A 72,089-nucleotide genomic window follows, 5' to 3' on the forward strand; every position below is an offset into this window, starting at 1 on the left:
AAAGTAAGTAAGTAACAACCTTTTCCTAAATATTTCCTGTGATGCACTGTCTTTTACCTGTTTCCGCAAATTGTTCCACAGCTTTCAGACAACAACAGTAAATGATTTCTGAACTGTAGCTGTGCGGAATTGTGGGGCATGCAAAAAACAGGGGTCTTGTCTTGTAACAACATTAGTGTGTTTACAACTTGGGAGAAAAAGATCCTTTAAATACAGAGGGCTACCATATTTGAAGAGATTGAACACAAAACCACCCATGTTATATTTTCTCCTTGATTTAAGATCAAACCAGGACAGCTTTTTAAAGTGGAGTGCTGATCAGAAAACCAAGACTTAGCAGACGTTTCCAAATCGCTATGCCATTGTAAAATATGCAAACCAGTGCGACCATTTATCAAAAAAGAGAATATATGTGAAGAATTCCAGGTAAGAAGAAATAGAACGAATTCTAAAATAGTAGTTTTTAGGTGCAAGATCATCAAATGTCCCTGCAAATGGTGTTATCTTAAGGCCTGTTTACATAGTACATTAACCCGTACAAGTTAATGTCTACATTATGAACATGAAAATGCACTGTGTATTCACCCAACTTGTGCGTTTGCATGAACAGAAAATAGAACCTTATCAAATTTGGTTCATGCATTCGTAGTCGGATTTAGGATTTAGGGGCAGGGGACGTGCCCCCCCCCCCCCCCCCCCCCCGCCATGTGCTTAAAAAAATAGACAAAATTTGAATACGGTTATCATAGAAGGATCTATGGGGGGGGGGGCAAGTGCCCCCCCAGACACTTAAAAAATATGCAAGATTTTTAATACCATTGCGTTCCTTTTGGTTATCATTGCGTTCCTTTTGTATAACGGGGGTCTCCCCCCCTCCAGAACAAAATCCTTGATACGGCATTGCTTGTGCCTCCCGGAATGAAATCCTGGGTCCGCCTGATGGTCATCATTACGTACGCTTTGTTTTGTGTATTACTAAAGGAGGCTTAATCATTTAATCAAATAAGAATAATTTTGATGTAAAAATTAAGAGAATTTTGTAAAGTCATTGTTATATCTTGTTTTTAATCTCAATTAAGACAAGATCTTTTGCCTGTGCCCCTCCCTGAAAATAATCCGGGATATGCCCCTGCCAACATTTGGACATGTCCCGTTCCGGTCCCCAAAAATCATTCATGCAAGCAAAAATTAACTCGTACGTGTTAATGTACCGTGTAAACAGGCCCAAAGGCCCTTGAGAAAAAGTATTTCCCCACAAGATTGGGAATCGAAGATTCCACGGCATCTATAATGGTTGGTTGGATAGAATCAAAAATAGGTACAGTCTTGTATATAAGATGGTAAGTGGTGAAAGCAAAGATGTTAACGTTGAGACAGCAACTCAGTGGAAAGAACCTGAATATACTAGAGTTCTGGAAGGGTTACAGCCCAAAAGATGTTTTCAATGCAGACAAAACAGGATTATTTTTCAATTTTTGCTGTCAGCAAAAACACTGAGTTTTGGACAGTGTTTTTGACGTTAATTGTATGGAATAATGCTAAGTGAACAATTAAAAAATTAACATTTCCAAAGCAAGTATATGAATAAAAGTGAAAATTCTCTATTTCCCGCTATTTGCATTTTCCCGCAATTTACACTTTTTTTCTTGGGTCCCTAGAAAAGTGTAAATAAGGGGTTTTACTGTATTTTCATGTTGCACTACATATTCCTGAACAACCGTCAGTTAATGTTATTATTCTAATATTCCTAGTACATAATCCAAGCACAAACCTTGATTGAGATTTTAGAAAATAAATGACGTTGCAATAATTTATTAAGGTACTAGGATGTAATAATAAAATGAAACACTTCAGAGTCATATAAAACAAGTCTAATTATTAGTTTTTCAGATGATGATTCCAATTGCACGTTGGCTCTGGCAGCAAAGGAGAGGACTCAGCACAGTGAGGCAAAGGCGATTGCCTTAAGTAGTTTGGCCGAGAGCATGAAAGAGACAATTGCATCCATTAAGATGGCCTGCCAAGCAATAAAGGGTGCTCGCGATGAGTATGGGGATTTAATTCAATATTGAATGTAACGTCCCACACAGCACAATGACATCCTGCGGACATCCCTGGTATATCCCACCGGGATATTGTGACGTCCCTGGGATGGACTCAATTTCCCACTGACCGGAATGGGATATCCCAGGGATAACGAAATGTCCTATAAATATGACGTCGTGGGGACGTATCCACAGGACCTCCCTGGGACATCCCATGACTTCCCATGTACGTCATAGGGATAGCCAAGTGTCAATCCACACAGTAAAATGACATCCTACGGACATCCCTGGTATATCCCACCAGGATATTGTGACGTCCCTGGGATGGACTCAATTTCCCACTGACCAGAATGGGATATCCCACGGATAACGAAATGTTCTATAAATATGACGTCGTGGGGACATACCCACAGGACCTTTTTAGGACATCCCATGAATACCAAAAAGAGATTATCTGAATGTTAAATGTGAAGTCACAAGGACATAAGTGACATCCACCAATGTGACCACTGTGGGACGTGCAAAAATATCTCATGGCTAGCTGCAAGATTTTGAGGTTCCTTTTGGACTCCTAAAAAGTGATACATCATTCTTGGCAAAATATAGTCACACTAATTCACACTCCAGAGACTGAGGAATAGTCAAAACAGTGGTTTATAAAAGGTGAATGGCCTCTGAAGAAGGCATAAGACAGGGAAATTGGCCAGCTAGGTAATAGTATTACCAGGGTGTCCATCCAATCAAAGCAGAAAAATTCATGCATAATTCCAGGTTTTCCATGGAAATTTTTTCAAAAATTCCAGGTTAATTTTACATGATTAGTGCGATAGATAAGAATTTTAAAATACCTAAAATGACTTCATATTTAAATAAGAATAATAAATAAATGTACATACATATATGTGTATATGTATTATTTTGAATTCCTAATTTAAGATCTTACACACAAATATAGAAATGCTACACTAAATTCAATTGGCATCGAGTCATAATTAAAATCATTACATATATGGAAAAAAACATTTTCCACAAAGTATAATTTAAAATGTAATTAATACATTGTAAAGTATACATGGACATAAAATGGGCGATGAACCGGCAAAATTTCAAGTGAAATGAATTTGAAAAATAAGATTTTGAAACTCCTGGATAGAGTAAAAATTCATACATAATTCCAGAGACTAAATTTTAACACATATTAGCAGATCCTCTTGGTGAATGGTCACCCTGATTGCATGCTTTTCTATTAAACTATTGTATTCGTACACTCTTGGGAGACATTAAATGTTTAAAATGAAACACTAAAAATTGTGTAGTTTCAATTTTAATTCGGTAAATATGTATTCAAAATGCATATACAAATCAGTTTTCACTTTCGCTATCAGATGGCGTGGGACCAGAGTTAGAGTTCAGAGTAGAGAGCAGAGTTCTCGAGTTTTTGGGTGTCCTAAAGATAGATAAAAAGAAAAATCAATCTAGAATATACATACAGGAGAGGAGAGTATGTCTTACATAATTAGCATTTATACAAAGCAAATGAAATTAAATAAAAGGTTAAATTAATATCTTTTATAATTTGTTCAAATAGAAGTCTCTTACATATCACTTAAAAATTCATGAAATGAACCATATTGATCTAATTACGGAAGTTCAAGCTCATAGATATGGGAAAAAACTAAAACTTGTATAGTAACTAGCCAGCGTATTATTTCAAAAAACAATACTGTGCAAATTATGCCACTAATATCCATACTATTACCTTCACATTGATGCCTGGATGTAAGCAACACTGCAATATTTTTTGTCAGATTGCACATTGGCTAACAACAGAAATGGTAAATACTAAAGGCTAAGGTAATCAGAGAAACCCAAGCAAATCAAAAAAGTATGTGATTAAAGACGTAATTAAGAAAGATTCCTAACATTCCCAAGAATAGCAAAGGTAGATAAGCTGTCAAATTAAAAATGATGCCTGAATGATAGAAGGTAAATGGCATAACACTTTTAAAAAGCCACTAGAACTTTCATATTTTAACCCTCTATATTTTTGCACATGTATCTGTCACAAATATCATGCCATTTTCACTACTAACAAAAACCTTTCCGTAATTAAAAAATCTCCCAGTAAATGGTCACCTTGATCGCAAACATTCTACACATACCAATATATTCTATTTGTACACTCATGGGAGACATTAAATGTCTAAAATGAAACCCTAAAAGTTCCGTAATTCTAATTTTAATTCCACCAATATTCGCTGATTGAATACAAATCAGCTGATTGGTGATAATCTTCGATTTTACATGGAATACTTTACTATCCCCTATGAAAAAATTGTATAAAACCTGTATAAAATTGTATAAAATTTTGTATACATTCTGTATAGAATTATATACAAGTTGTGTACAGTCTCTATACAGATTGTATAAAATCTCTATACAGATTTTATACAGTCTGTATACGTTATATACAAAAATGAGTGTATACAATTTGTATAAAAATATACATTTTATACAAATTATATACAGGCTGTATAAGAATTGTATATGGGCTGTATACAATTGTATACGGGCTGAATAAGAATTGCATACGGATTGTATGAAAGAAGACCTACCCTATGAAAAAATTGTATAAAACCTGTATAAAATTGTATAAAATCTCTATACAGATGTTATACAGTCTGTATACAAGTTATATACAAAAATGAGTGTACATATACAATTTGTATAAAAATATGCATTTTTACACAAATTACATACACGCTGTATTAGAATTGTACATGGGCTGTATAAGAATTAAACATGGGCAGCATAAGAATTGTACATGGGCTGTATACGGGCTGAATAAGAATTGTATACAAACTGTATGAAAGAAGACCTAGGAATACCTCATCCAAAATAGGTGGAGTAATACTACCCATTTTCTTCCTCATTTCATCTCAGGTCATAAAGAAACACTCATAAAAATTATTCCAACAGACCATTTCCCTTACCACACTTCCTCTAGGAACCCACATGCATACAAAGGCATAAATAAAAATGGAGTGAATGCTGTCCAAAATATAACATTATAATCCTTTAAACATTGTTAAACTGAAAACTAACCAACCATTCAACACCAGATTTTTAAATGATAAATAGGGGATTCTCAAGTTAAACAGTGGAAATTAAGAATAGCATGTAATTAATTCAAAGTAAAACATCACTTACTCATAAAAAAATAAACGTCTACAAGGTACTTCCCACACAGCACACGGACACCTTTAACACACGTTTAGGTTAGGACTGAATTTCGTTCGATAATAGTATCTAAATAATAGGTCCAGACAAGAATTTAAATAAATTAGGCTTCAATTCCATACACAATATTTATTGGGCTTCTTTGGTGAAATAATACAACACAAGAAACTACATAAGTATTATGTACTTAATTTTCTTCTCCCCCTGCAACCGTGTTGTTGCTGTCACTTGGCGTGCCTTAGTGAGTTTCTAATAGCCACCTCCACATCTTTTTCAGGGACTGACATGCTCTCCTGCACTGCTACTGTAGTAATGAAGTATATAAAAATTTCATTGTAGCAAGAAATTGTCTCTTGTAGGTAACAAGCAGATTACATAAGACAGGAAACTACAGTCTTATTAGTCTCGTGTTTAACATTCTTAAGGTTTCAAAATTAGGAAACCTGTCCATTTTAGGCCGTAAACATTTTAGAAACTTTTCTTTGGATTTTTCTTCTTCTAAAATTATAGAAAAGATTTTAAGTAAAAATATTAATACATTATATATTTATAAATGAAAGTTATAAAATATACTAGTAATACATATATTATAATTAAGAACATTTTTCCTAGAGCAATTGTTGCACGACAGATCCGAACGACAGAATACAACGAACACAAAACCAAAATGCAAGAATTTCCAAATGAATTGCTGCTACAATATTTTAAAACACCACTTTGTCCTGTACATCAACATCATGAAGCCACTTTTAACTAGAAATTACGTCCAAAGAATTTCAGGGAGAAAGGGTACATACCTTAATGTTTTCCGTAGGGGTGAAATTGTCTCTTCTTATCGCCAAAATACACTTCTTCTTCAATCCATGAAGATCTATAGGAAAGGTAAAAACTTGAACTTTGGGTCTAGTCCTGAAGGGGTTTCCTTCGCATACCGGCACCACACACGAGAAAGGCATATTTAACAAAAATGCCTCACAAACAAGTTTCTGAAGCCCACCGAATGAAATTAAAGAATAACGGAAACTTCACTATTCACAAAAACTCTAATTTTCACCAACTTAACCACAAAAATCTAAGGAATATGGTGAAACAACGTAAACCACGTAATCTCCAACGGCGATCCTGGACGATCCTTCCGCGGGCTCTCTTTCTCGGTGGCTATGGCCCCATCCGCAAAAGAAAATAGTCCCACACCGGATATGAATTTTTTTATCCAGAGTATCCAGAAACGAAATGACTACTGTGTCATATATTAAATCACGAGTTTTTAGGAAATTTGGGCGTATGTGATACAACTTTATCGCTGCATATGAATTTGTCAGTGTACTGTTTAAAACCTTCGTACCGCTTCATACAAACGGGACACGGGGCGACACGGGGACACTATGGAGATATGGACGCCCGCTGGTGACATTGAATCTTCCAAGTGGCATTGAATGGCTAACATTGATGGATCTCCAAGAATCTTGTTTAAAACGCGATTCATGATCTTTAGAAGCAATTGAACTCTTGAATGTGGAACATTATTTTTGTCCCCTAGTAAGTTCATTTTTGGACTTAAATTTTTGACGCCTCGGTTGAAAATTTTCCAAGTGGCATTGAATGACTAGCGTTGATGGATCTCCGAGAATCTTGTTTAAAACGCGATTCATGATCTTTAGAAGCAATTGAACTCTCGAATGTGGAACATTATTTTTGTCCCCTACTAAGTTCATTTTTGGACTTTAATTTTTGACGCCTCGGTTGAAAATTTTCCAAGTGGCATTGAATGACTAGCGTTGATGGATCTCCGAGAATCTTGTTTAAAACGCTTTTCATGATCTTTAGAAGCAATTGAACTCTCGAATGTGGAACATTATTTTTGTCCCCTACTAAGTTCATTTTTGGACTTGAATTTTTGACGCCTCGGTTGAAAATTTTCCAAGTGGCATTGAATGGCTAACATTGATGGATCTCCAAGAATCTTGTTTAAAACGCGATTCATGATCTTTAGAAGCAATTGAACTCTCGAATGTGGAACATTATTTTTGTCCCCTACTAAGTTCATTTTTGGACTTCAGTTTTTGAGGCCTACTTTGAATTGCTGTTATACAAATTGTATACATTGTGTACAAATTGTATACATTGTATACAAATTGTATACATTGTATACAAATTGTATATGCTGTATACAGCTGGTGAATTAATACAGTTTATACAATTTGTATACAATGTATACAAATTGTATACAATGTATACAAATTGTATACAACCTGTATAAACTGTATAGAAATTTTATACGGTTTTATACAATTTTTTCATAGGGGATAAATAATAACCTATTGTGAATTTTAACTTTTACATTTCACATTAGTATTCACAGATAATCTCATAATGGGAGAGAGAGAGAGAGCTCGATTATACAAGTAAGCTCGATTATATAAAGCAAGATATTACAATTTTTTTATAATATATGTAGTCAAATTGTGGTCCAGGCAAATTGTAAATGGGACATGGATGAGGTGAATCAAATTGTGAAATCTTAAATGATATTACAATTTTGGATGAAAAGGGTTTGCCAAAAAAAATTACTGTGGGAATGGAGGGGAAGTAGGACTATACTGGCTGACACTTTGCCCATATTTAAGTGCCCACTCATAAACGTTGCATCGACAATACTTTGTTATATAAGTTGTGAGGAAGATTGTGCATGGTATTTCTTACACTCCTACTTAAACTCCACACAATTGAATCATAACAAGAAAGAGCTACAAGTCCATAAAATTACTCAAATTTCAATGTTCTTGCAGGTTAATAAGCCAGCTCGAGACAATACTTAACTAATTGCACATCGTGTTTAATTAGTTCTTTCTGAAATGAAGTGCTAGAGAAATGCATTCACTGATTTATGTAAAAAAGGAAATTCTTTTCCTTCTTGCTTTCCTTAACATGTATCTGGAAAATATTTTTTCATTTCAATTGATGGATGAACACAATAAGTTAGTATGTGTTACTGGTTAACCAGGATTGAAATTATCCATTGCATTTAGCAAGTAAAAATGAAGCTGAAATGATTTGATTTAGGCAATAGTATGAATATACCTCGAATATTACATATTGTCCATTACATATGGGATGGTTGGAGCTCATGAATGAATTAGTAGGCAATTTCATTTTGAGGAGGAAATTAACCTTATTATCATTGTGCTACAAATTTTTTAGAACTTCTGTAAATAGTAAAATAGTATGAATAGTAAAATCTGCAAAACCACAAAGTAAATCAAGAGTTAGTGAATTTTGTTAGCCTCATTATGAGGAGCAACTTGACAAAATATATCCACACCAAAATCATTTCTCCTTGCCTAAACCCATATTTAATGAATACTTACACCTCTCTCTCGTGCCTTGCCTTGGCATGTTTCAGCCAACCCTTCACTATGACCTCCACACTGGATTTGGTGGCTGTAGCATCCTGGTTAAGTACTATATCTGTAAAGAATGAAGACAAATAAGTTTACACACAACAATAGGAAGATAATCAAGTTTAACTTGAACCCTGGACTCAAAGACAAGCTGGACATTTACCATCAATAACTCTTCTTAATTTCAACGAGCTAAACACCCTCTTTCTTTTAGCTCCCAACCAGCTGAATTCCTGGGCTACTTCATTTCTCAGCAAACTTGCCATCACCCTGACAATGATTTCCTTCACACTGGAGCCTCTATCTTTCTCAAAGAAGACACCTAAAAGGGAAATCGGAATTTTCAGGGTAAAAATCCTTCAATAACCTATTTAAAATAATGTTTCCTGACTGGGACTCTTATATACATATATATTTACAGATATACTTACATATATGTAGCCGCCTCATGGCCCAATAAAGCGGCATGCTGTCCCAATTAAGCGGAGAATACTCTGGGATATTCCTCTATTGGGATCTGTTCTTCATGATCTGCCCCAATTAAGCAGCTGCCCCAAGTAACCGGTGGACCCATTAAACGGAATATACTGTAATAATTTATGTCTCGTGAGTCGAGCAATCATTTCCACAGTCAAAGTCAGATTTGAATTTAGAGACTAATGTCGACATAAAAATCGATAAGGGTAAATCATGATCGGACTTCACTCTATTTATATTATAACCCTAAACATTAATAGTATGATATATCATACGATTTTGTTACTTGTCGTTACCTGTAAATATACAATATACAACTTGTATAAAATAAAAGTAACGACAAGTAAAAAATCGTTGATACCCTTTACAAGTTACATCGCAAAACCAGGACCAATTAATCGGCGAAAGGAAATAATTAACATTAACTCTAACCAAGTTTAAAACTCAATTAGTCAAAATTGTGCTTTAGGATAACTTCTGTCGGAATTTTCACTAGGTTACAAACTTCATTTCTGCCGAAGTTTCAAGCTCCGACTCGGGACTCGAAGTGTCGGCAGAAATGGAGTTTCAAACCTCGCGGGAATCCCGAGAGAAGTTGACCCACACCGCCCACACTATTCGCCGGGTAAGCATAAAATATTTTTTCAAACTTGTACTCACCTTCTAATAAGAAACTTATAAGGACAGCGGATGCACGAATACTTAGCGGCTTCACGTAATGATGGCCGCCACAGTTTATTTATAACTATTGTTGCTATCGTTGCTATCCATAATTTGTGCCTTGACAACGCTAAATGCTTATTTATTTATTTGCAATAAACCCAAAAACAGTACATGAGACCTTTTACATTGGATTTTGTAAACAAATGGTTAAATAATAAAGTATAACAAGAAACAACGACAAAAAAAACATGATTAAATACACTCAGATATCACGTAATACTCAACTTCTATGAACGCCTCTTCCGCTCGTATGTTATGGCGTCATCTCATGTTTTCATCGGAAAGTTTAATGGTTTGACTCTTTTTAACGCTTACGTGTTTCTTCGAAATGTTTTGTCGTTTCATCTTTGCAACTTTGTAAACAATACGCAAGTTAAAAACAGTGTATACATTCGGCCGGAATCGACGTAACGGCTCTTCTCAGGTAAAAATTGGGCCGTGTCAAAAAATATCATCGTATTTTTCATATTTGGTACTCACACAATGACAACCTTTCGCGCACAGAAGTCCGGTAACAGCATAGGTTTTATCGCGAATCGCACCCTCGAGAATTTAAAATAATTTATATGTACTTCAAAATCTTAAAAATATGCAGAGATAATTCTTTTAGTGCTATCAGGGCATAACTCGAATGAATGAGGACGTCAGTTATTTGCAGAATAATCTGGGGCAGATTTCTAATGATAAATTAAAAAAGTGTCATGTTTCATATAAAACCTTTACAGTCATTTCCCTAGTAGAAAAAAGTGTGTTCATTCAGTGTTCTTTTTATGTTCATTTAATGTTCAAATTGTGTTCCTTCTATGTTCACCAAATGTTCACTTTATGTTCTTTTTATGTGTTTTGTGACAGAAAGAACATAAAAAGAACACAAAATGAACACTCGTCTGTGAACATAAAAAGAACATAATTTGAACACAAAATGAACACTTTTTTGAACATCAAAAGAACACAAAATGAACATAAAAAGAACATTTTGTTGAACAACAAAGAAAAAGCTTTCACGGAAGTCCCATCATTACCATGAACACTTTCACATTTTTGTGAATCAGATGTCAGTATTTGGATAAGTTACAGATCATTTTATTTCCAGCTTTTTTTATTAGAATCAAACTTATTCGTAGAAGCCAAATGCTCAGGCCTTATCCCTGTTTAGTATGCAATAAAGTACATATTGAGAGTGTTTTCAGGTGTTCCTTGATTGCATTCTCGGATCGTTCAATGTCCATTTTTTGATGATATGCCTTCATTTTGGGATAATTTTCCCTGAAATTCATTATTTTAAATTTCTAGAAATATTATGGAAAACTGCTAAAAAATACAGTTTGTGGATTTCAAGATGGCGAAATTCAAACTCATTTTTGGTAGACAAAGTCTCCAAAATCATATGTATTACTTGTTTTATGTAAAGCTACTTGTCATGACACATGAACTGCAGTTATCCACAATCACCTCCAAGGAATGAGAATTTTTATACTGGTTTATTTTAAAGAACAACAAAGAAAAATGTTCATTTTGTGTTCAACATAGTGAACATAAAATGAACATATAAAAAAATGTTCAATTTGTGTTCACCATGGTGAACATAAAATGAATACAAAGTGAACATAAAATGAACGCATAAAAAAATGTTCATATTGTGTTCACATAAAATGAACTCAAAGGTGAACACAAAATGAACATAAAGAAAAATGTTCATTTTGTGTTCAACATAGTGAACATAAAATGAACATATAAAAAAAATGTTCAATTTGTGTTCACCATGGTGAACATAAAATGAACTCAAAGGGAACACAAAATGAACATAAAGAAAAATGTTCATTTTGTGTTCACTGAGATGAACATAAAAAGAACATAAATTGAACATCAAAAGAACACACCAAGAAATTGGTGAACATAAAAGAACACCAAAAGAACATCAAAAGAACACTTGAACACTGAATGAACATATAAAGAACACCAAAAGAACACAATTTTTTCTACTAGGGTTGCCTTTGATATGATTTAATCCCAAAAGAGTAAATATTTATTGATAAATTGGTTTAAAGAGTTCATATAACCAGTGGGAATGGAATGTCCCAGTGACGGACCCGTGACGTCCGCAGGACATGAGTAGAATAATATAATTTTTCAGTAAAAATCGATATATTTCTTCATTCCCGTTATCACTCTTCAATAAAATGGGTAGAAAACCTATTAACTCTGGAAACTATCGTAAGGATGTAAAATCCCGGCGGGATACCTAGGCAACGTCACATGGATATCTCGGACGTCATCAGGACATACGAGACCAAATTAGGATATCCTGATGACGTCCTGTGCTGTGTGGGTAGTGCAACTTATGGTCTCCACTCCCATCCACTGCTGAAAAAGTGTAGAATATTGCTGGTGGAATTAAGAGACCCTAACATTTTCACAGTAAACTCGTTTAAACGTTTATACCATATCATGTGAAGTAGATTGTGAGGGTAAACAATACTAATCTTGAGAATCATAATCTTTTTACTAAGCATGTGAAATAGATTCGGTCATAAAAACAGAACGACAGAATTAAATATTTTAGTGAAAACATACTAGAAAACGTGAAACATTGAGATTAAAAAAATGCAAGAAAAAGACTCGGATGTACGATTTTACAGCCTTTAAAAGTTAGTTTCACAAGTCATCAGCAAAAGGTGGTATAACACTGGGTGCTTTCCATTCATGCGACTCATGAGTCGACTAGTGCCGACTCGCGGTAACTGTTTATAACTCTCCAATTCCTGCGCGTTTTCGTTTGTTGACTTGTGTCACACTCAGAGTAAGGATTGGGGTAGAGGGCGCTTTCAGGCTGCGCAGTAGCAGATCCTTGTAGTCAACATGGTTACCACGTGACGGTGGGAAGAAGTGCGGGAAATTTAAATCTACCGTAGCACGGGTGGCATGAAGTTACCGTATTACGGTGATACAATGAGGACTAAATAAATACAATCGGGCTCAATTACTTCGAAAAACTCGAAAATAGTAACAAAGACTCTTAGAAAAAGTAATTATTGAATTATATCTACAATTAATTTCCATTTTTCTCTCACATATGATTTAAATTTTCAACTACGAAATTTATGTCGTAAAGCTTTGTTTTTCTTTTGTATGCTTTCAGCATCTAAAATGGTCAACAATTAAATTTTTCAAAAGAATATCAGAAATAGCAAAGTCTAAATTCAAATTTTGCGTAAGATCCCCAACAACTACTTAAGTAAAATATACATTTTTCTACACTAGGGGCTTACTTTACGACTCGCAGCTCATACATTGCGTCAAGAATAAAACGTTCCAAGATTTGGCTGTATTTATAATATTAAACATGTAATTTATATAATGATAGTAAAATTATTTCACCATGGAAAGTAAAAGAATGCATAGTTTTAAACTATTCCCACTATTACTAGTCTACAGTATTTGCATGTCCACCAAAGCATTAAAATAATACATTTTTCAAGTTTAATAGGATTCCTTCTGGACTAAACAATGCACTTGATGTTTTCCACTTTTATTTGGAGATAAATGCATATTTTAATGATAAACTTTTTTGATAAAACACATTTTGGTGCACTTGCTGGGCACGAAATATGCTCCTTTTACATTCCTCATCGATGATTTCCTTCTTCTTCACTTGCAGGAAACCTAAAGAGACACTTTTTATAGTTAATACAAGTCAGCCGTAAGAAATATCTAAGTAAAAGCCCATATTTTAAAGGAATAATCAAAAGGTTAAAATATCCCCATTTCAAGGCGTGTCAAACATTCCAAACACACTACACATAAATTCCATTATAAAAGGAATACCGTTGAGGCTAGAAGGGTACGGAAATTGTATGAACACTGAAACTATGAAGAATCAATCTAAAGAAATTATCAATGAAAATGAATTCCACTTCCTTTCGCGAAACATTGTTTACAACTCAATGCATAGCAAAACATTGCCATGCTGACGCTACGGTATTTTAGAAATTAAGGGGAGAAAAGAATCTAAACGCCCCAGATATATTCAGTATAACAAATGAAATATATCGAGAAAGGAAATAATTATCATTCACTCTAAGATCACGGTTTTACTTTAAAAACTACTCACCTTGTCGGAAATTCGTATGTTTGTTTATCTTACGGCGATACGGTATCCAACGTTTCAATGTCACGTGACACCATCTTGACTGCGTGCGCAGTAGCCAAAGCGCACTCTCCCCATCCCTCTGAGCTTCCTTCCCACCGTCACGTGACACCATCTTGACTACATGCGCAGTAGCCAAAGCGCACTCTCCCCCATCCTTACTCTGAGGTGTCACAACAGTCGGCGACACACATAGAATGGAACACGAAAACCGCGACACAAGTCGACTTGTGTTGACGTGTGTCAATGAATGGAAAGCACCCATTGTGTGCTCTTGCTAGCCATAGCATAAGCAATGGCCATGTTTTTGATTTTGACAGCGACGAAATTTTAGATCATGAGGCTAATTCGAGAAAAAGAATATTCAAAGAAATGGTTCACATATCTAAATCAATTTACAGTTGTAATAAAAAAACTGACATTGAAAACCTTAGCAAAAATTATTTTTATTTAATAAATCAAAATTAATGGTAAAAAGGTTTGGTAATAGCTTAGTAATGTAATATCAGTAAATATGTACAAAGGTAAGGTATGTCAAAATTTTTTGTGCATTCTGTTCATATATATAGTGACGTAACACTCATGGTTCTGCAAACATATCTCGTGACACAATTTCTACCAGAAATTCCCATCACACTCACCTTCTTAGTGCATTGATGCCCTGACGGGATTATCTCCTCGCCGTTCCCATAAGGATTTTGGACCCTAGATTTCAAAATAAATTCCAAAAAGGGCACCACTAAGGCCAAATTGAACCCCTGAAGCCAGCTCATCAGTCGATCGAGCAAGAAGGGAACTCACCTAAGGGCATTGGATCATACGATCCCGATACGTTAACGACGACCAGATTTGAATCCGAGCGTCGAACAAGTCGAAAAGGCACAGTTCAGTAATCAGAATGACCACGTCTTTTGTACATTTAAGTGAATTAACCATTTATTCTCATTGAACCAAATTACTCCACACAAATTAACGCATAACTTCCCCCAAAATATCTAAAGCTAATGAAAGATGTAATGATTGGTTGGTTGGTTGGTGAATGATAAGATGGAATTAAACATGAATATTACAAAACAATTTGGCAATTTCAAAAATATACGGTGGCAAGCATCAATAAGAAAATTACAGGCTCCTCAGGATAAAGTGAAAAGTCTTTAGACGACAGAACGGGAGAGTTGTGATACAGAATGTAGGAAAATATGACTTTCTCGTCAAAAAACAAATAAAAGAGTTAAACGCGTTAGGGATACTCGTTTGTGTGTGAGAGACGCACTCGGAAGGAATCAGTCAGTGATGAGGGTAAGGGATCACTGATCAGGGTGATCTCTGGAAATGGGGAGATTCGTGAGTACTTAATTATGCTGTGATGCGGCTCCTTACTGGATCCTTGCTCCTGTCACAGTCCATAGTACTCGTTGACGTTGTGCGGGAACTGCGTTGTCTCCATTTGCCATCCAGGAGTGCCTTCCTCCCACAGTGGATGATTCAGCAGTCAACCCCGTAACGGCTGTGGCCGGCTCAGCTAGTAGCGGCTCCCCCTTCCACTCTCTCGTTCTTCCGTCCTTATCTCTCTCCGAGAACTCTTGTTTGTCTACTAACTCATCTGCCCTTCATCTGCTCACGTTCATACATTTCTGCCCCTTTTTATATCTCACCAAAAAAACCTATGATACTCGAAATGCACTGTGGTATGTATGTAGATGACCACCAAAATAGTACCAAGAACTCGCTCGATTTGAACGCTGCGTGGATCACGACCAGCAAAAAACAAGCGCATCAGGAAGGAATATAGCGACCCTATCATTACAATATATTTTTTAAATTGTTTTATTGTAAAGAAAACTCTATCGTAACATTTATTTATTTAACAAAGTGTTCCTACTCAACCTTGAAAACCTTAGGATCATGAATAAGCTGTGAATTTCGTACACCGTTAAAAAAATAAAAACTGGAAAAAGCCGTCAATGAACCTGAACCAGTGATGTGCAATTCTTGTTACGCTACCAGTGACGTGCGCAGACTGGGAGACCGCAATAAATCAAAAATTCATAAAATGTTGCTACGCCATTTTTATTGTTTTGTTTAATTTTTCTTTAAATGCTTCTCTATTCTTAAACTTATAATATAATTTTTACATTCCCAATACGAACCAATTTGTCAGTAAAAATTGTTATTTGAAACTGGATGAAAAACTGATGACAAAAACTATAGGGTGGTTTCCTATTATTTTTTTAATTGCCTAAATTGAAAGATTATTACCCCTGGAGTACGTATTTCACGCTTTTAGATTTTTAAATGACGATATCTATTTTTTGCGATTAAATGAAAAGTGAAAATTTTCAAGCGCGCGAAAACGCGACGGCTAAGCATGAATGCCGGGAAAACTCCATGTGACGTCGTTCTGGTTCCCGCTGCTGCAAGTGAGGTGACCTTGGGGCGAGGCTTTGAGTGCTGATACAACACAGGATGCTAGCAGGTAGCGCTTGGTTTTAATAAGGATTATTAATACCTTATCAAACGAAGAAAACACTCCGACCTTAGCCAGTTTTAATAAGTGATTATTAAGACATGTTTCCCTCAGCTCTGTGCCTCATGCAAACATTGGTAATCTCAGACAATGTAAAACTCCTATCTACTCGTATAGAAACTAGGTCCCTGTGACGTCACGTGGAGTGGCATCGCATGGGCGACAATCCGGCTTTTTTCAAATGAGGATAAAATTGACCACTAATTTTTGTCTAAAGTGGATTATCTAAAATCAAATAATTTGTATATTATGAACACACTAATGGTGGGTAATGAATCGCAATCAATGTCTTTCGTTTTCTTTGATGAAGGAAACTGCCCTATTTCAGCACACCGTATGGCGGGATGGAGTCGTTTGTGGAGGGGAGGGAGTCGTGATTCACCGAATAAGACTCTCTCAGCTCACAGCTCTCTCGCTCTGCTGAGTTCCTCATTCCAACTGACTCACTCTCACACTGCCCATCACTGCATTCATTCAAAGTTGAGATCTTCGGTTGACGTATGTCTTAGAGGGGAGTTTGCAGGTGGAGGCCTCAAACGTAGCTGATATATGTTTTGCGAAATGAATGCCTTCAAAGGAAGGAAAGTGGTTGGTCAGGTCCCGTGGAAAGTATATCGTGCGAATGGAAAGAAATATGGCACGATTCGCTAAAAATTGCTACGGGCTAATATATAGCTGAACAGCGCTTTGGCACGAGTGCTTTTGGAAGCCACTAGTGATTCAATGGCTACGTTTTAGACTTAGGCGGCTTTAAAAATTGAGGAGCCACCTATCATAACTGGAAAAGAGTACATTTTGAAAGAAACAAACTATTTTTTCAGATCGGTCAGAAGCCATACAATACGAGAGATAATTCGCCCAAGAGATGCGTATGGGAATTTTTTATTTTGCATGCACAATTAAGAATTTGTTAGAGAAGTTGAACAAGCGTCGTAACACCCACAACATACACAGTGGCGGACTGTTCATAACAACTCTCGGTCGCCGCCCCTTCCAAAGATTTCAATAAGGAAAAAAGTTATGTGTCCATTCAATTACAATTATACATCTAATTAACCAAAGGGACTTTCATATAATATGGTATTTCCTGGAGTATACGTCATTTAAACAAAAGTTAGCAGCCAACGTTTCGATTTATTTTCTTAAATCATTTTCAGGGCTATGTTAGAAAAAGTGTGAAACAATATAAAATACAGAGAATAAGACGATACACAATATTTATACATAAAGAAGGAACAATTGGTTTTTTTTTATATAATACAATATTATTTAAAGAAATATGTATATATAAACATATATATAAGAACAGAATGTAATATACAAAAAATTTTAATGGTAACCTAGGTTGTGGCAATACCTTAGAAACAAAACATAAATAAATATGTTCAAAGTTTAGTGGTATGTCAAAATTTTTTCTATATTACATTCTGTTCTTATATATATGTTTATATATACATATTTCTTTAAATTATATTGTATCATATAAAAAAAACCAATTGTTCCTTCTTTATGTATAAATATTGTGTATCGTCTTATTCTCTGTATTTTATATTGTTTCACATTTTTTATAACATAGCCCTGAAGATGATTTAAGAAAATAAATCGAAACGTTGGCTGCTAACTTTTGTTTAAATGACCTATACTCCAGGAAATACCATATTATATATTAAATAAGGTCAAGAAAAGAAAAAAAATATAATGATAATAAAGGGACTTTCTTCAATCGCATGCATCGAAAATGTGGGAAAAAACACGCAAAAATAGTGCGAGAAGTTTTAATTTGTCAAATCAAACCTTTCAACTTCTTCAGCCTCTTCCTACGGGTATATGGGGAATTTGTGCAATAATTTATCCTTCCTGTCTCGGGAGTCTTACATTTGACATTCTCCTTTGACATTTAAATCGTGTCATATCTCTCATATCTTTCTCAGACTGCTGAAGCACAAAAGAGTTTACAAATGAAATATTAAATATTCTGGAAAATACTTCCATTCGCAACCACCCGGATGTGTATCTACTGTACGTTTTGTCTAATGTATCTACGCCACCTTTAGTTGCATTGTAAAATGCAATCACTACTGGTTTCTTTAACTCCATATCACCTCTCACCCTGTAATGCATTAATGAAACTGAGCAAACAGACATATATTATGGGGACATTGGATATTACAGTCTTGTTCTCTGAGAATCCGTAAAATGAAGAGCCCATTATGCGTCCTTTGGATGACGAAAAATCATTAGGCCCTTTTATTTTTTTTAATCGTACCAACGTATTCAATTGAAAAATTTTCTCTTCAAAAATCTGAGACTAATAATCAAGAGGCTCAATATCCCTACCTAGTGATGTTATGTAATCCTTCAAACCGGGTTTCTGAGTAACGGTGTTATGGAAGGGTGTACGAATTTTCCTCTTTGGCTCATTGGATGACCACTTATTGCGATTTCACCTGTAAAAAATTGTTCTTGCCTGTGGAGATCTTTTACTACATCACTTCTGTCATCATCAGCACTCCCTCCTTTACTATCAGTTTATTTTTCTGCATTTGTCGACAGATTGCATTACTTGTGAAACTACGCACTCAAGGGTTTTCTGGTTGTTTGAAAAAAAAGGGGCCAAAAAAACACTTCGGACTAATGTAGACGTAACGTCACATCACTTGCATTTCGACGTTTTACTCTCTGTGTTTCCTAGGCTTTTTTTTATTTCTTCTTTCGATAAAAATCAATGCTAAGATATTCTGTCCCCAACTGCTGAAAGATACCCGTAAATAAATGTTGCGTTCCAGCCGAGGGCATGCAAAATTTTGGGGCTCAATTGGTTCCAATTTACAAAGTACATTACATGTGTACTGCAGCTAGGAGTACGAGAAATTCACCACTATTTTATTCTAATTATTGATAACACCTATAAAAATGTTAGCATTAAAAGAACAAAAAGATTTCCAATAAAAACTGGATGTCATTTGTTTTGCGTTCACCTTCAGAAATTACTTGAATGGTCATTTATTCGAATGCAATGAATTTTAGAAAGATAAGGTGCTTAATATCCACTTTGTACAACAAAAGATGCTTCCTAACAAATTATTAATTATTATTATGCTCGATATATCACTACGAATTGTTTTAACAACTTTTTGAATCGTTTCCACCAGCATTACCTTCATTGATTTTTCTAATTTAGTGACGTGTGGTCTCTCAGACCGCTAGTTGAATTCAATTGCTAATGTACAAAAATTAATAAAAGGAACGTTAAATTTTAAGAATGCGATGTCCTTGCTATCCAAAAATATGAAGCTAACGAGAATATTAGATCTTTTGAAAGACTAATTTTGAAAATATTCATATTTTAAGAAATGCAGCGGTCTGTCAGACCGCACGTCACCGTTAAGGGTTGAAAATCTCTCAATCCTGGTTGTACGATCGTAGAACTGCGATTGACAGATTAAAAGAAAAATGGATATTTCAATCATGTTTCAAGGTCACTACGTAGATTTCCGCGGTGTTCAGGTTCCAATTTCTCCATGTTTCCGGTGCAATGGTGTGGGTTTGTTGGTGATGACAACAGTTTCGCTGGCACTGCTGCCAGCATCTTCAGGTTGAAGATGATGCCGGTCCATGATTTTTGTCCTCATTATATAGGGGGTCAGTCCCACCAGTTGTGGCTGCCGCTCTCTTATTGGTCCGCCTAATGAGCCTCCTCCAATGGGCATCCAGATGGTAGCCGTCGTCTCTGTTAAAATTGTCCGTCCGGGCTATCTCAATGGATTCGCGGATGAGTCTGGGAAAGTATCTACCTTCTTTCACTATTATCTTGGCGTCATCAAACTTAATATCATGTCCCGGGGTCCAGGCGTGCTCCGATATGGCAGACAGCTGGAATTGCCTGTTTTTCGTTGCCCTTCGGTGCTCTTGCATTCGTATCTTGAGTAAACGGCAAGTCTCACCGATGTATGCTTTTCCACACGAGCAAGGGACCTTGTAAACACCTTCATGAAGGTCGTGCTGTAGTCTGTCTTTGGCTGTGGGCAGCAAGTCACCAATTTTTGTCGTACAGTTAGACCTGGTGGTGATGCCGTGTTTCGGATGCTGAGTCGCTGGCAGAAGAAGAGAAACATCTAATTGCAGATGTTTCTCGGGTTTGCATCCAGGTTAACCTGGATGCAAACCCGAGAAACATTTGTCAGAAGTATTCACCAGGAAAAACTTAAATCGTTTATCTAATTGCAGCATTGAAAAAGAATGGCTGCCCGGATTCGGCCCTGAAAAGGACCATTAAAAGAAAACCACTTTCAAATGAAAAAACGGAAGACGAAAGAGCATGGGCCGTCATTCCCTACGTCGCAGGGACCACCGAAAGGATTGCCAGGGCCCTGAAAAAGCACGGCATCATCACGGCAAGCCGAGAGCGGAGGAGGTCTCTATGCCGGACATCCACCGGATTTTGCCGGCAGGACTTCGTGACTACATCACCGCCCCCACCATCGAACGTCAACAACGGCTCGCGGACATCATCGCGGCAGCGGCAGCAGCGCACGGCGGAGGAGCTGACATCCCGACGGCACAGGTGGAGAGGATGCTGTCGGAGGCTGAGGACCTGGAGGAGACGACGGGGATAGGCGGCACCGCGTCATTCCTCCCTTATATTGAAGGGGCACTGCTGCTCCTCGTCATCCTACTCATCGTAGGCGGCCTGATCGTCTGCCGAGGGAGGAGGAGGGCGACGAAGCCGACACCAGTGCCAGCGGCCCGGGAAGAAACGGAATGGCTGCAACTGCATTCGGCGCCTACCCCAAGGCTCATCCCAGTGGCTACCGAGGAGACGGTGTGGCAGCGCACGCGCGCACCGCCCACCGCCCCCCCGACCCCAGTGGAAGAAGAAGAGACGAAAACGCCCCCGGAACCAGAGAGCCCCCTTCTTCAGCGGGGAAGAATACCCCGACCCCTATAGATTAATTTCATTTTTTTTTAAATCTGTTTTCTCGTCTTTCGTTTTTATTTTTTATCATGTGATCTGTGTCACAGACTTTTGCACGGGATGTGGAATAATGTTTTGTTTTATATATATATACATTTTTTTTTCTTTTCCAATTGTCTGATGTGTTCTGTACTCATTCCCCTTTTTTTTTCTCATCTCCATTTATAGTCTTTTATTGAAAGTATGCCAGTGCCCCAGGCCTCAGAACAAGGGTGGAGGTCGGCGGAGCGATGGGGAGAGTATTGGGTGGAGGTGGACGGGATCCCCTGGGAGGCTGACCCCTACCAGTGGAGGGAAGACCTCCAAAGCGGCCCGCCCACTGGAGAGCCGGGAGTGGGGAAACGGCACCGGCCCCACCTTCTGGCTGAGATACGCATCGCGGGAGGAGACAGAGGCGGTCCTGCTTTTTTGTAAAATGCCGGTGGCGGGGGCACCAGAGATGTCCTCCAGGCTGTGCCATCCCCTAACCGTTAGGGGGATATGAACACGGTGGGGGGGAGTGACAGAAGAAAGAAAAAGGGAGGAAACGAATTTTTTTTTTTACTGTAAATCCTGTGTGAAATATATAACTTCAACGACAGCTACGTGTAATTTTGTTTCTCTTGGCAATGTTACTTCTTTTGCTGTCCTTTTTAAGGGAACCAATTGGTACCCGTCTTTCTATTTGTGTGTATTTTCTTTCTTCTTTCTCTGTGTTTGTACTGTCTAAAAGAGGAATGAGTGTGAATAAAATGAGGAAAGGGGAAACCTACCTAAGAACTACAACGGCATCTACAGGCGCATAAAAATGCAAGTAGCCTCGTCGGAGGCTGCTCGATTTCGAGAAAGGCGGGAGTATTGTAATTGCCCGAAATTCGGGGGCCATTTGCAAATTATTTCGCGAAGGACAGGGCTGTTTGCGAGGCAGAGGACGATGCACAAACAGCCCTGTTTGTCATAAAATGGGAGATCCGGGAGGAGGAGGAGAAGGAAAGGCGATGACCGAAAGACTGGCAAATAGGAATAAACACCATTAATGGAACGCTCACGGGTTCTAACCTTTGGAAGGGGGGGGTTTAGTTTAAAAGATATGTTTTCACGGAATACCCCCCACCTGGGCTTTTTGAACGTCTCTACGTCATTCGAGAGACACTATATAAAGGTAAACCAGGATATACTTGGGCTCTTCTACTTCGAGTCTTCCACTACTTCGGGGTGAAGTTTTAATCGCGAAGGGCGTGATTGTGCCCGGCTTAATTACCGTCAACGCTTGTCTCGCGCCTACTTGGCTCGTCGATACCCGCTTCCCGGGATCTTGTGCTTCTGCTTTCACTCTCTTCATACCTTGCTTTTAGGCCCTCTCTTGTGGGCCATTTTCGCCATCAACTTCCGTTACTTGCGAAATTTAGACTCCATAATCCCTTCCCCCTCCGGGAACTTGGGAAATTCCTCGCGCCCTATCCATCGCTAGGCCAGTATTTGCCAGTCCATCGCTCGTCGCCACAGCGTGCTGCCGCCTTCTCCTGCCTCCAGCCTCCCAGGGTGGTTCGTGCCTTGTCGACACTAAAGCTAGAGTTCCTTTTTCTTTTTATTAAAATGCAATCCATGTGCTATCATTGATTCCCGACACCAAGGGCAAGAGCCCACATTAAACTAGTTCGTATTCGAGTCCCGGCTTATCCGGGGCCGGGTCGCGACATTTTACAGATTATAATACTCTTTTCATTACGGCACGCACCAGAAAATAAGTCCACTGGAAGGGGCAGTACGACAGGACACGAGGACTTAAGTTAGTTCCTTCTAGATCTTATATGGACGTACAGTGAGTCCTCGTTCTACATCACCCCGTTAAACGTCATTTCGTGATAACGTCACGAAAATATGAGATCATCATTCGTTTATCGCACCTTCGCTTCGCGATAACGTCTAATCTTTCAAATTTCGCACGAGAAAAAAGGCAAAGTGGGAGGTGTTGCAGGTTGTTCGTTTCGTGGGCGGTAATACAGTGAGTCCTCGTTTAACGTTGTTGATTCGTTCCTGAAAAACTCGTTGTTAAGCGAAACAACGTTAAACGATGCAGTGTTCCCCATAAGAAACACTATAAAAAATTTGAATTGGTTCCTAGCAATCCATTTCTTCGTAAATAAAGAATGCAGAATTTCCAGGGGGAGAATCCGAGGAGGCCGATTATCGGAACCGTAACTTTTAAGCAGACTTCATGACCAATCGGGAGACACCTGAACCAGGCCAAAGATATAAATTAGAAGGCCAAAATGAAAAAAAATCTGACACTTGGAAGCAGGAGGGTGAAGGGTGAGTCACTTTTCATGATGCTATGGATTCTTTGACACTTTGCGTGCCATGGACATAATATTACGTCCTGCTAATCCTTCTGAGGATTGCCATGGACGTAATATTACGTCTTTCCATTTAATTGGCTTTGTATTCGTGAAGCCGTAATATTTCGCCCGAGGTACTTTTCCAGTTTACTGCATAGGGGTTCTTTTTTTTTTCAAAAATCAACTGCTCTATGGAAAAAGAGTTCACTTTATGTCCTGAGGATGAAAAGTCCTCTGTAGCTTCCGACATCCTCATCTTAGGCCACTTGGTATGAAAATTCTTTTGGCCAATGGACTGTTCGTTGATTGACCCTTTTTGTCATCCAGGATTTATAATGCTCTGCTTGGAACAATGCTTTTCTATGATTTCCATGCTTTAAATAGTTCAAATTGAGCATATTAAAAGAATTATTATGCATGTTATGGCGGTACATTGTTGCAAAGTTTTTATTTTTCAAAAACAGTAGGTTTTCATTGTTAAATTGTATATTTAAAAATTAGCAATAAATGTTATTCAACTCATTCATTAAGAAGAGAAAAGTCCATTTTTATTGAAATGCACATCGATAAAAATATATTTTTGATGCTAATGTTTTAAAAAATGTACGAATATAGTAAAAAATGGCTGGATTTTTCAGTAGGGCTTAAAATTTAGCAGCCGGCAATCAAAATGTTAACCCGGTGGAAATCGCGAGAAGCATTATTAATTTCAGCATGATAACAATTCATGCACAGTGGAACGATAAAAGGTTGGGAATAAGGCATTATTAAAAGAAATATACTAACTAAATTGAGAAAGTATTTTAATGGCGTAACATTGATATTTTCAGTAACAGAAGAAATTTTAATTGTAAAAACTCAAGCTGAAAACCTAAAACTTGCCCGATATCTCCAGCAGTTGCACCTTCTTCAATTCATTTAATAATATCAAGTTTTTGTTCTAATGTCGCCGTTTTTTCTTCACATCTGAAGAACCTCCAGGATAGCCACTCGTCTTCGTGGACATTTTTTTCGGTTGGAATCAGATAAATGTTCAGATAATAGATAATTATTCGCTCAGATGCATATTTAACATGTGCTACCCACGCCAACCTTTTCTGTTGAACGAAAATTATCAATCGCATTAATATAGTAATATTTACTATACATCAGATGCGCTTGCGTCCTATTTGCCATTCAATTTTTTTTCGTCGCGCGTAATTTGAACAACATTATCGCGAAGCAGCAACGACGTTAAATGATGAAGGGTTTCAATTTTTGGACAACATTATCGTGAAACAACTTTAAACTGGATGGCGTTAAACGAGGACACACTGTACTATATTTACGATATCTCTTAAAGACGTACAATCAGAAAATAAGCATTTTTGGCTGGTGGGGATGTTTTTGGCCCAGTTTCTCTAAAATAAGAATTTCCTTATTGTTTTTTAGGTTGTCATGGTTGCAGGTTGAGAAGTTGTTGCTTCAACCAAACAGCGGCAGTGGAGTGAAGACAGGAGTTCCTTGGCGATGCCCCTGCAGGTGACCACCAGGGTTTGGGAGTCCTCCTTGGGGGAAACTCAGGAGGTATTCCTCCCAACTCCTTACCTCCGAAACTCTTGGGAGGAGAACTCTGTTCAGAGGAAATAAAAAAAACTCTCAGAGCTTTTTTCTCCTCCAGCATATGTCAAGAGGTGAATGAAAAGGCTTTCCTCCGAAAAGAGTTTCCTCCCAAAAGAGCTAGAGCAATACAAAAAAGTATTTACGGCACATGTGGCAGAGCTCTGGACAGAGTGGAGACATGCGGTCAGTTCTTTCGCCGAAGCACTTCGAAGGGTCGCTAATCCGCGACCAGCTCACCCACGCAGGACCGTCTCCTCGACCTTACGAGCAGGCAGCCTACGTCCCGAAAAGTGACCTCTCCGACTGCAAGTTGAAAATCAATCATTCAATCCGATCATGAAAGAATGATTGTTTTCATCGCACTCCCGCTAATCATGCAATCAAGTACGTCTTTGAACCGTGTTTCATCGATGAAAAATAACGATTTTGTTAACTTTGCTAAAATGGCCATTTTTCCGGTTGTCCGCAGCCACGTCTCTAGAAGAGTTAACAAAATCGTTATTTTTCATCGTAGAAACACGGTTCAAAGACGTGCTTGATTGGCGGGAGTGCGATGAAAACAATTATTTTTTGATGATCAGATTGAGTGATTGAATTTGAAATCGCAGTCAGAGTGGTCACTTTTCCGGAGGTAGGCCCCCCGCTGGTAGGGTCGAAGAGACAGTCCTGCGTGGTTGAGCTCGTCCAGGATAGGGCCGTGGATTAGCGACCCTTCAGAGTGTGCACCACACCCATCCTGGAAGTACCTGCTCCATGGGCCCACGAAACGCATTTTAACATATTCGCCGCATGTGAGGAGAAGGTTTCCGGAGATTGAACAGCAGCGAAAGAGTTAACTGTAGAAGTGATAGAAATGGCAAAACTTTGAATATAAAATGACTAGTAACTTTAACTATATTTGAAACATTTTTGGAGAGCACTTATAAATTATTCCGCGCAGTTTTTGGGCCATGCGGGATAGTTTTTGGAGAAATTTTTGGCATAGACACGCAGGGCTGTGAACAACTGCGAAATTCTCCGATGACTAACACTAAAAACTACTAAAAATCAGAACCACTTATGACCTGTACTTTTCTTTTTTCTCTTCCTTACACTTTCTTCTTTCGCTCTCTGTACGTTAAGATTATCGGAAAGTGAAAAAAACATAATATGTCAGTTTTTTCGATGTAAAACAACATTTTCTTTCTTTGCATTGTATTAAAATTTATTCAAGAATGTTTGTGTGCATGAATAAAATATGAGCCGTTTTGCTTTTCTTTCGGAACTCTTTTATTTTTGCAAATAATTTGCTTTTATTGTAACCCAAATATATAATTAACCCAAAATATAGATTAAACTTGGTATTGTTCATGAATTTTAGAGGACCAATCAGTATGTAAATGAATATAGCACTTTTGGTAATCACTAAACATGTGACTGCTAATAATGAGTAATTGCTCCTTCACTTTCGCCAAAATATGGCATCATCTTCTCGTCAAAAGATAATTTATGAGAAATTGGATCAAACCGTAGAAATATTTGGTTGAGCTCGCAAAGTATGGACGTATCTTAGAAAACTTATCCCCCTGGTCCAAACTTTTGTTACCAGTCAGGCGTAAGAACATTTTAGGTTCAACAAAACGCTTCCGGAACATCGTTTGACGCACATTAGGAACACGTCCTTACTCCAGTAATATTTTATGCTAAGGTGTTATAACCACTAAACATCAGAACGGAAGAAATACCACGCTTTTGGAATCTTTTCTGAGAATTTCACGCACTATGATCACTGGCGATAGTGAACAACTTAGGCTGCAAATGTGAGTTCAGGTTCTTTGGAGGGAACGATTGTTCAACAGACAACCACAGATACAGTAAAAGCAGATGGAACGGAACATCGCCCCTTCTATATACCGTAATACCCAGAAAGCCCTTTACCTGAGTCAAAATACCAAGAAATATTTTTCTTGGTATCCCAATGCATTCATAGTCACTCATAGTTCTCAAAAAATTTCTTTCGAAATAACCTGCACCCTCATTTGGAGCCTTACCAGCTCATTATCGTCAGCAGCCAGTGGGCATGAATTTCTCAGAAAATAATGCGATAATGTGATCCCTCTTATCTCTCCATTCATTTTGCTCATTCGCCAACCCCCGCTGTGCACGCAGACCCATTGGTGCCGGGATATCCCCGCCCAGCCTAACTATGCATTTTACCCTCCCACTACCTTCCCTTTGAATCCTAGTCAACAACACCACGTAAATACGACTTTACGATCTATTTGCTAACCCTCACATACTCACTTGCTTTTAACATACTTGTCAACTGTGGTAAACAGATCGTTCTTAACTTAGAATGCCAGTATGTCTTGGAATTGCAGACGCCTACAGAAATCTGGACATTTTTCTGGAGAACTGTATAGCAAAGTTTTTATGCATCCTTTGTTTAGGTCACAGTAAATTTCCACTATAGCACAAGTAAACGCTGATTTAATCTTGCTCGATACGTGAAGTCAAAAATATCAAACAGTCACAACTCGGTAAAAACTCACCACCTGCCAAACATCCTAGTAAAGACCCTTCAACACTTATATAGATGTATATTTAGGACTAAAATACTGCACAATTGCCTGAAACTAAAGTTTCGCCATAAAAAGGTAACATATTCTTGATAAGCTTTTCATTTTTCAGTCCAAAAAGAAACGCTCTACACGACTACCGCCGCGGCGCGCCGTTTCCCTAGATTACCGGGGTCCTCCCAACGTTGCGTTAACGCAACACTTGCTTTATTGTTAAATAATTTGAGAACCACATAGTCAAATTCAAACAATCTGTTGCAATGGCCTAGAATACAAATGCATCATTGTATTTGCAGAGAGTTATAATCATCGAGTGTCTCAGATTTAACATAATATGTAAACTTTGAAGATAACCTAAAATAACAACTTACATATAAATGAAAAGGCCATTGTAAGAACAAAAGTTACAAAATTTCTTCCGTGAAAAAATTCATAGCATTTAAGAAAGCATTGAACTACCTATACTAAAAACATTAACTACTTATCAATAACAAATACGGAGAGAAAAAATCGCAAAGTTTGCGTTGCGTTCACGCAACGTTGGGAAGAAATGGGTTAAATTTACGATTTTTTAGGATATGCAATAATCAGTATTTATAGCGAAAATCGTTTGTAATATCTTTGTATTCAAAGGTTGGCAAGAGGTTATAAAAAATAGTCGCTGTAATTTTGGCTCACGACAAAGAACTGAGAGAATCATATTTTATTACATTACGAGGGCTTTTTTCTTAGAAGTTAAATCGGATATTCTATCGAATTTCACCGCAAATGTACACTTAGAATGTAGCTAACAGAGTAACGTATATTTTTAGATGTAAACCATTACAATATCGCTCCTATAAACTTGCCAGTAAGTTATAAAAATAACAATTAAACATCTAACCTTAGCGTCTCCAAAAATTGTTCTAGGTGATGATCAACTCCGTTAATATGAACGCTAGAATTCCGTTTAAAATTTGGAACCAATCAGCAGAACAAACAGAATGTAATTCCTCGCATTGATTTTCAATAAATGCAACATGAGCGTTTTTAGTTATTTTAACTCATAAACAAATAAGTGACCATGAGCACCTTCGTTGAGTGGGACACTGAGAGCCGGAATGGGCCGAGGTAATCCCCACGCGGACAATAGGAAAGGATCGGACCTCTCACGCCGAGGGACCCTAATGGCGGTTGGGACCCACTTTTCATTTCCTCTCAGAGTCCTCACAGCATAGCTCTAACAAGAGGAGAACATTTGGTTACCTGAAATAATCCTCAAAATAGCTCTTCCTCCACGACAAAATGTCCTCTTCCTCGATCGGGAGGGAGTATTCTGGCTTCAGAAACGCGTGCGAGTTTTTCGTCTTTCTCCCTTCTCCTATTCTCCCCTCTCGGAGGAGGATCTCAGATTTCCTCTCGGAGTTCCTCCTTGAGGAGGTGAATGTATTGAGAGGAAATAAAAACTCCCAAACCCTGGTGACCACTCAATGGAGTGTGGTCTGGCAGACGACTGGAGCGTAGGAGTTCATGTTGAGTGCATTCTTCATGGAACAGGGGGTCCAACGACCGGGAGAATCTGCAATGGGGAACATGCATGATTTTGTTCAAGTACTAGAGAAAGAACTCTATGTATTCAATGGAAATTTTGTGGATGAATGACGTTTTTTATGACGGAGGTATGAGTCTTTCGAAATAACTCTTCATCAGCTGCCTGAAAACACAATGTCATCATGAACGCTTGTGTGTGACGTCACGGCACAGAATCCAATGATGACACACTGAGGAAGTGGTTAGAAAATTGGTCTATGCTGGGGCTTAAATGCAAATTTGGCAAAAATATTGCCGTTTTAACGTCAGACTGCAGATTGTGAATATGTTGGGTTGCCTACGCGTTTTTGGAACAAATAAGCATGACGTCAGAGTCCAATAAACAAAACGTTTACGTGGTGCCAGTAAACTATTCGTCCCGTTTTTAGGAAAACCTATGTATCACTTAGTATGTATCTTTTTCTCAGTGCATTTTATTATCCAAGCTCTAGATTACTAGCGAACGACGTAGTTGATTTGATTTATGTTCCATTTCAATTTTGTGGATTCTCAACTCCGCGCCGAGAAATCTTCATTAAAGTCGCAGAGCATTCTTACAGTGCTAATGAATTTAGTAGTTTTCGCAAACTTTGAATCTCTGTAGCAACAAGAATATTGAGAATTATGAAATCAGATTTTGCATGCGTTAATAACTTTAACTTGATTATCTATTCACGTTAAAAATAATCTTAATTTTATCAGATACCACATTAGTTTGTAGTGAATGTGTGCATATACTAAGGCACTATACGTACAACAATGGAAAATGAATCATTTGTTTTCATTGTCACAATATTCTGATGTTGTAATTATTTTGATTTATGGTTTATGCCTTTATAATTTACCTAATATTAATACAGTAAAACCTCTATGTTGTGAACCTCTTTATATCATAAACCTCCATACTTCATACCACGCCTACGCTCCTGTCAGATTTACAGGTAAATTTATTGGCAAACCTCTATGTAGTTAACCTCTTTATATCGTATATCGTAAAACCTCCACTTATCGCACCAAGGAGAAACACCCAATATGGCCTAACTACCTCTGCAAATTGTAGCGAGGCAACTAGAGACCATTAATGCAGCTGCAATTTCGTACATTAAATGACATTTTAAGCATTAAACATTTCACCTTTTTTTATACATACACCCTTAATATGTTGTAATTTTCACATTAACCATTAGTTGTGCCGGTTTGTTCCATATGAGAGCATACCTAACAGTAAATGAGAAAAAAGATGTTCAACTATCCTAATCATTTTAAGTGACTGTTGACTTAAGAGAGATCACATCGTTTTCTCTCTGATCATGGTAAAAATCATGCGATAGCACTCGCTTTCTGCAATTATTAAATAGTAAATGCATGTTTGTTTAAACACATATATATGATGGTTTAAAAGACACTAGTGCCTTAATTTCTGAGGGATATGTAAAAATGGTGCCTATCACTAAAATCTCTCTATAGTGAACCTCCATGCATCAAATAGACCAAATTTTGGTCCCCTCCATTACGATGTAAAGAGCTCTATCACTGTATTATTCTTCAAAAGCGTGAAAGTCCTGCTTTCACAAAAATAACAAAAAAAACAGAATGTCTCTGCACTTCGATTTTAATGAGTGTTAAATATTGCACACATCCTGCAGTGTAGGCAGAATACTCGCATGTCTGTTTTGCGTGAGGTAAAAGGATAGAAACACCACACGCTCTAATTCGTCGCTTACGTCAGCTGTGGCTGAAGACGAACTCCAGTCCACTTTGGAGGCACAACCAAGTGCGCTATAAGACGAAATCACTGTTCAGCAGCTGCTTCTAACTAGACGATGCATGGTGATATTGCCAGCAAGCAGCCTAGTCAGATCCAGGACTAGGGGCCAGTGATTTTGAGCAGGCCAGCGTTTAATAGCCGCAGTGAGAAGAGAAAGTGTTGTGAAATTTCTTAGACTTACAGGTGCTTTGGTTGTGTGTGTAGGTATTTTCTGATTTTGCAAATTCGTTTCACCTATAATTTTTCCAGTTCAACGCCCATTTTCTGGCCTAAATTTGTGTTTTTCTTAATCATTAGGGCAGTAGCTTAATATATTTTTTATGACTGCATGGAAACGTGGAATGTCAGGCAAACCAACAGAATCGAAATGTAAGTTTCAAAAACACAAAGAATAGAATTCCAGTAGGCTTCAACATCTGCTTATGAGGTCTAAACGGTGTCTTAGCTTGCATGGAATAAATTTAAATTTTAAATTCAACATGTGCTAACTAATGTACAGGCGGTCCTCGACTTTCGTACAATTCACACTTTCGTACGTTCAAAATTGACACCTTTTACTTGGCTTCCGTACGCTAAATTTGGACTTTCGTATGTGGGTATGTAATTATTTTGAATTCCCGCGATGTTCAGTGCGCATCCCAACATTCAATTGTTTCAAATGGCAGTATATGCGAACAATACGAACGTATACAATGAAGGGAATTGTTGGTAGTTGAGTCTAATCTAGGTGACTTATTTGAGAGAGGGACTGCCTGCTATAGGCTCCTTCATCAAGAGAAGAAGAAAGCCTTCATTGAAGATATTTTTCAAAAAAGTTGACTAGACATCATAAAATAGCTTTCAATAAAACTAGTAAGATTTTCTTTCTAATTGAATTTTTTCGTTTGAGTGCTGTTTAATTCACCTTCAGCAACGATATTGCACGATATATCAACCGAATTTCGTTTGTCTTTTTTGAATAACATGCGAAATATACGCGATCAGGAATGTCACCTGCCGAATGTCGAATTTTGGTGTAAAAATTAAAAGGTATCCAGAGCGCGGGTTCAACAATTACATTATGTTATGCTTCTTGATATGTCTTTTTATTTATAGTGGACGTAATAAGTGGAATGTCAACTTAAACGCCAAGAGGATGTTTCACTCGATAGTCAACGCATTTCTTGTTTTTTTTTTAACTTTTATTTACATTCTCTGCGTATTTTCGAAAGAAATTAGATGATTTGAGGAGTTTTATTGACGTATTATTAAAATTTAGTGAATTGAAATAAAATCCGTGAAAAAAAGGTTTTAGTACGTATATTACGTTCTTTTGGAACGTAAACCCTAATTAGTATGGAAGTCAATGGTTCGACTTTCGTACACATTTTCGGGAACGCATTGTGTGCGAAAGTTGGGGACCGCCTATATTCCTTGTCCTTTTATATACATAAATATAATATTATTTAAAAGTATATAAGTAATTTTGGGTGTTTTAAAATTCTTATCCATCGTGGTAATAACTTGGAATGTTGTAAAATTTCTCCACTCGGGGGAGCTCCCCTTTGCGTATGGGGATTGCGGATGACGGTACGTCAAGGCAAGTGACCTGACCCAGCACGCAAAGAGCCATAGTGCCATCAAACCGCACGGGTAAAGTCATGAACTGAAAGTATCCTCTCATGGAAAATGCTTCGAATTGGAGGTGTAAGGAATTCTAAATTTTCTCTCATCCAATTCGTGAGAGATTCTCTGAAGTTCCCCGAGGGTGTCTGCTTACCTGTGAAGCTGTGATATCGTGGAATCATGTGGGCCTTTTTGTCTTTTCAGAATACTCTGTGAATTTAATGAAGTAAGACCTGAAAAAAGTCTGCTTTTGCTCCACACAGCAATCTGCAAAAACTATTCAACTCTATTGAATTTGTGCGATGACTTGATTTGATATTTCATATTCATATTTCTGGGTCGAATTTGGCAATTCTCCAACCCATACGCTCTCATATACAAATTTAATCAGTTACACAGCCTGAAAAAATTGATTTCACCCTCGGCCATGCGCCTATTGGGACGGCTTGAGGGATAACATGTTAATGTTGTAATTGAGATTGTTGATGCTTTCCAGGTGATTATAATATTTCAGGGCATCAGAACTCTTTCAAGGGCTTTGGAAAAATCATAGGCTTGACAATATTAACAAATCTCTTCTTTTACTATTTTAAAGGTCGTTTTACAGGGTACATGGAATTGCGCAATCTGACGTACGTCCGAAGGCGCAATCAAAATTGTGTCGTGTAAAGCGGTGAATTGCTGGAACACATGTGAGAATGCGTGGATGCGAGATGGCAGAATAGCCCCTGTTCTAATTTCGTTCATGCATTCGTGCAATTCCACGCCACTTTAGAAATTAATGCAGCTCTAATCTGCACAATTCCATGCCCCGTGTAAAACGGCCTTAAGAATTCATTATTTCTGTCATGTAGTTTCTGTTCGCTCAGCATGACATTTAAATTTTTACGCCGATGTTTCTCCTATCATTACAAAACCATTGCTGCCTTCCACACAAGAACCATCGCAATACCTTGAGTCACAGCCTCCGGCATCGCAGCCAGCTCCCCAGGCCCTCTCCCTGGAACAAGACTTTCGACAGCTTCTCCCGGCCACCGCGCCCGGAATGCTGCCCACACCCGCAGACCAGGAGGTTCTGGAGCTGCTTACGCTCCTGGCAAACAACAAGGACTCCCCGAAGCTCACCAGGTGGGAGGGACACGAGCTCCTTCTCTTACTCACATTGGGGTCTGAATGGCCGACTCTTTCGACCACTACGAGGAACATTGGGTTCAACCGTACTAGGATCCTTGCCATCGCCGCCACCCATGGGTGGGAAACAGAATCACGGGTATCGAACCCAGACGAGATCCTGTGGCGCCTGCACACTCTCTTGTGGGTGCAGACGGGGGAGAGGCCCTTTGCGTGTTGTGTGTGCCACAAGCGCTTCTCGCAGAAGAGCACGCTCAACCACCACGCAAAGATGCACTGAACGCTGTTCGTTGGGTGAGGGAATAATAATAGTAATAAATGCTCTCTGGAACTCTGTGTGATATCATTCTGGTTCCCGCTTTCGCCGTGTGAGGTGACCTTGGGGTGAGGGTATGTGCGCCGCTGCAATGCAGGCTGCTAGCAGGTCGCAGAGTACCCTGCTAGCAGGTAGCGCTTGGCTTAAATAAGGATTATTAATACCCTATCAAACGAAGGAAACTTTCCGACCTTAAGTAATTTTGATAGGTCATTATTAAGAGACGTTTCCCTGAGCTCTGTGCCTCATGCATGCATTGGTAATGTCAGACGATGTATAACTCCTATCTACTCGTATAGAACTAGGTCCATGTGATGTCACGTGGGGTGGCATCGCATGGGCACCAATCTGGCCTTTTTCAAATGAGGTTAAAATTGACCGTTGCCATTCGTCTAAACTGAGAATTCTAAAACCAAATAATTTGTATAGTATGAATACACTAATGGTGGGTAAGGAATCGCAGTCAATGCATTTCATTTTCTTTGATGAAGGTAACTACCCTATTGATTCCATATTTTGCAAGGGGTGATACAAAAAGACCTAGCGTAAATAGATGTTTGATAAGGGGGGGGGGGGGTAGGGGGAAGATGGTAAGGTGGTGGGGGGGTATTTCTGAACAAACATTTAAACATATCCGAGATAACAATTTGAAAAATTGATATAACCCTTTTACTGCCAACGGGCTGATATATCAGTCCTTGCTGGTTGAGCGAAATTTTTTCACTTTTTTTGTGATTGTGGCCTTTTTATCGGCTGTAATTTAAGTAAGCCCCCATAATCTATCTATGGTTATAAGATATAAGTATATCTTAGGAATTGGGAAAAAATCTAGAAGTATTAAATATTATTAAGTAGCTGAGAAATTTTTAAACCTGAAATGTTGCTAATTCCGGAAAATAGCCTTGGCAGTCTTCGTACATCCCACCTGAAATAGGCTGCTGCAGTAAAAGGGTTAAAATCAATGGTGTTTTGCATAGTGAAAATTATTAACAGGTGATATAATTGATGAACCATTTCTGGCGATACTACGTTATATCTTTCATGGAATACGGAAAATGTATTCCGTTTCCTTTCCTTGGAGATGATGACAACTGAAAAATTTTTGTTCTCACAAAATATTTTCTTCGAAACCATGTGATCATGTTAAAAATGCATAATTTATTTCCTCAAGTAATCTTAGTTGTTTGTGTTGGAACTAATTTTCATTTTTGTCTCGCAGATATTATTTTCATAAATTTGCTTTTCCTGAAAACTTTTACATGACCATCTTCCAGCATTTTTATTTCACGATGAATGGAACATGCAGGAGAGGGAATTGCAATAATGGTCGTATGATATTCTTTAGAGTAATACTCCGAAAATGAACCAGGAGAATCTTTCAGAGACTAAAAGTTAGTCAGAAAAAGTCACAGATCTAAGACTGCAAAATGGCTGTTCCCCAGTGTAATTAATGATCAATATATTGTGGCATCCCACCCCCGACTCGCCCGGATACCACAATAGAACCGGGGGGAGACGTCGCACAAAAAAAAAAAAAATATACAAATCCGCGAAGATCCCTCCCGCATGGGACCTACGGGACAAAACTATGCCACTCACTTCTCGTAGTTCACATAAATAAAAAATATTCCCCTTCTTTGGAGATGATTGCGGGTGGGGGGTTCCCGATTCAAACTGATGGGTGACGTTCGGGCGCTGATGCACTCGTCCAACTCGCATTTACGGGAAGGAAAACGGACGGGGCGAAAGGAAGGACGAAGGATATTTTCCATGGGGTGACCCGTGGAGGAATCAGAACAAAACACTTACTCAAACACTTTCAATTAAACAAAATATAATTCACACAAATAAGGTTGCATATGACAAAAACAAAAGAAACCCTCTTATACGCTAATGAAATATGAATTGGTGAAAGCCACTCATGAAACATCAATGATAAAAAAAAACAATATAACTTGGTTTCTAGATGAAAATCAATATAGAAAATGATGATAACAAAGTAAAATTCAGTGGTGAACACGTAAATATGATACAAATTCAATGATTTCTTGACTGGGGAGGTAAATGATAGTCCATCCTGTCGAATGTAAATTTGTGGTGCGAACATTAATTGTACTTGGTGACTAGTTTCACTTTCACTAATGTAACGGGTGCGTTCCGTGACTGTTTGTCTTAACTTGGCTTGGCAGGAGACACGAGGGGGCTTTGGGGGGGGGGGGGGGAATAGCTGCAATCTTACTTTATCGTAGTCCGAGTCTGGACCAGGTTGGATCCAACACTCTCTCGTTCCATTTACTGCACTCCTTTCTCCCTTGTTGGAGGAAGCTGCATCCGGAACGGAGATAATGCGTCCTCTTCAGCTGGTCCTTTGCTCCTTCGGAAGGGGGGGGATTCTTCTTCCAGATCAATCTTTCTGAAAATATTTGGGCCCCTTGTCTCCTCCTGCCGTGCGTCGCACTGATTTTGGGCATAGGCTCCGCCCGACAGTCACTTAAGAATTCTCTCGGTTCTCTTACGCGCACCACCTTTTATTATACCTCAAGTTGGGGTGGGGTAATGCACAATGAAGAAAGGGAGGAGTAACACGCCACTCACTCAGGGAAAACCCGAGCTCCCCTCCTCCCACACACACACTCACACACAACCATTCAAAAATCGGCGAAAACACATTCATCCCCTCTTACTCATCCACGCCTTCCTCCACGGGCCATGGTCTGGGGGTTGGGTTTTGGGAAAGGTCGTGGAACGAGCGGGTAAACTGGTAGGGAAGAAAATGCGCAGAGTAGAAATGCATTGTAATGGGGCTTGAACCATTACAATATATAGCATGAGTATATAGAGTCATGCACGAGGATGGATCCCACGCAAGAGGTTGCAACGTGTTATGAGTTTCAGATACTGGACCCATCACTCGAACGTGACTCTGCGATTCTTCCATTACCCCGAGAGCGGAACCGAGCTGACACGAGACAGCAATCAAGACACCCTTACAAATATTAAAAAAAATTAAAAGTCAAAGTTTGGTTTATCCGTGTATTCCGATTATTCGTGCCGTCTCTTCTCCCTGTCATCTCAGCCCACTAGGATATAATTGGGAGTGTAACGTACCTCAATGCGGCCGTTCTTGCACCGTGTGAGATGGGCTGTGGTTATGAAACACGTTCATGTGCAGGCAGGAAAGTTTCATTTTCACTTGCTATCCAGTGGTGTAGCGAGGAATTTTTTTCGGGGGGGAGGTCCGAAGCCATGGGGGAAAATGTTTGAAAAACAGGATACAAAGTAATGGTTTTTCAACTAATTTTAATAATCGACAAAACTTTATTTATTAAAGAAATAATTTTTAAATTCATGATTTTTCAATGTTTCATTTTCTTTTATGAAGGAAAATAATTTTGTTTTTAAATCCTGGGGGGGGGGAGGGGGTTTGGATCCCCTGGACACCCCCCCTGGCTATGCCAATGATGCTATCACGAGATATGAATGAATTAAATGACTACCTCTGTAAATGGAAAAATATTCATTAAGCTGTCCTAAGGAAATAGACGTCATAAAAAGAATATAAGCACAGATTTGGAATAAGAATGAGAAATATATCTAAGATTGACCAACTATGTCTCTAGGACATAATCTATGTTGAACAGTGAAAATAATGATGTATATAATTTTCACGATTATTTTAACAAAGTTTAAAGTTTATCAAAAGAGTTCTATGGTTTAACAATGGGTGAGAATGAATAACAAATTTAGTGTATGCCGTTTAAAATATATGGCTGTGTGTGGTATGACTACTTTTTGCCTTTTTGGAAGCTGAATTTTGTGGTGAATTTTCTTATTTTTCACGTATTATCCCTCTTTGAATGCAGTGAAATGTCTTTATAACAAAATTCTATGAACTGCCATGATAGGTTTGTTAAACAGAAATTTCATTATGCTGAATTGTGCAAAAAATATTGCATGGAACCACACGAATGAAAGTACATGAAAAAACTTAATGAAACATCATTAGTGAAAAATATATTTTGTCAAATACAATTGAAAATAACTAAAATTCAAATTCATGTACTTACCAACGGTATCTTCGATGGTGCTTATCAGTGAGGTGGAGGATTGAAAACTTTTTATGTCCACACCACGTAAATTCAATCATTGACACTACTCCTTCATGGAGAATGTCCAATAGGGTAGTTTCCTTCATTAAAGAAAACGAAAGGCATTGATTGCAATTCCTTACCCATTATTAGTGTATTCATGATATACAAATTATTTGGTTTGAGAAATCCCAGTTCAGACGAATGGCAACGGTCAACTTTATCCCCATTTGAAAAAGGTAAGATTGGCGCCCATGCGATGCCACTCCACGTGACGTCACAGGGACCTAGTTTCTATACGAATGGATAGGAGTTTTACATCATCTGAGATTACCAATGCATGCATGAGGCACAGAGCTCAGGGAAACATCTCTTAATAATCACCTTTTAAAACTGCCTAAGGTCGGAATGTTTCATTCGTTTGATATGGTATTTATAATCCTTATTTAAGCCAAGCGCTACCAGCTAGCAGGGTACTCTGCTACCTGCTAGCAGCATGCATCATAGCGGCGCTCATAGCCTTGCTCCATAGTGGCTTTACACGGCGGTAGCTGGAACCAGAATGACGCCGCATGGGCTTTTCCCAGCATTCATACTTAGCCGTCGTGTTTTTGCACGCTTGAAAATTTTCACTTTTCATTTTATTGCGAAAAATATATATCGTCATTTAAAAATCCAGAAGCATGAAATACGTACTCCAGGAGTAATAATCTATCGATAGAGGCAGTAAAAAAATAATAGGAAACCACCCTATTATGAACACTTTTTACATTCACTGTACACAAATCTATTTACACACGACACTTTTTAAAATAAATCAGTTACTTTTTTTCCACACTGTGTTTCACACAAGATCGTTCTACAAACTTGCTTACAAATTCAACTGAGTGCTCCCGACAATTGATTTAACGTCCTCCTTCGACATTAGAAGTTTATGCATATTCAGAACAAAGTTGTGTGTCATTGTTGTATGTGAATGACTGTAACCAATTGATTTTTTTTTAATTGCAGCTGATTATATTTGCTATATGATTACAAATTTTTACAGTGGAACTTGGTTAGTACGTTCCTTGTTAGTACGTTTTTCTCCTTAGTACGACGATTTCTCTCGGTCCCGGTACCATCGGAACAAAATACAGGCAAAAGTATTTGGTTAGTACGTTTGAAAAAATTGCGCTTTCTTGTTAGTACACTCAATTGCTAGCCGTGATGCAACCCGGAATTTGTTCACCAGTATCTTCTTAAGGGTCGTAAAGCTCCGAATTCATGATTTAATTTATTATTACTAGCCATTAACATTCTTTCATTCATTCTACATATCTATCTTCGACCGTGATTTATCCAAATGCATTTCTCAATTCCTATGACGTGATGAATTTATCAGGAATGTCTGACTATGCAAAACTACAGCCAATGAGAAGCCCCAATTTTCCCCACCCCGAGCTCCTCACCTTCTGTTGCCTCTGGAGTGCCCACTATGCACAAATTTAACAAGTGGGCAACTGTTGCTATTACACGAGTTATCATGATGAAGAAATGAGTCTTATCCATTTCCCACTTTATCTAAAGCAGTACTGCACGTACTTCATAAACTCTATGTCAGTGCTACGGGGTACGTGCGTATTTGACTACTGCTGTGGGAGCAGACAATGCTCTGGATCTGCATGCGAAGCTTAGCTTAAAAATACTTGATCTCGGCACGAAAGCAGACGACATTACACAAATTTTTAAAGTAAATTTCAATTGTATAATATAAAGTCTTCTTGTAATTACGTCATATTCTAATAATCTTGCGTGTTGTTATTCGATATATCGATATATTTAAGGTTAATATAATTTTGTCCAATTTCTATGATGTTTAAATACAACCCGTTGACATGCTTAGGTTTGTTGTTAAATTCTCCGAGTATGCTGTGACAAAAAAGAAATGACTTAGCCTTACTTGTCCTCTTTCTATAAATACATATAGGATAAATCACGGGAGAAAGACGCCGTTTTCATGTAATTGTCTTCGGGAAATCTATGAAACATTGTGATTTTTATTCACATAGTATTGTTTTTCAATGTAGCGCCCATTTTCTTTATTTTAAAGGTGAAAAGAGTTCAGGAAGGCGATCCTACGAGAACTACCGATAGTAATTGTAATTACGACGACTTTTCCACAGATTGCAATTACCTCGACTGCTATTTTTTACTTTCCTCGTTAGCACGTTTTCCTGGTTCTACTGTATATCTAAATACTTTACGCATGGCTGATGATATTCATGAACTATTAGCTGATCAAAATCATTTAAGTTGAATGTCAGATATCTGATATTTTCTTCTACTCTTGTTTGAATACTCTAAATTATAAGCATTATGCATTTTGCGGATACATAGTAAATAGTCTTAAATTGTTGTTAAAATAAACTAAATTCACTATGGTCCACAAACCTATTGTTAAATTTTTAAAATGCTCAGGATAGTTATTTTCAATATACTTGTAATGGTAACCAATTAATTTATAAAATAATAATGGGTTCTAGTTACTGATTACAATTTTTATTGCCAAATATATTTCACGCACTCATGATAATCTTCTTGGACTGATAGATGATCAAAATTTTCTTTTCATTCCAGGTGAATTGCAGTTGAGTGTTTAGTCCAACTGATGCCAAAGAAGATGAGAAAATGCCCTAATACATATTAGGCGGAGAGAAGGTGCCATTAGCCATCTGGGCTCTGGTACAGGATTTTTTAGTTAATAAAGTGAATAATTACTGGTCTGGAAGTTTCTATACAGTCAATTCATATACATCGTTTTGCCTCATTTCTGTTTTTTTTATAGAATTCTTTTTATAAGATTTTCTTTTATATTATTTTTTTTCAAGAGTGGGGCTTTACTGGAGGATTTGCGGCGTTTATATTCCCTTATTGTTGATGCCAGTTATCCCCCAAGAGAGATCTGTCTCCGATGCAACAGTTTACGTCCCTCATATCAGTTAATCTTTAGGCTGCCCTACATCAGGCGGCGATTCAGCCGAGAGTGACTTGTGTCCCGACAACATCATCATGGTGGTGATTTAATAAAAAATTCTGTGGAAAAACAAATTTGTAGGTATTCATTAAAAAATGTCTTGCCAGGTACAAGATGGTTCCTTAACCAGAGTAATTTTTAATAGGAGAATACTCAGTCAGGTTTAAATGGAGATCATAATCACTTAATTAACCACGCTTTCACTTAGCTCCTGCTATAATTAAGGTTAGCAATGCTCAAGTAATGCAACGCCTTCATTTACCTGCAATGAAACAATTTACATTAACTTATCCCTGTAAATGTATGTAATCAGATGTCAGTTGCCTACTTCAAAAATATAAGCCCTGGTTTTTCCTGAACCTGCTTTCATGACGGCGTGGGATAAGTAAGTGTTATTTTTTATTGATTTGGTATTACAAGAATCATCAGTATCTTCAGAGAAATATTACCCAGGATTCCAGGACACATACAATGGTCTCTCAGGTCGGCCTTTGGTCTGCGTTGGGTGGCAGTGACATGGGGAATACGATCGGGGTGGGACTGTCGTTCTTGTTCTCGATATTTTACCATAAATTCCAAGTTTCCCACTGGTATGGGTCCTCTCCTTCCCTATCAATGCGAGGGTGGCATGCTTGTATTTTTTACAATATTTGCTTTTTTCAAGCCAAAAAATTAAACAAATAGTGTATTTTCAGCACGTCATTCCATGTATGTATGTATGTACAATTGAGCAATGTAAACACAGTATGTTAGGGAGGCATATATATATGGTCATCTGCTATATTGCAAGTTATTTTGACTGCTAATAATCAGAGAAAAAGATGACATATGCTTACTACTTCCCTTTCAACAGAGGATATATGTATTCAATGTTTTATTTAGAATCTATCTGAAATGGATGATAATTTTTACCATAATTACTTGTCTCAGGCGTGACATCATGGAATTGAATCAACATAATAAATAATTTGGGTTGATTTTATTAATAAGTTATAAGTTACAATATGTTAGAGTTCCTCCAGATTAGATCTGAATCATTTCTCTCCATATACCTAACATTGATTTCTGACTCTATATTGTTCTCTGGAATTCTACGTTCCTATCCTTACTCTTCAAAAATCACTCCCCATTGTGTTGGAAATTGTCCTCTTAGTAAATAGGAAATATAATTGCACTGTAATACTCGACACTCCAGTAAATACACCTTTCTCCAACCTTTTCTTTTGCCCTCCTGTACTGTGCGTAGAAAACTTTTGTGAAGGACATTGTTGAGTATTTCGTGGGTACCCCATTTACAATTCATAAATTATATGCACTGTTTTAGTATTTCCTGTAATTCAACGCCATGTCTTTCTTTTTTAATTATATAATATCTTGTTATGCATAATTCATAAATACATAGGAGGCTACATTTAGGTTTTTACATTTATTTTCTCCGAAATGGCAGTCGAATATTTCATATTAATTGCTATTGCATGTAACTGTGCATTGACTATCATGGAATGGAAAAACAACTACTAAAGGTGCCATCATGTAGAATGTTGACATTGTTGAAGGGGTAAGTTAATAAAATTTATTGCATTCAACTTTTATCCGTGCACTCATATGAATAAACAAGTTTTTTTTTTCTTCCCACCAACAGCTGTGGGGTAAATCTCAAAGTTTTCAAAATAAAAATTGAAGTTTTCAAAAACAATATAAATGTTTAAAAAATCATCCATCATCTAAATAATGACCAAGTGGTAGAGCTCAAGTACAAAAATTGTCAAAGGGACAAAACAATTAAAAAGTTAACAAGATTAACGTAATTTGGGGTGACTGAGTTATTCACACAGCACAGTCACGGAAAGGTTGAAATTCTTATGTGATGATCCTCTCAGAAACTCTTTCCCGTTCATGAATGCTTTGGTTAAGGGTTTGCCCCCTTGTATATTGTATTTATAGATATGCTTTCCGTTACATATATATACCTACTCTAACGAATTGATATAGAAACTAGCTCTAAACATAGGCCCTATTTTACGTGCTTTTTTATTATGTTGCAATTGAGTGGTATAAGTTCTTTAAAGGGCCACAGCCCTCCCCTTGGGTGTCCAATGTATGTATACACACTAGATAGAGTGGTGATTTTGTTCGAACCCCCACTAATCCAGAGAGGTAATAGATACCTGCTTTGGCCCTTATTCTGCATCCACCGCTGGCTGTTACAATTATACATGCAGAACCTATTGTGCGTGTTTGGTTTTAGTATAAGAAGCAGAGAAGAGTTTCACAAAGAAATAAGTAAAGGCCTCTGGACTAATATTACCTTGCGTTCACGCTTTTTGGCCAAGATCCGCCCAGCTGGGAATAATTCAACCCCTTTACGACCCTCCCCTATCAGACCGTTGTGTTTTTCAGTGGCACAGTGCACAGGGGGATTTAGGGGGATAAACCCCTCCCCCCCCAGAGCTCATAAATTTTTAAAAGTTTAATCCATTTCACTTAATTAGATTGATATTACTAATAATATAGAATAGTGTAAGGATTAATAAAGTTTCCCTCAGAAAGCCATAAAACTCGCCATTTTGAACCATTTATCTATAACAAATATTTCTTGGGTTTGCATTCAGGTTAAAGCTTTTATGCAAGCCTGACGTTTTGGAAGACGACTTGTCTTCCATCCTCCGAAACGTCGGCTTGCATAAAAGCTTTAACCTGGATGCAAACCCGATAAATATTTGTCAGAAGTATTCACCAGGAAAAACTGAAATCGTTTATTTATCTTTAAAATTCCGCAATTTATTAATCTCGCACCTACCCCGTATCCTGGAGGGTATTCTATACCCCCACACACCCCGCGGTATTAGTTGCACGCAAACCTCCCCCCCCCCCCAGCCTTAATTGCTAGCTGCGCCCATGGTAACTGCGATTCTTACCCGTGATTGCGATCACCGATAGGAGAATCACTTTTAAAAGTCAGCCGTGATTTGTGGCGATGCTATTCTTGCAATGTATTTTGCCCGATTCCAATTAATGAACGAGCTCCATAGAAGACCTTTGTTCGTGAGATTAAAAAAAAAATAATTTTGTGTGTGTGACTGTTTATTCTCTTGTCTTCTATGCATCTTCTGTTCCAGGCGTCGAAGGCTTAGGTCGTAGCATTTTCGCATCGAACTTCGGGTTAAGCAGATTGACGTTTTCATACTCAGAAGACTAATGACGTTGGGTATAGTTGTCGCGGATGTTTTTGATGTAAACGATCGGAGGTTGTGTCTTGCTGTCGAGAGGGAAGGGAAGCGACCGCTGAGGTAGCAAAATCTCTTTTTCTAAGATCGTGGTAGCCATTGCCGGATGCATTCAGGCCCAGCCTGAGACACTCAGCTTAGCGAGTCCTTTAGGGCCATTCTTCGACAATTAAACCCAACCCTTCAACTCATTTATGATCATCTTCACTGCAGGAATCCGTTGCTATGTGGTTAAATAGTCGATAGTTTTTTTTTCAATGAGAAATTTCGATGAATAGTACTATTTTTTCTACTTTGAAATGAATTCTTCGGCTTTTTTCTGTGAGTAAGCAGTTTTTAAACACAATTTTAGAATTAAACATTAACAGACTTCTTCGGAAAATGGATTCTGGGGTTCCGTAGGGGAACATGTTGAGCGATCCTTCTGCGTCTAAAGAACGTGAGTGTACATTGTATTTCGATAATAACCATTAATAAATAGTAATGCCAAGAACGCACCATAACCAATCAACCAATGAAGTGTGTGCATCAGAAAAAATCACTATCAAGTGTTAAAACTTTAAAAGCAATTCAATGTGTGAATTATAACTAAGCAAATTCATGTGAAAAGTTTCATGACCTTTTCCACACAAGAAATTAAGAAAAAAATTGCTCAAATATAGCATATATGCCAATGAAAAAATAATTTTTCAACAAAGTATGCGTTCTAAAAATACGCAATAGCCATTTTATCTATCTGTATTAATGTTTGCAACTTATTGTGGAAGACGAATGTTGTAGACGTATTTGTTATACCTAGGTTGAGTTGCAAAGCTCACGAAGTTGACAAAACGGCTAATTTTATGGTGCGCGGAGTCATTTATTGCACTGGCGTGTCTTGATTTTTGAATTTTTCATAAAAGAAAAATATGAATCAGAATTGAGAAAAAAATCATTAAAGTGACGTATTATTATTTACTTTCTTCACCAATTTGTGCGGTTTTAGAAATCCGAGTTGAGACGAATGGCAACGGTCAATTTTATCCTCATTTGAAAAGGCCAGATTGGCGCCCATGCGATGCCATTCCACGTGACGTCACAGGGACCTAGTTTCTATACGAGTAGATAGGAGTTTTACATTGTCTGAGATTACCAATGCTTGCATGAGGCACAGAGCTCAGGGAAACATGTCTTAATAATCACTTATTAAAACTGGCTAAGGTCGGAAAGTTTTCTTCGTTTGATAAGGTATTAATAATCCTTATTTAAGCCAAGCGCTATTAGCTAGCAGGGTACTCTGCTACCTGCTAGCATCCTGCGTCATATCAGCGCCCAGAGCCTAGCCCCAAGGACACCTCACACCGCGACAGCGGGAACCAGAATGACGTCGCACGGGCTTTTCCCAGCATACATACTTAGATGTCGCGTTTTCGCGCGCTTGAAAATTTTCACTTTTCATTTAATCGCAAAAAATAGATATCGTCATTTAAAAATATAAAAGCGTGAAATACGTACTCCAGGAGTAATTATCTTTCAATTTAGGCAATAAAAAATAATAGGAAACCACCCTATTTATAAATTAGGAGATATTTTCAGCCGAACGCATAGCTATGGGAATTCATTTTCCCCCCGACAACAAGATAGGACTTCTTCTTTAAATTCTTATCGTAATAATGTTTGAGTATTTGTTTTTTCACGTGTACACATCTGGTATCCTAACACCCCCTGCCATCTTGCGGCTTGCTGGGTAGTTGGTAGATGTAGATGGTCGCCAAGTTTTCACTAAGAATCTTTCTGATGCCTTCATCAAAATCGATGGTAATTTTATTATCTCAAATAGAGAAATTGACTGCTACGATCAATAATTAGATTCCATTTAAATCACAAAACAGACAAATTAGAATTAACTTAGAAATTCAATCCCCATGGTAATTAGTAATGCATGTTCTGTAAAAGTAAAATTACTCTATAGCGATTAAAAAGGCGATGAGAGATGTAATTTTTAATTTAAATTTTAAAATTATTTCGAAAGAAACAGCTGAAATTTCGCTCTCGGTATCCAATAATGCTTTCTCCATAACTCCATTCGTATATCGTGGGCATACCCAGCGAGGGGCAGGAGGGGACAACGCGACCCCCCCCAAGAATCATAAATCACCAATGTATTTAAGGAAAATAATATTTTTTGAAGCAAAATTTTTTTTTTTTTAAAGAAGCAAATTTTAAAAACGAATAAAGAGCTGTTACAGTTTCCTTAAAGTATTGATTTCCTTTTTCAAGCTTAAATCTTAGCTACAACTTGAACAGCGGAACTGACTCCATGGGGCCTGAGGGGACCCGAGCCCCCTCAAAAATTCGCTACGGTTGTGAGGAAAAAATGTGTCGGGCTTGTAGATTTTCCCTGGAGTGTCCAGATATTGATATCCGAGTTATCAGGGTTCTAATGTTGATCATCTGACTCTTTTAAAATGCTTAAAAAACTTAAAACTCACCATTTAAGAAATTTCCAGGGACAAAATCCCCAGTTTTGGCCCCCCCCCCCCAATTTTTTGCAAGTCGGCGTCCCTGAACTTGAACATCCATGGCGTCCCCCCCTAGTTTTTTGATCCTGGTACACACTTGATTCGGAGTGCACAATGTATATACAATGTGGCTTTTTTTAGTGAACCCCCCCCCCTCCAAAATTTCTGTGCCTCCGAACTATGCTCTCTGAACCACAGGCATACCTGGAGATAAAGACTTCTTTAGCAAGTATTAAAACTGCAGTTTGGGGTGAGAAGTACTCCATTTTTCACCTATCATAATAACTCTCTCTCCCTCCTTCCAAGGCCTCGTCCTACCATACGTGTATATCCTATCCTTAATCCACGCAGCACAAAGTGTATAATATGCACATAATACTATTCAAATTTTATGCGAATATTGTGCCACCAAAATGGTATAAATCGTGCATAAAATGTGCATATAAAAAAAAATAATGTCCTCATAAATGGCGACATATGCTCATAAATTGCGGAATATACGCACTGATGGAATTGCATTATGTTTTGATATGTACGGAATATATGAGGACATTATACCATTTATATATACCTTTTATGTACATACATTTTATGCACGATTTATACCATTGATGTGGCTATATATATGCACATATTATTCCCATATATAACATTTATATGCACCTTACATGTACATATTAAGCACAAATTTATGCCATAGATGTACATAATCGACGGAATATTATTTGCATATTATACGAATCCATTTACGCAACTTTTATATGGTATGAATTTTGAGTGTGCTGTGCGGGGATTGACTTCCAATGGCTTGCCTCAACCATGCGTTACACCACTTTGCCACGTCTCCAAACCAGAAGAGAGACAGAGGAGAGGAAACCCGGCGCTACACCGAAGAACCGCGATATTGTTGTGAGGTGACCTTGGGGCGAGATTTTGAGCGCTGATACGACGCAGGATGCTAGCAGGTAGCAGAGTACCCTGCTAGCAGGTAGTGCTTGGCTTAAATAAGGATAATTATTACCCTATCAAACGAAGGAAACTTTTTAACCATAGGCAATTTCAATGGGTGATTATCAAGACATGTTTCCCTGAGCTCTGCGCCTCATGCATGCATTAGTAGTCTCAGACAATGTAGAACTCTTACAGAAACTAGGTCCCTGTGACATCACGTGGAGTGGCATCGTATGGGCGCCAATCTGGCCTTTTTCAAATGAGGTTAAAAAATGACCATTGCCATTAGTCTTTAACTGGGATTACTAAAACCGAATAATTAGTATATAATGAATACACCAATGGTGGGTAACTAATCGCAATCAATGCATTACGTTTTCTTAGACGAAGGAAACTAACCTATTGGTCGTGCCTGTTTATTATTATGGGATAGGTTGCCGCCAATAGGTCTCTGAACACCTATGTAGATAAAGACGTTTCTGAAAAGTAGGTGTAATTATTAAGCTCAAAGTTATAACAATATGGCTGTAAAGTCATCTATTTTTTTATTATGAGCATTTAAAATACGTCTTACAAGCCATCAAGGAAAACCGTAATTCGCACCGCCGCCATCTTGAATGACGTCAGCTCATGCAATAGTGTTGTTCTTAACCACCTTGACCGTGAACATTATTGAAGTTTACAATGGAGATATTGTGGTTATTACGCCGTAATTTTCGTGTCGTAGTTATTCCTCGATATGTCGCAGCGTATAGCTTCAAGTACTGCATTGTGCCTAAGTGCAGAAATACGACTAGAAATGCTCCAAATAAATATTTTCATACGGACGTCCAAGACGTAGAACGAAGATTGGTTCGGATGAGAAAGTGCCGACGAATGTGAATGAATGAAAAAAATGAATCCTAATATTAACGCAATGTTTATCAGATTTGACACAATCCTATACTCATCTTCACCAGTGGAAAGATTTTTCACTTGCTGGCTTTATCCATTTCGAGGGGATCTCTGTCCGACACTTTTTGAAAAATTTATATTCCTCAGGGAGACTAATGCAACCATATAGAGCAACATTTGAGAAGTTTTACTTTAAAAAATAAAATATATATTTTTAAAACATACCTACCTCGTGTGCTATTTGTAACTATCCTTACGAGCAAAAACTGGTTAAATATTTTTTAAGAAACCTATCTTAGTTTCCATAAGGTGAGGTGGGGTAAGTGCGACTGCGGGGTAAGTGCGACCCCCCTTCAGGTAAATCGTATTTCCGTTCTCGAAGCAGGTGGCGGTCGTGCAACATATTCCACACATTGTTATGAAACCAGAGCGAACGACTTTGTAATACTTATCCCTTAATTTCTCGTTCCCCATGCTTAGGAAATATACCCGTCCGTTCATCTCGTAGACTTAGTTGGTTGTGAGGAGAGGCTACACCGCAGTTCCCTCTGAATCAACGCATCGGAGGTGTTAGGTAAGAACTATATCTTGTTTTCTCTTCTTCATGGATTGGTTTACCTTGCTTTACTTTAAATTTAGGAACTCGGGTCATTATATTTAGTTTAGATGCGGGGTCGCACTTTCCCCGTCGTAACCATTATTCATTCCTACCTTCCGGGGCAAGTGCGACCCCGTTGCCTGAGGTAAGTGCGACCCCCTGCCGCACTTACCCCAGGATACGAGGTTGAAGTATGGATTGAATTTTTAGCTTCTATCTAACAGTTCTTGCGTTAAACTTTCTTAAATAAATGTTGCAAAACACCGAAGTTCATAAAACTAGGTCTTTTAATTAGAGTCCTCTCATTAACTCTTATTTTGAAGGTTTATCTGATAAAGATAGCTTACTTCAGTTTGTTGATTGATTATGATAGGGCATTGGATATCATGTCTTCTGACGAGGAGGATGTAGACGACATGGTATTAATGCCTGAAACAAGATAGCATGAGCCGAAAAAGCTTAACAAATTCAGTGACTAACATTCAAAGTGGGGATTGGATTCTGGCTAGATTAAGCAGCAAAAAGTCAGTTGCTCACTATGTAGGGAAAATTCTGGTGATTAATGAATAAGGTGATGCCGTGGTTTTCTTTTTGAGGACATTTTTTGGAACTGAAATAAGTTTCACCTGTCCATGGAATGAGGATTCCAGCGAAATACCTAGGGAAGGTGTTGTAAAAATATTACCGAAGCCCCCTGTCGGCCGTCGACCGGCCGGCTTACAAATGTTTTTTTTTTCAAAAAGTATTTCAAATACTGTTTTAGATTTCAAACTTCCAAGTCACAGGTATTGTGCACTTCAATTTTGCCCAGCCCTACTTACATTATACTTGAACTACTCTCAGAACTAGCTATGCAATCATTGCAAGAAAGGCTGTTAACTTCCACCTCACCGTCCTCCTCAAAAACTCGTGCCTCCTCATAATAGGTTGTGCTCGGGGCACACACGAGCTCGAACGATACATTCGTTTTGATTGTGCGTAATTTGCACGCAACCAATGGCAGTCTAAACATATGTTTAGACACTGTGTTTTAGACTGCCAATGGCGTCGTCAGCGTAATCTTCTCGTCCGACCCTAATGAATGTAATTTCACTGTTAAATTTCATAAACACATTTAATATGTATTTTACAAGAGCCGGTGATATTATATTTCCATAGCTATGCATCTTCACTCCCCGGCTTTCAGCATGCATGTAGCAATTTCTGTTGCTTTTGTAAATAAACATTGCTGCCGTTGTAATTTTCGGCAAGTTTCCGGTGTCAGCCTTGGTGAAACCAGGTTCCGTGGCGTTTGCTTTTTACGATAAAACCTCCGAAAGATATATAAGAAATAAAACCTCACTTAATGTCGTTAAATAAACCGAGAACTTTGGTGACAATGCGCAACGCCACTGGATTTCCCGCACGATTGCATGAGCTGACGTCAATTTCCGGCTGGCCAATCGAATTGCGTTTTGAAGTGGGTGTGTTTTTGGAACTGTTTCGGTCATTTATTGAGTAAATTCTTAAGAAAATATGTGAAATAAGTGCGTTAAAGTGGCCTTTATGACATTTTACTATATATTACGATTTTTAGTTAGTATTTGAAGGGATATTAAAATTTTTTCCAGAGACCTATTAGGCGAACTCTCTTGTATATGGGCATAAACAAACGTTGAAGTGATAGAAAGAAGGCTAAAGAATGTTTATAATGCAACATAAGTTAAATTAAACTATGAATTTGATTATAAATCAGCGAGTTCAGTTAATTTACTATGATTTTTTAAGAAATATAACAATTTACTTAAAAGTATTTTTCACAGCCTCGGGCGACGCTGAATGAATGTCTTTTACTAGGTCCTATTAAAGAAAAGTCCTATCCTCTTGCGGATGGTATAACAACAAGAGCTTTCAAAATAGGGCAAGAATAGGAACTTTTGTGAAAAAGAAGTGTGAATCAATGGAGGTAAATATAAAAAATAGTATTCAGAAAACAAAAAATTTTAATTTCGTCGCGAGCATTGTCGCCGACTCATGGCCCAATAAAGCGGCATGCTGTCCCAATTAAGCGGAGAATACTCTGGGATATTCCACGATTGGGTTTTGTTATTCAAGATCTGCACCAATCAAGCGGCAGCCCCGAGTAACCGGTGGACACATTGAACGGAATCTTCTGTGCTTCTCACTTTATTGGAAGGAAGAAATAAGTAAATTAGCAGGTTAAGATTATGCGTGCCATCGACGTAATATTACTTCCTGCTAATCCTTCTGAGGATTGCCATGGACGTAATATTACGTCTTTCCATTTAATTGGCTTTGTATGCGTGAAGCCGTAATGTTTCGTCCGTGGTACTTTTCAAGTTTACTGTTTAGTGATTCTGTTATTTAAAAAATCAACTGCTCGATGGAAAAAAGAGTTCTTTTTAATGTCTTGAGGACGAAAAGTCCTCCGCAGCTACCGGCACCCTTATCTCAGCCTACTTTGTGAGAAAATTCTTTGGAGGAAAGAACTGTTTCTTGATGGTGCAATGATCCTTTTTGTCATCCAGGGTTTGAATGATTTCCATGGAACAATGCTTTTGTATGATTTCCATGCTTTAAATAGCTCAAATTGAGCGTGATAAAAAATAATATGCATTTTAAGGCGGCACATCATTTGTTGCAAATATTTCATTTTTCGAAAATAGCAGGTTTTCGTTATTAAAAAATATATTTAAAAGTCAATAATAAATGTTACTCAACTCATTCAATAAGAAGAAAAAGTCCATTTCTATTGAAAAACACATCCATCTTCTATTTTATTTCTACTGTACAGATACCTTTTTCTCAACTTATACGCGACCAAACTCTTCAAATGAGGTAGGTACCAAAATGCAAAGCAAATCGGAGAACATGCGACGGTATACCTTACTTCCTTAATACTGCTATTGTTTCCTAAAACTGGTTTTTTAATAATTTAAAAATAACAAAAAAACGGTAAATATTTCTGACGTTAACGGCGCAGTAACTGACACATTTGTTCATTTGCTACAATACCTCGCATTCTTTAAATAACTTTTATAAAAATGCGGCTGATTCCACATTCAAGTCTCCTGTTGATACGTAAGTATGATTCATCATGTGCGTTTAACAGCGGATGGTGTAATTACTTCCAATGTTGTGTTTAAAGAGGTCCTCTGACCTCAATTTGTACATGAATATACGAATTAAATTTGTACATAAGACCCTGCCTTTTTTCTACATTTTAAAATTAAAAACGCGCCTATCCCTCTGTGGACCTGCAATGAAAAGAGCTGGGAGCGGGAGCATCACGCTCGTATAAATATATATTTGAAGCCAATGTTTAAAAAAAATTGCGAATTTTGTAAAAATGGCTTGATTTTTCAGTAGGGCTTTAAAAGTAGTGTCCGGCACTCAAAGTGTTAACCATTTAGGAATGATTTGATGAATAGTTTGACTTATTGAACGTCAATGTGCTTCCTAAATCTCGAATGAAAATACTTCAGTCTCACAACACTCCGAGATTCGCGCACACGACATGGCAACGCAGCACTCGTTCACTTCGGCGAATTCTCATAATTTTCATTTGTATAGTTCATACCACGCATACAATTCACACGCGAGTACGATAAATGACTCCGCGCACCATAAAATTAGCCGTTTCGTCAACTTCATGAACTTGAAACTCCACCCAGGGAAAACTACTACGTCTACAGCATTCATCTTCCACAGTAAGTTGCAAACATCAATTTAAGTTAATAAAATGGCTTTTGCGTATTTGCGAAACGTATATTTTGTTGTAAAATAACGAAAATTCTAAACACTACCTAGTCATAGAATATACCAAGAAATACAAAAATGAAATCGATGGAAAAACTTCTTAATTTATTTTTGATTTCTATATGATCCGAAAGTACATGAGTTTTAGGTATTAAAGATTATATATGGCCATTAAAGAAATACGCCGGAGCGAACGAAAGCCGCGTTGCCACGTCTGGTGCACGAAACTTTGCTTCCCGGTTACTGGCACTGGCCAGGCGCGGACCACTGTGGCGGATTGGCAACATGGCATACAAAGAAGTTATTTACATTCATAAACATCAATATTTTTATAAATTATCGTTCATATAAAAATTACACAAATTAATAAGCCTTCCTACCAATGTTTTTTTTATTTCGGGGTAACCTGTAGGACTAAATAATGTTTAAAAATTTTCGCCAACCAACAACAAAATATGCGTTCTAAAAATACGACAAAGTCATTCTACTTATCCCAACAAATATTTGCAACTTATTGTGGAAGATGAATGCTGTAGACGTATTAGTTTTCTTTAGGTTTGAGTTACAAAAGTTCATGAAGTTGACAAAACGACGAAAGGATTTTACGGCACGCGGAGTCATTAATGCACTCGCGTGTCTACATTAGAATTTTTCGTGAAACAAAGAAAAAAGTGACAGTGGAGCATATAAGACAGTGGAGGGGTAGGGCCTCGAATGCAAGAGATACAGGTAAAAATCATTTTCGAGCTTTGTAGTAGTTTTTATAAGGACAAATTGACTTAAGAGGGATTTAATAAGGCACAATAACACAGATTACCTTTGGTCGTCCCCCTTAAGGCGACCGATTTCCTGAATAAACAGTGATTGCTTCGTCATTGAAGCGATGCGTGGAGTAGAAGCAAGCAGGTAAATAATTATGCGGCTAATAAATATTATACTACGAACGTTTTTCAACATTCATTTATTTACCACCCAGAAAGATTTATAGATCCATTGATAGGTGAAAATGTATCGTACTTATTTACTTGGTAACCAAGCAGAAGTTGCCTGGTTCAGATAACGATTGTCCGAGCGAGGTTTTAGAAACCCCAGTTTAGACGAATGTTAATGGTCAATTTGGACCTCATTTGAAAAAGGCCAGATTGGCGCCCATGCGATGCCACTCCATATGACGTCACAGGGACATAGTTTATATACGAGTAGATAGGAGTTTTACATCGTCTGAGATTACCAATGCATGCATGATGCACAGATCTTAGGGAAACATCCCATAATAATCACACATTAAAAATACCTAAGTTCGGAAAGTTTCCTTCGTTTGATATGGGAATAATAATCCTTATTTAAGCCAAGCGCTACCTGCTAGCAGAGTACTCTGCTACCTGCTCGTAGAATCCAGCTTTGTATCAACACTCAAAGCCTCGCCCTAAGGTCACCTCACTTGCGGCAGCGGGAACCAGAACGACGTCACACGGGTTTTTCCCAGCATTCATACTTATTGTTAGCCGTCGCGTTTTCGCGCGCTTGAAAATGTTGACTTTTCATTTAATCGCGAAAAATAGATATCGCCATTTAAAAATCTAAAAGCGTGAAATACGTACTCCAGGAGTAATAATCTTTCGATTTAGGCAATAAAAAATATAATAGGAAGCCACCCTATTGGATATCAAATAGAAAAGTCCTTTATGCGAGATGTTATATGAGTGGTTTATGATTTATTCTTAAACAGTTCCGTTAGAGAATACGGAAGGATGAAGAATTATTCAGAATACCTCAATAACGATCATAATATTATCATCAATGAACATTTACATACTAAGCATGAAGTTGTAAGTAAGTTGTGAACAATCATTAGTGATCCAAAGAATAGTTTGACTCAATTCTCTATTGCACTTACTTGTCTAATAAAATTCAATTCATATTATCGTATTTCTTCACTTTTACTCTCTTATTTTACTTGCCTAATATAACTCATTCGAGACCTTCCTTTGTTTTTCTTTCCATCCACTTGTCACGATTCTCTTCATCAGGCCATCAACCGTCAGGCTTCGTGAAGCTTATTGTGGGAAGATTTTCGGATGAGAAAGTGAAAGAAAGGTGCTAATTCGCTCTCGTCCGACCGCACCTTGAATATGCAGCGATATCATATGGGATTCGGTTCAGAAAGAGTTAATCCGCGAACTGAATAAAATACAAAGGAAGGCTGCGCGGTTCGTCAAAAACCTCTACGGGCGTACAGACAGTGTTACCCAGATGTTAATCTAATTAGGCTGGGAGCCGCTGGAGACTCGGAGGCTGAGCGCTAGGCTTAGATTTCTTGAACAATTGAGAATGGATATCTTTAAGAGCGACACGGAGAACATAATATTAGAAGAACAAGATATTTCCATGCCCCACAGAAACGATAAAATTCAGAGAGATATTTTACATATCGGATAAACCATAAACCCCCGCCGAAATCTTAATAATTCTAAGCGTCCCGGTAGCTCAACTGGTAGAGCATCTGGCCGGCAACCAGGAGGTTCTGGATTCGAGTCCCAGTCAGGCCGCATTTTTACCCACTGATTTCTGGCTTTTTCCATCTACCACAGCACCTGGTCCTTTTTCTATTATATGTTCCTATCCCTTTCTTTCCGTACCTATGAATTCATACGCATGTTTGCGCTTAAGGCGTCGTGTGAATGAATGAAGTTGTTTATTTAAAGTAATATATATGCCACCCAATTTCTCCTATAGTTATAACAGTTCGGGTACTTATTTGTCGAAATATTTAATAGTTTCTCAATGTTTCATAAATTATTGTCCGTATGATTTCGTGTCCACTTTGTTATTTGTATCTTATCGCGTAGTAAACTCTTATACAGAACAGCTGTTGATACTGACGTGTCAACGTTGAAATTGTTGTGGAGCGATTGAATTAGCATGGGAAATTACAACAGCTGTTAGTGGGATTCATAATTGAAACTATATTCATATACGGATGCAATTTCGTTGTTTTTAGCGTCGTCGTGTATAAGTCCACAGCGTCACCTATCGCATGCTTTAAACGCTCAATCTGTTTAGAATAGAAAATAAACTAAGGATGACCTATTGATGACTTAATTACCAATTATGAATCAGTCACGTTGTCGACCTAGGGATTTACAAAGACGCCTAGAACGAAACTATTCGACACACAGTGGGCTGAAATCGAAAAAAAGCTGGACAAAAGTCCAAAATGACGTTTTTCGAGACTTCAAAATTGGCGTAAATACTTATAAATGATTACCAACTATTTATGTATGTGCTATTTTACATCAATGCGACCCGTTACTGAGATACAGTGACCCAAACATGACAATTTTTTTAAAACACGCGCGATCTCGTTTTTCTTCGGAAACCTTTGAATTTAAGCAGGTGGTGTTGTGTTGGCATGATTTTTATGGAATAAAAACGCAATATTTCTTTGACCTCATGCTTTGCCTATACTTTTGTAACGTTACGTCGTAAATCTGCTTGATTTTTCACGTAACTCCAGACAGGGGAAATACTCCAACCGTCGGTCACATGCTGGATCAGGGAAAAGACTCCACAAACAAGAAAAACAGCTCACAAGAAAAAGGTAGCCAAAAATAATTTACGAGTTATTACCGTACGATATCTATTCAAAGTAGAGTATTCAAAAAATCAGAAGTATTACACAAAACAATGATAGTAAATTCATGATCCCAAAGGAAACATTACCAGCAGAAAATTGCTCTAAAAATCTCATGGCTCACAAGACATGTGACTCCCAGCAGGTCTCGACCAGAAAAGGGCTTGCCTATGCAAGGCGAGACAGCATTTGAGGGGAGGGCTTCTTCCAGGGAGTGGAGGGGTAGCCAGGCGAATTCAACAACCGCCCACTGATGCGTCACTGCCCCTGCAGAAACGGCCGCTCCACAAAACACCATTCCCTGGTTTTGAGACAACAGCCAGCACCCAGAATTTTCCCCTCAACTTCTGGGTTGGAGACATCAGAGGAATCGTTCATTGGAACACATGGAGGGGAAGGAGATACTGGGGTGAGGTGTTGGAGGGAGAGAGAGTTTGTGATAGGACAATGGTAAAACTTCTCACTCCAAGTGCAATACTAAGGCCTTAGCACCGATTTCCCCTTGCTTGCCAAGGAGAAGTATTTCTCCGCAGTAGTCCTATATAAGTCTTGCATTGCAGGTAGGCTGGTTCGGGGCTGGTTCGGAGGCTGTTTCGGAGGCTGTTTCAGAGGCTGTTTCCAGAGGCTGAGTTTCCAGAGGCAGGGTTTTCAGAGACAGGATTTTTCAGAGACAGGATTTTCCAGAGACAGGATTTTGCGACACAGGATTTTGCGCGAAAATCCTTTGCGCGAAAAACCTTAGCGAGAAAATTCTTAGCGGGAAAAGTTCTGCGGATAAGTTCGGAGGACGTTCGAGGAAGTTCGAGGAATTTCTGGGGGGGGGGGTACCAGAAATTTTTGGTGGGGGGGGGGGGACACTAAAAAATGCCACACTTTCCACGAAATTTGAAGATTTTAATTTCTCATTTCATCGGAGCGACTATGAAGTATTGCGGGAGTGGAAGAAGTAGCGGTTGAGTGTTGTGGGAGCATTTTAAATGTTATCACGGTAGTGCACTAAAAACCACCACGTTTAGGCCGCTCCACGGCTTTACGCCAGTGGCGGACACATTTGGGGGTCGCAGGGGGCGCGCGCCCCCCCTTGCGGGGCCACCGAACATTGCAGAATTGTAACTTTTTTATATCATAGGATATCATTATCTTGTATAATAGGGTAGTTTCCTTCATCAAAGAAAACGAAAGGCATTGATTTGCGATTTGTTACCCGCCATTAGTGTATTCATAATAGTATACAAATTATTTGGTTTTAGAAATCCCAGTTCAGACGAATGGCAACGGTCAATTTTAACCTCATTTGAAAAAGGCCAGATTGGCGCCCATGCGATGCCGCTCCACGTGACGTCACAGGGACCTAGTTTCTATACGAGTAGATTGGAGTTTTACATCGTCTGAGATTACCAATGCATGCATGATGCACAGATCTCAGGGAAACGTCTCTTAATATTCACCTATTAAAACTGCCTAAGGTCGGAAAGTTTTCTTCGTTTGACAGGGTATTAATAATCCTTATTTAAGCCTAGCACTACCTGTTAGCAGCCTGCATCGCAGTGGCGCACACATCCTCGCCCCAAGGTCACCTCAATTGCAGCATCGGGAACCAGAATGACGTCACACTGGCTTTTCTCAGCATTCATGCTTAACTGTCGCGTTTTCGCGCGCTTGAAAATTCTCACTTTTCTTTTAATCGCGAAAAATAGATATCGTCATTTAAAAATTTAAAAGCGTGAAATATGTACTCCGGAAGTAATAATCTTTCGATTTAGGTAATAAAAGATAATAGGAAGCCACCCTATTGTAAAATCAACTTAAATGAAAATAATTTCTCAAACTTTTCATGCGACTTATTTTTCATTCCAATCAAACAAAAGGTAGCTCAATAAATATTTTGTGCCCCCCCTCTTGAGTTTTTTTCTCTATCCGCTACTGCTCTACGCAGAGCAATGTATGGTTAGGAAGAGGATGGACGTGCCGTCGTAGAGTTTCTGAGCCCCACAGCCGCCAGCGAGGGTCGCAGTTAATCATTTACAGGTTCGTTGTAATCCCTTAGACATACATCCTCATCATTATCCTCATTATCCTCATCAGACCAGCAGTGGTAGACCAGTGGTTGCCGTATCCGACGCATAAACCCATAGGTTCGATTCTTGTACTCGGCATTTTTTCGTTAAGCTTTTCTACCTTTCATTCTACGAAAGCCTGCTGTTCATTATTATATCCATGATTTACAGTTAAAATTTTATTTTTCTGCGTGGAAATCTTTTTCTACAATGTGGCAGCGTCAGGTGTCGGATGGACACTTCCCGAATGCTTCCAAAACGCTTCCGGAGACGTTCCAAGTGGGCCATAATCTGCTTCCCGTACACTTCCGCGACACCTCCTAAACTCTCCCTCTATAATCGACCGCTAGTACTTCCAGAACACTCCGTCCTACGCTTCCGCAACAACACTTCATCAACGCTTCCGTAGTTTCGCCTGGGTTATTTATTACCTTGTGTTTACTGACTATGTCGTTATTAACGCTGGAAACCCGTTTAAAATTCCACAATGCTTAAAAATGTTAGTGATTCCAATAGAAGAGAAAATTATAGGAAATCTGTTGTAATATTTGGCTTTAAAAAACCTCTGGTAACGCATTAATCCAATAGTAGAGAAAATTATCGGAAATCTATTGTAATATTTGGCTTTAAAAAACCTCTGATAATGCAATAATCTGACCACGGATTCATGCGGGTGTATTCTAGTGGGAAGTGGTAAGTGGACGGTTGAGTTGCGTCCCAAATCTGAGGGACGAAAATAGCCAGATGATTAAAGAAGTTGTTTGTGTGTTGGTTGAAGCGTAAAACTCACAATACGACGGCACTCATGCAACGTTAAATCATTGAAATACAATGGCCTTTCTCCAGCGGGACATTTGAACACCATATTATGACCAATATTGGTGCAAATATTGATACGTGTCATACGTTACGCAAAGCCCAACATTTTAAACAATATTGCGCGCCAATAAATTGGAAAGTGTCGTACAGGCTTGAAAAAAGTAAAGGCCAAGAAAAAAAAAACGATCCACCGCCATCGAATGTCAGACAGCTTAGAGGTTCATATAACTGAAACTCAAATTTTGTGGGAATGTACGTGGGCCGTTTTATTTCAACTTCCGATTGGCCATGAACAGAAGGCGAAGGGATTGATTGAAAATTATTTCATTGGTAAATATTGTGCACACTATGAGTGGTGTCCTTTCGACATAATCGCATCGGCGATTGAGGAATCGGTCGTGATTGTGGACTAGCTTTACTATATGAGTACCTCCTTCATAGGATGTTGCCGCCGATGACTTCAAATGAATTGAGTGACTTCGAGTGAATTTTTCCTTTATCCTGAAGTTCATCGCTCCGTTGCGAATGCTTCCGTCCTAGTCACACCTCCAACTCAGCGTAAAGATGGAAGTTACACAGCACGAAGTCGGCATTGCACGGTGGGTGATCGTAAATGTCCCAATGAAATTGCTCCAGGAGCAGTTGGGCTGCATCAGCGTTGAGATGAGGGTCGTTGAAATGGATCAGAACACTTACATAAGTGAACGTGTCTCTTCTTTTGTTTAGGATGAAAATGGACGTAATTGTTTAACACGAGAAGCTGCATTAAAGTTGAAATTCTCTGTTATCGGCACAAAGGCGAAGACATGTCATTGATGAAGGTATTCGGTGAGTTTTCTGTCTCTCTCTCCGCAGTGCACAATTGGCGGAAGAATCAATTGAGGCAGTGTAGTTAATTAAATTGCCACTAACCTTAAACTAACTACTTACAGTGAGAAATGACTTGAGCGTGTGGTGCGGAGGACGTGCAGTTGCCCTACCTGCGCAGTACACGCCTGTCGCTTGTGTACTGTTTTTGTTAGTAGTGTAGATATGCCGATTCCACCCAGTTATCACTCTCCAGATCTCTTCTCACGCTCCACATGCATCCGGTCCCAGCGCTTCGAGTTTATCAACTCCAGACTCGAGCGTGGGAATGACTCTGACGTGATCCGTGGGAGCGTAACCAGTTCAAGTCAGTTATGCTTGTCCCCCTCTGAGGATATAAAAACGCGACTCGATCGGAGCAGACTCATTCTCTTCCATCAAGCAGTCAGCATAGACATCTTCACCTAAAGAAGTCAGTAAAATTAGGAGGACTGCCCTCAGAGCCAGCACAGCAATCTTCACTTAAAGAAGACGGTAAAAAATTCGAGAACCTTCCTCAGGACCAGCATAGCTATCGTCGATATAAGAAGTCGTCAGAAATCAGGAGGACCAACTCAGACAGTGATTTGGTGAGTGTCAGCCTGATTCCATATTATTTTGGTTATATTTATAATAAGTCCACAGAAATGAAAGGTCATTAAATCCGATAATACTGATCAGAGAGCCTAAAAAATCCTTACGAGTGACTTTCACACAACTAGCATTCATCCGTAATATTTTTCTCGTAAAAACCCTTTTCAAGGTATTTAAGGGTATTTTGGGTACGGAAAAATCCTGGTCCTAGTGCTCTCATTTTCGCCCAAAAATTCGGGGGCATAAATATAGAAACAATTCCGTTGAAAAAATTTTGACAAAGCAAGTAGTTTAGATTTGGTGGGCTAATTTATGAGTGATGGTATTAGGAGAATATAGGTTAGCAGCAGGTAGCTTTGCAAGAAAATCTTTAATAACTCCGTTATTTGAAGGAATTTGGGTAGAGTTTAAAGGAAAAAGTTTCTTTGTTTTTCAATGCACATAAGATGCAGCAATCAAATTCTCTATGACCCTTAAGGGTTCTCATTCAGGGTAATCAAGTACCCTTATTTTCCGTATTAGGGTTTTAAGAGTTATTAGAAAACTTGTTCATCTTTCAACTCTATATACGAAGCACTGATTAAATTTTTCATAGTTACCCCCCAAAGTGTCCAAAAATCGGTTTCAAGTTAAGAGAGGACTTGGAAAATTTCTCTCGTCTTGGGGAAAATATAAATCTTTTAATATCTTTCTTATTTGAAGTGATACATGCAAACAGTAAACGTTGTAGGTGATAAGAATTAACTACCCTTCAAATATAACAATCAAATTCTCTACGACCCTTAAGGGTTCCGATTCAGGGTACTCAAGTACCCTTATTTTCCATGTTAGGGTTTTAAGAGTTATTAGAAAACTTGGTCATCTTGCAACTCTATACACGAAGCACCGCTTGATTTTTTCATAATTACCCCCCAAAGTGTCCAAAAATCGGTTTCAAGTTAAGAGAGGACTTAGAAAATTTCTCTCTTCTTGGGGACAATATAAATCTGTTAATATCTTTCTTATTTGAAGTGATAAATGCAAAGTGTAAACGGTGTAGGTGATAATATTTAACTACCCTTCGAATATAAAACTCAAAATTTCTCAGACCCTCATGTGGTCAGGGTCAGGGGTGTCTTGCTCCCTTATTAAAGGAGTTAACCTTTCGATGTTTCTGACAAATATTGTTGCTCCTGCAACGTTATACATGAATTAATAATTTGTTTTTTCAAATTCGCTCCGAAAGCCCTTCAAAAATTAACATTAAAATTATATTTGGACTTAAAAATTTCTCGTCCGGTGAAGCATATTTAACCTTTCATATCTTCTTTAGTTAAAGTCATAAAAATATGATACAAACAGGAATTTAGGTTAATTTTAATTACCTTTATAAATTATTATCTGAACTTTATGAAACCCTGTATGATTCAGGGTCAGGATACTTAAGTACCTCTAATTAGATTGTTACACTATTGATATTTATTACAGGAAACAAGCTAAATTGATAGCTAAATACAATCCTATAACTGAAAAAATGTTTTAATTCCCGTGCAGAAAAATGCATTGACTAGCATTTGCATGATTCGATTAATTTTGATTCCACCATCTAAACGAGCTGGTTGTTCCCGGTATACCTCTTTATGATGTACATTTTTAATTATATTTAACCATGTTTCATATATAACTTAATTATTTTATGCAGGTACTTCATTTGATATCGAACTTTTAGCGAGAACACTTGTATCCCCAATTAATTAAGTTTATCTCTCCTCTTCAAACAGGATACTGAATCATCAAATATGTCATCCTTCATATCCACCATCCTAAACAATTTTAATGCCGGGCGTTATGTGACCCCACAGGAGCTAGAACAAGCGCTTACGTATGTCAATGAGCGCATTATATTTTATGACGAAAAATTAGATGATCTTCAAACATATAATCAATTAAAATATACACTTGACAAGGCGAAAGGTAGGAAATTTTGCAATTTCTGTGAAATATACTATCAGGTAGACCAAGCCTTACCGCATGAAAACACTAATGAACACAGACGTAATGCAACAGCTCAGTTAGGTAGGGGTTTCATGGAAGTAGAATCAGCTATTGGATCCCGAGTAAAAACATTTTGGATAACTTCAGTTGATGAGGACGGAAGCCGTGACGTAGTTTCCTTTTTGAATGATATAAAGGCACAAACTGTAGACAAAATAATTGAAACAGTGAATGAATATAATTCATTAAAGGTCAATCTTATTCTAATATGTCAATTTAAGAAAGGTGAGGGAGAGCAAATGGAAGCATCTTTCAAAACACCAAATCGTCGCGTTTTCGTTTCTGATGATATTGAAGATTATATTGACGAGGCTTTCTCAAAAATCTTAAGAGAAAAGTCTGAATTCCAAGCTAAAGGATCAGGATGGACTTTAGATCATGTAATTGGGATGGAATTGCGGATTAACAAATATAAACCATTAAGAGGTTCCACTTATATTCCACTTCCCACCAATATCGCTAGGAAAAATGCTATAATTAATGTTAAAAACAATGACAATTACTGCTTCAAGTACGCTGTCTTTTCGAAGAATGTCCGACGTCCCGATTGGATTCCAAATTTTGACACCATTGACTTTCACAATGCTTATGATTGGGATTGTATTACATATCCCGCCCAATTGAAAGATATTCCAAAATTTGAGAGAGTCAACAATATTTCGATAAATGTATTTGGATTAGATGAAAGAAATAACGTTTACCCCATGAAAATTGTAGACGTTGAGCTTCCGGACCATCGAGACTTGCTATACATTTCAAACGACACTACCGCGCATTATTGTTGGATTAAGAATTTCAATAGACTCTTAAGCTCCCAAATTACAAAGCACCAGCACAAAATCTTTATTTGCAAACGCTGCCTCACTCATTACAATGATGAAGAAATACTAGATGCTCACAAAGAATTTTGTCGAGGAACGGGCGAGCCTACCAAAATTGTTATGCCTAGCGAAGAAGATAAAATTTTAAAATTTACTCAAATTAATAATTTATTTAGAGTACCGTTTGTAATTTACGCAGATTTTGAATGCCTCCTGGAGAATATTTCTTCTTGCGAACCAAATCCACAAGCCTCTTTCACACACAAGATACAAAAACATACTCCATTCAGCTTTTGTTACATGATGATTACACCTGATGGATGTTTGGAACCCAAATTATATAGAGGAAAAGACGCGACACGGGTTTTCATCGAATGCATGAAAGAGGAAGCGCAAAAAGTATTTTCACTTTACAAAAAAATAATTCCGATTTCATCCCTGAGTGATGAAGAGGAAACAGAGTTTGTAAATGCCACTGTTTGTCACATTTGTGAGAAAGGCTTAGATAATGAGAGGGTTAGAGATCATGATCATTTGACGGGGAAATATCGTGGTCCAGCACACTCTGATTGTAATATAAAATATAAAATGCCAAAATTTCTCCCAATCTTCATCCATAATCTCTCATCCTATGATGGACACTTTATTGTTTGCGAATTGAATTACGACGAGAGGCAAATATTTGTTATTCCAAATTCAGAAGAAAAGTATATTTCTTTCGGAAAATCTATCGATGAAAATTTTAGCATAAGATTTCTCGATACCTATCGCTTCATGGCAGCATCTTTGGCCTCATTGGTTGCGAATTTGAAAGAGTTTAAATTTACGCAGAAGGTTTTTGGTGAAAAAACACATTTAGTCACGCGAAAGGGAGTGTATCCCTATGAATACACCGATTCTTGGGAAAAACTCGATGAAAATCGTTTACCTTCAAAGGAAAAATTTTTCAGTAAACTTACACAGGAAAATATTTCAAACGAAGATTATGAACATGCAGGCAATGTGTGGAATGCTTTCAACTGCAAAACTCTTGGCGAATACAGCGATGTGTATCTGAAAAGCGATGTAACACTTTTAGCGGATGTGTTTGAAAATTTTCGCAACATGTGCTACAACATTTACAAATTAGATCCCGCATGGTATTATACTGCTCCATCATTAACCTTTGACGCAATGTTGAAATACACCGGAATGGAATTGGAATTGTTGACGGACTATGATATGTTGTTGATGTTCGAGAAGGGAATTCGAGGTGGAATTTCACAGTGCTGTAAGAGATATTGTGAAGCCAACAACAAGTATATGGATATTTATAACTCTAGAGAAAGTACGAACTACTTGACATATTTGGACGCTAACAATCTCTACGGTTGGGCCATGTCTAGACCACTACCATACTCAAATTTTAAGTGGCTTTCATCCCAGGAAATTGAAAATTTAAATATAGAAAACATTTCAGATGAAAGTGAAGTGGGATATATACTTGAAGTAGACATCCATTATCCACAAAACCTCCATGACTTGCACTCCGATTTTCCTCTGTGCCCTGAAAATAAAATTCCACCCGGTGGCAAACACAAAAAATTGTTGACAACTCTTTATGACAAGGTAAAATATATTATTCACTACGTAAATCTAAAACAAGCCCTTACCCTAGGTCTCATTCTGCGAAAGGTACACAGAGTCATCAAGTTTAATCAATCTCCATGGTTGAAACCATACATTGACCTTAATACTAACCGTAGAAAAATAGCAACAAATGATTTTGAAAAGGATTTCTGGAAATTGATATTAAATTCACTTTTCGGTCGTACATTATTGAACCTACGCAAACATATTAATATGGAATTAGTTTCTAGCGAAAAAAGATTGGAGAAATTAATCAATAAATCTCAGTTCTTGGATAGGACAATTTTTCATGAGTCTCTTGTTGGCGTTCATTTAAGAAAAACCTGTATCAAAATGAAAATTCCCATTTACATTGGTTTTTGCGTTCTAGACATTAGCAAAACGTTAATGTATGACTTTCACTATCGAACAATGCTACCTAAATACGACAAAAAAATTTCTCTTGCTTACAGTGACACAGATAGTTTTATATATGACATAAAAACTATCGACTTCTACAGTGATTTGTTAGAAAACCTTGATGCATTCGACACTTCAAATTACTCAAAAGATCATCCTTGTTATTCTGACAAAAATAAGAAAGAAATCGGGAAATTTAAAGATGAATGTGATGGACAAATTATGACTCATTTTGTTGGATTGCGAAGTAAGCTCTACTCGTATAAAGTTCACGGGTGTAAAGAAAAAAAGAAGGCAAAGGGAGTATCAAAAGCTGTTATTACCAAAAGCATCAATTTCGATGATTATATACATTGTTTACACAAAAATTCTACAGAATTTCGTAAAATGAGTGTAATTCGCAGTAAATTGCATCGAATTTATACAATGGAAATGAACAAAGTCACTCTAACTGCTTTTGATGACAAGAGATATATTTGCGAAGATGGTATCAATACCCTACCTTGGGGTCATTACAAAATTCCGCGAAAAAGGACACACAGAGAAGCTTTTTGTGACGATTGAAATTATAAAACAGGCTTCAAAATAATATTCTTTCAGTGTTAACCATGACGTTAACATGGAAACATCCGTTTACCTGCATCTGCGCAGGTCCATCGGGATGTGGAAAGACCACATTTGTGGCCAAGTTTTTAAAAAACATAGATTACATGATTGATAGTCCAATAGAGCGGGTAATTTGGTGTTGTAGCCCAGGAAGCGAACCTAGAATACGATCATCTATTCAATTTACACATGAAATACCTCCTTTCGAGGAATTTGATTGTATTCCAACAGTATATGTGATTGATGATTTAATGAGTGAGGGAGCTTATAGCAAAGACGTATGCAAATTGTTCACCAGAGGTAGTCACCATTTTAACATTTCTGTGTTTTTAATTACGCAGAACATTTTTTATCAGAGTCCTCAATCGAGAAATATTTCACTGAATGCTAAATATATAGTAACCTTTAAAAACCCTAGGGATAGGTCTCAATTTGGACACTTAGCGAGACAGGTCTATCCAGAAAAATCGGGGGAGTTGGAGAGGGTATATAAACAGGTTACTCAAGAGCCGTTTGGTTATTTGGTTCTAGATCTTGGACAGGACACAGACGAAAGGTTTCGTTTTAGAACACACATTTTCCCCAAAGACGGGGCAACTGTAGTTTTCATGCCTCAACACGATGAAAAGACTGAAGAACAATAAACATTTGCTCCATGCATTAAAGTGTGCAAGACCAAAACTACGCGCTGCGATATTAAAATCTTCCGACGACGAATTGATCAAAGCCATTTGTGATTGTTGTCTGAATACTCTAAACGGAAATCATAAAATTGATAAGCCATTGAAACAAAAATTATCCAAGCATCGTAACACACTGAGAAAGTTGGCTGAACGGGGAACGAGTGTAAAAAGAAAACGAGCGCTTCTCGTGCAAAAAGGTGGCTTTTTGCCATTACTACTGGGTTCGATTTTAAGCGGTGTGATCGGGAGCCTGCTAGGAAAATGAGTTTGCAGAAAATGCTCGTAGTGAGTCCCGAAGTCTTTGATCGAAGTCATGCGAAGGCTAGGTTGAGTACATTGGATAAAGAAATGAAACTTGTGTTAGCAAGTAAAGGGCTCAAGGATATTGACAAGTGGCATTTGTATAAAAGAATACTCGATAAGTATCTCGACTCAGTTTCAGAATTTAAATCTCCCCTACACGTTCCGATAGTGAAACACTCACCACCAACACGACTAGTTGAGGGTAGCGATGCAATGAGAAGGCGGTTAGCCGAAATTAAGAGGACGAATTCAGAGTTGGATTCGACATGGGCACGAATAAAGGAACAAATCGAAAGCGATTCTCCACCGAGAAAAATGAAGCGGATAATAGCAACTCCAAGAGAGCCAAGCACACCTCCAAGGGAGCAAAGAACATCTCCAAAGGAGCGATGGACATCTCCGAGAGCAATTCCAAGGCGAACCAAGCGAAAAAGGGTACCAAAAATTTTCGGGTCAGAGTGGGACACGACGTAATAGCTAGCGTGTACAACAACCCCGCACATCCTGCTGGTTTTTCCACAGATAAAAAATTAAATAAAGCGACTGGAATCCCGATAAAAACAATTCGCGAGTGGTTGGAATCTCAAGAAGCGTACACGCGTCACAAGCCGGCGAGAAAAAAGTTTGTTAGAAACCGTTACGAAGTAAACTATATAGATGAGTGTTGGCAATGTGATTTAAATGATTTGAGAAGTTTGAAAAAATACAACAATGGGTTCTGTTACATTTTAACCGTAATAGACATATTTTCCCGTTATGCGTGGGCTAGTCCTCTCAAGTCAAAAAGACCAGAGGAAATTATAGAAGCATTTAAGGTCATATTTCGCGAGCGCAAACCAATGAAAATTCAGAGCGATAAGGGAGGGGAATTCGTTAATAGCAAGTTTAAAAGTTTTCTCTCGAATCAAGGTGTAAAGTTTTACACTACAAATAATCCAGAAATTAAGGCTAGCCTCGTGGAACGCTTTAATCGAACTCTGAAGACAAAAATGTATAAATATTTTACAAAATACACAACTCACAAATATATCGATGTGCTTCCAAAACTCATTAGTTCTTATAACCATAGCACGCATTCTAGCATTGGGATCGCTCCCTCTCAAGTGAATGCTAAAAATGCATTTATCATTGCTAGTCGGAGAAAAAGCTTAAAGAAGACGGATGCAAAATTTAATATAGGTGATTATGTGAGGATTAGTAAAGAGAGGATTCCATTCACCAAAGGATACACACCAAATTATACTAAGGAAATATTTCAAGTTACAAACATTGATCGAATGAAACTAATACCAACCTATAAATTGAATGATTTGAACGGGGAGGATATAAAGGGTAGTTTCTACGCGGAAGAATTAGTCAAAGTTAACGTGTCTCCCGACACGGAGTACAGGATCGAGAAAATAATGAGACGTCGGGGGAGTGGTCCTAAGTTGGAGTATTTTATCAAGTGGGACGGATACCCACCGTCTTTTAACTCGTGGATTTCAGCTTCTTCTGTCAGTAAAATATGAACGAATTTTATCTTACACTACCCAGCGATAGCTCGAGGGATTTTTTCCCAAGAAATACAATCGCTCATTATCGTACAAAGTTAAGTCATCGCATCGATTTAGAAAATAACGAGTGGTATGTCGGTCTAGCTGAGATTTCGATTCCTTCTATTGAGGTAAAAAAAGTTCCCGAAGACACACCTGCTGTTATCGAAAACCTTACTCCAGCGTCTCGCGTAGCAGACGAATTGCCTCCTAAGGATAATAGGACCCGGACTGAAGAGGGATTAGTTCGAGGGGATAAAGAAGTTATAAATGTGAAACTTTTAGATGATTCATACTTTACAATTCCCATTGGTACTTATGACAGTATTGCGGTGGCATTTGCAAGACCATATATTACCTCCAGTACACAAAAACAAACTTACATTTCAAATGAAGTAATGCGTTATATTGATAAACTGAGTGTAAGGATTAATCAGGTTGGAGTTGATGAACGCATATTACCACGGTCTGTGCAAATTTTTGCGAGCGGAGTGAAATACTCGTTGTCTCCAGGAACGTATGATTCGTTTGCTAACTTATTCAATAGAACTTTGTCAGGCTTTAGTGGAAAAGGCAAGGAAAAGATAAAAAATGACCTATCATTATTATCGGCTGTTCTCATTAGACTACAATTTAAAGATTCAACGTTGACAAATGATGAGCTAGCTGAAATCATTAATGGTGCCAGGGCAGAGATTAACACTGAAGGCGACATAGGAAAAAGAGAAAAAAGAAGCATTGCAGCCTCCTCAACAAATATTTACGTTTACACAGATATAATAAAACCTCAACTAGTCGGAGACACCTTGAGTCGTTGCATCCGCATCTTGAATTCAAAAATTGGGGAATATCAAACGTTCAACCCTATTTACTATTACCCCGTCGAGAAAAATAATATCGAGAGTGTTGAAATTCTTTTGGTGGATAAACTCGGTGAACCAATATTTTTTCATAGTGGAGAGCAAAGCTCGATAGTGGTGCTACACTTTATAAAAAAGAACTGATTGACGTTAATACATCATTTAACGGAGAGATGGCGCCGGTGTCGGATCGATATTATGGTTATTATTCCAAACAGGTGGGAGGAGAGATAGGACCCTTGTATAGGGCTTCTTATAGAGTGCAAAAAGGGCGGGGTATCGGGAGTTTTCTCGCGGGTCTGTGGCGATTTGCAAAACCTTTGCTATTTAGTGGGCTTAAGACTGTTGGTAAGGAGGCCGCGAGCGCTGGAGCAGCAGCTCTTGGAGACCTTGGTATAAAACCGGTTAAGGAGATACTGCGCAGTAGAATAAACGATGCGGGTCAGAACTTGAAACGCAAGGCTGAGGAAAAGATAAAAGGTATGTCTGGAGGAGGGTTGAGGATCGTGAAACGTCCTAGGTTAAATAAAATAAAACCAAGTTGCGTAAACAAAAAGCGACAGTCAATCAGAAGTCGAAGAGGAAAGAAGGTCGTTGGAGGAGATATTTTTTCGCTATAATGGCAGAGCATATGCTATCTTCGTTGGATTTGTTCCAGCCCAATCCACCGGTGCAAACTAACATTTTAGCAAAAAGACTCGTGTCCTACAAACCCATATCTTCGCTAGATAATCGATCGGTTATAGAATTCCTGATCAAAGACTCTGGGGATGCGTACAAGGATTTGAATAACATATATCTTAGACTTAAAGTGAAGCTTTGTAAAAAAGACGGGACTGATTACAATGAATCAGCTACCAATCAACCGGGGGTAGTAAACAATATTCTGCACTCACTCTTCGAGCAGTGTAACGTTTATTTCAATGGGACGTTGGTCACACCATCAGAGGATAATTACCATTATAGAAGCTACATGGAAAATGTGTTAAACTATGGTATAGATGCGAGCAAAACACATTTACGAAATGTGGGGTGGGAGTTGGACTCGGGAGACGATATTAACATGACAGATGCATCAAATTCCGGTTATACAAGGCGCAAGGGTTGGTTTAAGAACAGTGCAGAGGTCGAGTTGTACGGTAAACTGCACGTAGATGTTTTTAACCAGATGCAGTTAATGATGGATCGAGTAGATATCGGTGTAAGACTATTGCTATCTAATCATGCTTTCTATCTTATGGGAGGGAGTGACGATGGACTATTGAAAATTTTAGACGCAACTTTATACGTTCAACATTTCGATATTAACCCATCCATTTTAGTTGCACATAATAAAATCCTGGAAAACAACAACGCTAAATATCATTACAAACGCACGGAACTGAAAACCTTTACTGTTCCTTCTGGTGGACGAACTTTGAGCCTCGACAATGCGATCGTGGGACGAATACCGAATACAGTTATTTTTGCGATGGTTGATAATGAAGCATATGCGGGAAGTCTGAATAAGAATCCATTTGCTCTCTCTCACTATTCGCTCGAGAACTTTTCACTCTTTGTGAACGGTGTGCAAATTCCATCCGAAGGATTACAATGTAATTTTTCAAGTAAAAAGTATTGGGCACGAGCATATGACACGATATTCTCAGGTAGTGGGATTAAGCATTACAATAGAGGTAATCAAATCACTTACGACATGTTTGGGCACGGTTATTTTATGTTAGTCTTCGATCTAACACCCGATGATTCGGGTAATGAGGATTATATAAGTCTAGGTGATAGAGGGGTTGTGAGAATAGAGGCGAGATTTGAAAACGAATTATCGAGAACGGT

At 38.1% G+C, this 72,089-nt stretch overlaps 2 protein-coding genes and 1 long non-coding RNA gene across 7 annotated transcripts; 1 reads left to right on the forward strand and 2 right to left on the reverse strand.

Moving 5' to 3' along the window:
* Positions 1-3,353: 3,353 nt before the first annotated feature.
* Positions 3,354-9,150, reverse strand: LOC124154765. Its single transcript, XM_046528664.1, has 4 exons — positions 9,118-9,150; positions 8,850-9,008; positions 8,654-8,753; positions 3,354-3,492 (listed from the first exon to the last, which is right to left on the reverse strand). Exons 1-4 carry the CDS (start codon positions 9,134-9,136, stop codon positions 3,408-3,410), a joined length of 363 nt encoding a protein of 120 aa, XP_046384620.1. The 5' UTR covers positions 9,137-9,150; the 3' UTR covers positions 3,354-3,407.
* A 4,054-nt stretch (positions 9,151-13,204) lies between these two features.
* LOC124154766 lies at positions 13,205-14,195 on the reverse strand. Its single transcript, XR_006864020.1, has 2 exons — positions 13,998-14,195; positions 13,205-13,549 (listed from the first exon to the last, which is right to left on the reverse strand). It is a non-coding gene; the product is annotated as an uncharacterized LOC124154766 (long non-coding RNA).
* Positions 14,196-24,972: 10,777 nt separating this feature from the next.
* Positions 24,973-41,826, forward strand: LOC124154767. Of its 5 annotated transcripts, XR_006864021.1 has the most exons (4): positions 24,973-25,419; positions 33,894-34,380; positions 41,110-41,214; positions 41,361-41,826. XR_006864021.1 is itself a non-coding variant. In XM_046528665.1 (3 exons), the coding sequence occupies exons 1-3, from the start codon at positions 25,363-25,365 to the stop codon at positions 41,130-41,132; spliced, it is 567 nt and encodes a 188-aa protein (XP_046384621.1). In that variant the 5' UTR covers positions 24,973-25,362; the 3' UTR covers positions 41,133-41,252. The 5 variants fall into 5 exon arrangements, 3 of the variants coding, with proteins under 3 accessions (XP_046384621.1, XP_046384623.1, XP_046384622.1); XM_046528665.1 differs by lacking the exon at positions 41,361-41,826 and having other exon boundaries at positions 41,110-41,252; XM_046528667.1 differs by lacking the exon at positions 41,361-41,826 and having other exon boundaries at positions 33,894-34,083; positions 41,110-41,252.
* The last annotated feature ends 30,263 nt before the right edge of the window (positions 41,827-72,089 follow it).

The sequence above is a fragment of the Ischnura elegans genome, chromosome 2 (genome assembly GCF_921293095.1).
Source record: "Ischnura elegans chromosome 2, ioIscEleg1.1, whole genome shotgun sequence".
NCBI lineage: Eukaryota > Metazoa > Arthropoda > Insecta > Odonata > Coenagrionidae > Ischnura > Ischnura elegans.

What these genes read in the sequence shown, in the direction of transcription:
- LOC124154765 (XM_046528664.1), bottom strand. An exon ending in ATTAAGAAGAGTTATTGATG is followed by an intron (nt 8,754 to 8,849) that starts GTAAATGTCCAG and finishes CATTCTTTACAG; the next exon opens with ATATAGTACTTAACCAGGAT. An exon ending in GCAAGGCACGAGAGAGAGGT is followed by an intron (nt 3,493 to 8,653) that starts GTAAGTATTCAT and finishes ATCTATCTTTAG; the next exon opens with GACACCCAAAAACTCGAGAA.
- LOC124154767 (XM_046528665.1), top strand. Translation starts at nt 25,363, where the DNA reads ATGCCCCTGCAGGTGACCACCAGGGTTTGGGAGTCCTCCTTGGGGGAA. An exon ending in CCTTGGGGGAAACTCAGGAG is followed by an intron (nt 25,420 to 33,893) that starts GTATTCCTCCCA and finishes CTTCCACACAAG; the next exon opens with AACCATCGCAATACCTTGAG. An exon ending in CACTGAACGCTGTTCGTTGG is followed by an intron (nt 34,381 to 41,109) that starts GTGAGGGAATAA and finishes TTTTCATTCCAG; the next exon opens with GTGAATTGCAGTTGAGTGTT.